This window comes from Anabas testudineus, chromosome 12 (assembly GCF_900324465.2).
Source record: "Anabas testudineus chromosome 12, fAnaTes1.2, whole genome shotgun sequence".
Classification (NCBI taxonomy): domain Eukaryota; kingdom Metazoa; phylum Chordata; class Actinopteri; order Anabantiformes; family Anabantidae; genus Anabas; species Anabas testudineus.
In genome coordinates this window covers 7176568-7248656 of record NC_046621.1, presented here as the reverse complement: position 1 = coordinate 7248656, position 72089 = coordinate 7176568, and the positions used below count along the sequence as shown (strand labels likewise).

General features: G+C 39.9%; 3 protein-coding genes across 4 annotated transcripts; 1 reads left to right on the top strand and 2 right to left on the bottom strand.

Annotated features, from left to right (window-relative positions):
* The first annotated feature begins 27001 nt into the window (after positions 1-27001).
* On the top strand, positions 27002-34338 carry LOC113159884 (alpha-synuclein-like). 2 transcript variants are annotated; one of them, XM_026356855.1, is made up of 6 exons: positions 27002-27528; positions 27937-28107; positions 28194-28223; positions 29353-29495; positions 33413-33484; positions 33603-34338. In XM_026356855.1, exons 2-6 carry the CDS (start codon positions 27987-27989, stop codon positions 33618-33620), a joined length of 384 nt encoding a protein of 127 aa, XP_026212640.1. In that variant the 5' UTR covers positions 27002-27528; positions 27937-27986; the 3' UTR covers positions 33621-34338. The 2 variants fall into 2 exon arrangements, with proteins under 2 accessions (XP_026212640.1, XP_026212639.1); XM_026356854.1 differs by lacking the exon at positions 27002-27528 and having other exon boundaries at positions 27631-28107.
* A 1914-nt stretch (positions 34339-36252) lies between these two features.
* Positions 36253-46519, bottom strand: nop14 (NOP14 nucleolar protein homolog (yeast)). The gene is made up of 19 exons (XM_026356473.1): positions 46356-46519; positions 45402-45584; positions 44216-44350; positions 43926-44067; positions 43508-43656; positions 43216-43353; positions 42936-43058; positions 42672-42803; positions 42224-42575; positions 41920-42050; positions 41720-41805; positions 41477-41612; positions 40748-40849; positions 40187-40340; positions 39907-40066; positions 37805-37952; positions 37595-37713; positions 37310-37465; positions 36253-37223 (listed from the first exon to the last, which is right to left on the bottom strand). Exons 2-19 carry the CDS (start codon positions 45582-45584, stop codon positions 37127-37129), a joined length of 2643 nt encoding a protein of 880 aa, XP_026212258.1. The 5' UTR covers positions 46356-46519; the 3' UTR covers positions 36253-37126.
* Positions 46520-47531: 1012 nt separating this feature from the next.
* add1 (adducin 1 (alpha)) lies at positions 47532-70274 on the bottom strand. The gene is given in 17 exon segments (XM_026354265.1): positions 47532-49621; positions 49623-49744; positions 52715-52804; positions 53649-54038; positions 54407-54563; positions 57391-57483; positions 57574-57669; positions 60047-60304; positions 60535-60708; positions 61111-61209; positions 61303-61446; positions 61554-61703; positions 61791-61871; positions 62047-62198; positions 62413-62575; positions 62895-63103; positions 70124-70274. Coding segments are annotated over 16 exon segments (2523 nt in total). The 5' UTR covers positions 63090-63103; positions 70124-70274; the 3' UTR covers positions 47532-49462.
* Positions 70275-72089: the final 1815 nt, after the last annotated feature.

The window sequence follows — 72089 nt, the reverse complement described above, 5'->3', positions numbered from 1 at the left end:
ATTTCAAATGAGATGGATGGTAGAAAAGATTTGCACGGCGAAGACCAAATCAGAACGGTTGCATGATAATTATATGGTTGGTTGTGTGAAGGTTAAATACTGTGCACTGGCAATATAACACCATATCCATTAATTTGACTATAATTACATAGGTAGTGTCTCATCTGAGTGGAGTGGGTGAGTGGTTTAAGTCCCTGTTCTTCCTGACCACATGTGGAAGTGTGCTTAGACAAGACACCAACACCAGTCAAATGTTTTCCTCATTTGACTCTCAGGTTGAAAGTTAACAATGGCTAATATATAACAATTGTTATATTTATACATAATATACATGAATACATACACTTTATAAAACCTATTTATCATAAATTTTATTATTAGTGATTTAATTCACTCTTGTAATACAGGAAATGTTGAATTTCTTGCAGCTTGTAAAAGTATCTTTTCAGCTATTTATCCACAGATTATTTTAGATTTGAATGTTGTCTCTCTGTGTAAACACATATTTTTACTGATCGACTCTACAGTTTCCAGATATCCATCAACAAACACAGAGAGCAGCTGAAGTGTTATTCACTCAATATGTCCATAAATTACAAATGAACCCAATAACACACCCTGAGCAGTCATTTTCCATGAGCTATTCCAGAATATGACTGATATAAAATTTCATATCTCCAAATGATGCTTTGAAACATCCCATGAAATACATCAGCCTCGTGTTGCCCGTGAGAGGCTGAGCAGCTGTTTAAAGCGAGCTGAGGAACAAATTTGGCCCCTAAAACACAGGCGACATGTAATGTATGTCTCTATGGGTGCAATAAATACTGTAATAAAATTATGATAGTGTCAATGTTTCCAACCTCCATGAAGGGAATGAAGTTGAGCACGGTCCAAGCACTTACGCAGAGACATGGTCTTTTGTTATGTGACATATAAATTTGAGTGAGTCCTATTTATAACCAATATTTAACCAATATTTCATCAAATTCGGCTCCATTACCATCTGTGGTTGGTGATGTTGCCATGATTTTCATCATCAGTATGTAAAAACTGTTTTCATCTGCCAAGTGCGCAACGCCATTTGAAGTTAGGGTCATGTAGGAGTGTTGACAAATGGAAAGCTATTTAAAGGACAAGTTCACTGTTTTTAAAGCCATATGAACAGAATATATTTTACTTCATAACAAGAGCCATAGATTTTGTCCCCGACCTTCTATTACAATGAATTTACGAATGGATCGATTCATGGCTAGCATGAACAGGAGGGATGATTACAGCAACAAAAACCTCTTTCAGTGTTGACACAGGAACCTGACTATTGTTTTAAGACAGTCTTGAAAACTTGTGGACCTATCCTTTAAATATTTTTAATAATATAGAAGCCTGGAAGTCACTTCTATTGTGTTGTTTTGCAATAGAACAAAACCCCATGCTTTTCTATGATTATGTAATTACTTCTTAACTATCTTTTTACTCTGTCTTGCTGACTGTGTCATTAAAGTTGCCTAAAATATAGCTCTTCTCTTGTGTATAAAATTATGTCTACCTCCACCACCATGTCTGCTCTGCCTCACTCCCTCATCCAAACATGGAGGTAATCTGCAGGGCACCATCCCAGCTCTGCTGACTCAGACCAGATCAAGGCGTGGGGAGTCTTCTTTTTGGCACCGGGGCAGGAGTGCGGATCTAGAATTGCTGGCCCTCGCAGCATGTGATGGTGTCACACTTTTCTGCATGTAAATGTGTAGCAGCGTGTCTTATATCAATAAAAAACTACACAAATAGATTTCCTCACTGTGAAGGGCGTGTAAAGAGAGCACACTTTCATGTTGATGATTCATGCGTGCGGTTGAAGAGATGACTTTGCATTTAACATGTCTCCACTTGGCCTTTTTGTCCAGCTTCAAGGTGAGGGGTTTGGTCCATTTCAAAAACTGTAACACTCCCGCTACATTAAGCTGCAAGCCTGATGCAATTGCATCATCGAGGAACAGATGTTTGTGAGCATTTTCATCCAAACTCCCTCTCCCTCTTGAGCTTGCCTCCCTTAATTTCATTCCTATGTATATCAAGTCATTATTTATTATCAGCGCACCTTCCGGGACATTTACAAGGCTTTTTTTGAATGCACACTGATGATGCATTTATTTAAGCAAGATTAGATGACACATAAACAAAGCAGCATATCACAGCAACCAGAAAAGCTGGGATGAGTCTGTCATAAGGCGCAGGAAAAAAGGAAAAGGGGGAAAAGAAGGATAAGAAATAATGACAAAAGCATGCTGTTCGTTTGGCAGCAAACATCGAGGAACACATCAGAGGGAATCCAGGGAAACTGAGTAAGCATGTTTGCTTTCCCCTCTAGAGTGTCTTACGCACGTATTGCTGCGGGTTGAAGATGAGACTGCTATGTATTATCACAGTTTGAGTTCAAACGTGTGTATGACAAGCTATCTGTCTGTTTTAGGGTTTTCATGCTTCACTCAACTCCTTACACTGACACACGGTATGGTTCATTAGCAACGTGAGAAATGAGAGCAGATTTCTCACAGCAGATGAACAACCCTGTGTTTTGTAGTGAAGCCTCTACCAGATTTCTCCTAATTACAGGCCCGAGGGGGTACAAGCTCAACCAAACAGCTTAACACACATCAGAGAAAAGAATGTTTCTTCCCTTCAAAGCCTCATGAACGTATGTTTCCTCAAACCACAAGCTGCTAATATACTGTAAAGAGAGACAGAGTATATTAAGTGAAATATGAGCCAAATAATAGCTGTCAGCCAGAATTCAGTTTGTTTAGGTTTTATTTGTTTTATGATTATTTGGATCTCCCTAGAGGCATAGATGAAAACCTTTGAAGAGTAAATACAAGATAAACACAAAAACCAGTAACGTGCAGTTTTCTTTCTTTTGTTTGCACTTTAAAAGATAATTTAACTATTAATGAACTTTGCGTTCCTGCCAACAGAAGATCACTACCACTCTTGTATCTGTTTTAAATACAAAGCTATGGCCTGGAGAGTGTTAGTTTACCCTAGCATAGCATAAAGGTTTGACGTGGGTTTGTTAGAATTGTTTTGTAATTAAGATACAGGTTAATTTGTTAAATGAGAAAAGTGGATTCTTAAAAACATTCATCTTTAATAGATAAATCCGTAAATTAAGCACGGCATTCACAATTCTCCGCAGTTTTGTAACATTTTAATGAAGACACAACTTATAGTTTCTGGTATGTTATGATAGTGTATCATGACATTGTTTAAAGTAACATGAACATTACAAGACAAAAAGTGACAAAGCTTAACTTGGCACTGTCACTTAATGTTAGCATAAGAGAGAGATTATTTACTTATATCAGATTCAGCATGATCTCAACAGTAACGTTAAATGTTCGAAAATAACTTCTTCATTTACAATTTGTAGAATTAAAGCTCACATCACATCACTTGGGGCCATTTATCCGATGTCTCCTCCTTTAGCCTCTGAAGCCTTTATACCTGTTTTCCACATTCCACAGACCTGAGAACAGCCTTTGTGCACTTCGTCTTTAAGTGCCTTTGAATTACTTTTATTACTCTTTTTCAGCTTGTCTCTTCATTTGTTAGGACATTTACACGGTTAAAGGTTATAACACATTTTTATAGCTACACGTTTGCGTTTTCTACTTTCTTTTGCATAATTTTAGCCACATTCGCCCAAAATTCTGGCTTATTTGAGATCTTTGGAAACTTTGGGCTATCCACTAGAAGTCAATTATAAGATATGCTTGCAAGTGTATAATGTAAGTGTTCAAGTGTTGTTAAATGTCTGAATGACTCCTCTAGATGTTTCTTACCCCTCTTTCCTTGCTCCTTTCTCTCTTACTCTCTCTCTCGTTCACATACATATATAGTACAGTGTCAATGCATATTGACATCAAGTACACAGTTGGAAATCTACACTGTAGATTGCTACCTTGGGAAATGCCAAAGTTGGAAGACAATAGATTCAGCCATTTCTTCCCACACCTGCTTTGTGTCACTTTACCCCTGAACATCCTCTCCAGTCACCCTAAACTGGCTTTTCCTCAGACAAGTATAGGATGACTTGAGGGATGATTGCCAAGTGCTGCAAAATCATAGCGTCACATGAAAAGTGATAATTTATGTTTATATGTTAATAGCAGCTTTTTCTTTGTATTGAAATAGTGACTCACGACAGAAGAAAAGATGTTGGGAGTCGTTAGGATGTACAAGTAACCAGAGCAGCCATTGGATTCTATGACATCGAACACCACCAAAGAGAGTTAAATCTTTTCTGCGAGCCACGGGAAAGACAGGATGCAATCTAGGCCTCTCACAGTCATCACGCTATCCAGCGAAACAGGCTCAAAGCTTGGGTTACCACCTTACCCTCGCTTCTCTTTGTGTATCTCTCTATTGAGTGAAGAGAAAGATAACTCGAGCTGTTCCAGGCCCTGAGGTGGGATTAATGGCTTCTCAGCAAGTGTCCTGTTGTGATCATTAGGGTTCTCTATGAATTAACAGGAAGAATCCTAAAACCTTAGCATTGATACGTTGTGAGTTTATGTAGTCCAAGCTAATATGAAAGATAAACGGGTGTCCATGTAACCACTTTTATGCACGTGTGTGTGAGGAGAAGCCTGAACGTGGATGTTTACCAGAGCCTGGGAAACAATCTGAATGATTCACTTTCTCAGAACATAAATTTCTGACATAATTAAACACTTCACAGAACATCACCAAAGCAGCGACTGATTGTAGGAGTGCATTTCATCTGTTCCAACCGGAACCGTAATGTTTGGCCAAATAAATAGAGGGTATCAGCTTTGCCGCAAGCCCACTAATTAAATGAAGATTTTTTTTTATTTTTTTTTAGTGGCGCTATGCTTTGAACCATATCAGGTTAGATAAGGCTACATCTTGATTTTTGCTGCACGAGGAAAATACAGAGCACAGCACATTGGAGCAACCGCATGAGACTGAAACACTTGCTGCTTAAATTTTACTCAGATTTGTTCCAGTAAAAATATTTGCCAAATCTGTTGTTTCGAAAGACAAGCAATCACGGATCATTAAACTAAATGTGCAATCGCCTTGATTTGTCTGTACCCAACAAGCCAGCAACTGTAGTCTAGCCAGGGGTTTTGATCACTATTAACTATGGTATGTACAAAATTGTTTCCTACAGTGGAAAGAAGCGCACATTCACAGAACATAATAGCTGTAGGCACCAGTATGCAATCTGGGGAACAATGGCTTCAGGCCAAGTTTACAAAAGAGTAATTGGTGTCTGATTAAAATATTGGCAAAATTAAAAACCATCAGTATGTCACTAAAAGTCAATTTGCAACCTGGTAGTTACAGCACTTTGTTGTTAACACCACTCAGTAAAAATAGCAGGGCTGGGAAGAGACATAATACACTGTGATTTTATTCAGAGGAAATGAGGAGTGAAGGACGGCTAAGCAGGGATGGAATGAAGGTCGAGTAACACCTGTTTAACGTCAGGCGCTAACAGCAGCAATATGAAACAAACCATCTGGGTATAGCTCTGCCCATTAGATTACTAGTTGGCATACCAGCTGCATGGATTTGTGTGTGTGTGTGTGTGTGTGTGTGAGAGAGAGAGTGAGAGAGAGAGAGAGAGAGAGAGAGAGAGAGCATCAGAAGGAGAAGTGCCAGAAATGAAAAACCAAGAGATGACTTCCAACATTCTCTCCTATTGAAAGTGAGGAAGTTGACAATTATCATGTCTCACTAACAGGACTGTCTGAGCTTAACCTCTCATTTTAGCGGATCCATGCAGTGAAGCAGCCGACCAAGCCAGGGCTACCTCGCTCAGTTTGAGCCAATAAAAGGGGGACATTAACAAACCACAAGTACTGCAGAGTAGTAGCAGCGTTAGAGGGCTCTGTGTGTGCAAATAGAATTTAAAGATATATTTTTGTCTGGTTCATTCTGGTTTCTTTGTCATCCTCTTTTTATTACACTGCATGGGTGAGGAAGGTGAAGGCATACTGTTCTATATTGTACTGTACTGAGTTATATAGACATCTAGTTTTACGTGATGTCAAATTGATTTAAAGGCCTTGCAAACTTTTATTCATAAAACAGCTTCTTACTACAAGTGATGTGATCTTAGATGTGCACACAACTTTCTGCCAAAGTGAATAATTTCACAGACAACATTTCTGCCTTTATTGTTCTGTCTGTGCGCTTTCTCGCTGGTTTAAAAGCAGGCAGGGCTCGGCTGAAAAACATGATGTCAAGTATTTCTGCGTTTCAGTCGGGATTTAGCAACTTTTAAATCAAAATCCGATGACAGTTGCAGGATTGTTATTTCGTGTCGTCAATCAAATATATCACAACACACCCATACAGTACTACAGAAGGAGATTAACTGGGTTTTTGAGTGCTCAGATTTTAATAAACAACACCCAAGTGTGTTTTTATTCCTGAACTTTAAGTGTTGTTAAAGTCAGTAATCTGCCAATTTTATGCAAATGTTGCATAGATACACTTGGATGGGAGGTTAAAACCCAAGGAGCTCTGTGAGATGACTATATCTCGATGGTGCATGAAAAAGATTATGAGGATCAGCTTATACTACAATGACCTAATAGATCCTGGCAGTAATGGTTATTCAGCCTTAAAGCTATTAGTCTCTGAGAACTGAACTTTAGGGTCAGCATCAGTCAGTATCGTCAGCATGATGAGGAGATACATGGAGTTTAGTGCAGCCTTGTGGCCCTCCTGAGGAAAAAACTCGTCTTCACGTCCCAGAAGACTTTTAAGTGCATGTATGCCAGAGGGTTAGGTAGGCTTTACTGGCATGACAAACAATGCTTCAAGTTTCTTGTTGTGTCACCCAATCTACTATATGGTTATTTAGCTACTGTAATCCCTTCTTAGTTTATCCCCGCAGGCAAACCATCTGTAACACCTGTTGTTTACCTCTCAGTCATCAGGACTTAAACACCCTCAGTGAAATCCTCACAGTCGCTCTCTGGGGAATCTGGAGGAAACCTCACTCTCTGGATGCCACCACCGACAGCTGTGGAGTGGAGAGCAAGTTGATGATGTCCTCGGGGGTGATTACGCTGTAAAAGTGAGGTCTGAGGTAGTCAATAAATAAAGAGCCGTAAGCTGGGACCAATTTAGCCAAGGGACCAGAAAGAGACACAGAGCAAGACACAGGCACAGAGTGAAAAGGGGCAAAGAGTGTAACCTGACTCCTCTACCTCTATTATAAGGAGCATCACAAGCATCACATCTGCCTTAGAGCTTGTGGGCCGCTTTCAGTTTCAGTTTTCCCACTCTTTTTTTTTTTTTGTGTAGATAGATTGATTGATTTGACAACAATAAAAGAACATACAAGCCTTGACACATAAGAAACCATACTGTGAAGTTGTTGATGGTAAAAACACAATAAAACTGGAGGCTGGAAACGTATTTCCATTACAGCATCTGTGTGAAAAGCAGCCAATCCATCCGGTGGTTCTTCAAGCATTCACTCAGAACCAAGTGTCATCTTCGTGGTGGTGCTAGAGGAGTAGAACACCATATTTGGAAAGATGAGTCCTCTGGAACAAAGAAATATCTCAACTGTAGTAGTTGCAGAGAGCAATAAGTCCATCCATGCATGGAACTATGCTAAAACATAAACTACCTTTGACTGATACTAGAAGTGTATTACACATGTAAAACAATAATTGGCTTCAATGAATATGGGATCTGGCTCTTTAGCATGCATTTTCTCTGTGTTTCTTTCAGGTCTGAACTGGAAAATTGTGGAAATCATGGAAACATGACTATTTCATCCCCACAAAATACATTAATATACTATCAATTTGTGCTGTCAAATACTTTTAGGGGGAATTCTAACTTTGACTGTGTGTTAGACGTGTGCTGGCAACCTGTTCAGGGTGTTTTCTTGGCTTTGGCTAGTGCATGCTGGGAAAGACTTAGCCCCTTGTAACCATAATTCTATATAGCAAAAGGCCGTTTCACCCTTTGAGAATCAAGCAGATCTTTAAAAACTGGAACTAACCAATGTCTGCCAGGCTGAAATTATTGTAGAGTTGTGTGTAGGCCTGAGTAACAACTGATGGCAATGAAGGTATGTGCATGAAACACAGGAGGTCAACATGTTTTGGTGGTAAACATGGTAAACATCTGTCAGTTTTATGTCAACGTGTGTGCGTAGCTAAGTTCTTATTTTTCTATTTCAGTTTGACACTCAGACAGACATGCAGATGGTTCCTGGTTCCTTGTGGTTCCTCCATCGGTCCTGAATCTGAGTGGGTGGTTGACTAACTGGCATTTCCACAGAGACATAAGGAATGACAAAAACTTAGAAAAACAAAGGCACACCAAAACCCCAATTGACTTGCACAATAAAAATCCTAATTAGCTACTGGCAATAATGATAATAAAAATATAGTCTAGACATGCTGTATCGAATAAAAAGTGGGGATTTTATGAGCATGTAATGCACAGTTTAAAAAAGCCTCTTCGGTATAGTCTGCAGTGTCAGGGACAGCTTATATTATCTTGTTTTATGAATAATAAAAACACTTTGCAGTTTTCTTGTTTGCTGATGTAAGGGGAAAGTATGCTGGTGGGTGTGAGTGAAGTCTGGGTCACACTTGCACGCTGGAAACAGCTCAGTATTTCATTAGACCAGCTACTGTCGCTTTATTGTTATTGAAGTGGTTGTTAATTTAAGCTAACTATAATGAAGAGCCAGCAGAGTCTGACTCATGGTATAGTCTTTAACAGTAATTCTTTCAGACGTTGTTGGAATGACGTTTGTTATCTTTTTTGCCAAGTATTTTCTGAGAACATTGAAACTGCTTTAAGGCCTGTATAGTAAATATAGTATGTTGCTTAGTTTTGATTGGCATGATGGCTGAAAGCAGGTGGAAACAGATATATCCATTACCTAAAGCTCCCTAATTAAAATTATAATATTCCACATTTGGGAATAAAGCAATACCATGAGGTTCAAAATCAGTATCTTAGTCTTATTAAATTGCAATCAAGTTAATAGTTAAGCAAAAATAACTGACCTTCTGTGATTAGTTAGAAGGGCCAGCCTCAAAAACGTACCACCTACCTGTGTCTTGACACTGGAATTCAACCCATTCCTTTACAATCTTTGCTTCATATTTTATTGGCCCCTATAAAGACTTCCCACAAAGTGTTTTGTCACAATCATAAAGTGCACTAAAAAGCAGACTACCACAGTCAAAAATATCCTTTTGTTCCCGATAAGCAGATTTAGAGAAAAGATATTATGATTAGTTGTTCAGTTAACATATGTATGTATAAGGTATCTGAGGGGCAGATTATTTGTGCTTAATTACTGTATAAGTTACATAAACTTTGTCTACCTTCTTTGGAAATTTACTGCATCCCTTTTTTTAACAATGAATGTGAGCAGAGCTTCTGTCAAGTAACTTACTGCCACTGTGTTTTATTGTGTAGAGACAATGTGGCATTGCTGGCTGTTGCCACAGCGGACACACATAAAACAAGTCATTCTCTAGCTTGTTTGTCATTCTCTGCACGTAACAAAATGGGAAAGTCTTTTGCAGTCAGTCCTGTTCACTGTATATGATATACTCCACTGTGGAAAACACATTAATGTAAATGTGTACTGATTTCTGAGAGCAGTCGAAACATAAAAAAGTGTCTATTTTTGGAGACCTCTGGTGAGGAGCTTTTCCTGATGTCTGCAGTGTGCGGCTTCCCTTCAAAGTCTTTGATCTTTTTCTGGAATCAAATGTAATGATTGTGGCTAACTTTGAAATCTGGAAACACACTTGCTGTGTCTCGTAGCAGTGCTGCTTTGCACGGTCCTCACTGGCACATTTCAGCTGCTGTTTGCAGTTTTATTTGTTTGACAGTTATTTCATAGTTTCATTTAAATATCCCCGTAAACTAGGTGGTGCTGGAAGCTTGTTGATGTAGAGACGACTTGCAGGTTGCGGTTACCAGAGTTGCCCCTGGTTTAGTTTGCAGCAAAACATTTAAATATAAAGAGGAAAGCTCCTCTCCTGTCTATGCTCCTTTTTATTCAGAAGAGCAGGCTTACATACAGTTGAAAGGTGCCACACAGTTCATAGGTTTCTTCATTTAGGAGGACCTAGTTCTTCCAAAGGTCAACACAAGTGTGAAATAAATCAGAATGAACATATCAAAGTTCACCAAATTCACATTGCAAAAGCACCACAAAGATTTACATATAGACCTACTGTATATGAACAGAAACATAATCAACTGATCACAGCAATCCACTTAAAATTCATAGATTTAGGCTAAAATTATAATGTCATTCCTTCTGTTGTGACCAAACCCTAAAGCTACACAGCACTGAACCTACTCCAGTACTAACATCTGTTATGATTAGGTGTAATGAAACCCGTATATTGAGTCCTCCATTGCATTAGAGTATTAGTTGACCACAGCGTAAGAGGCATTAAATTACAAATTCCTGGAAAGCTCATGAACATTTTATGTCCACTAATGTTATACTGTTAGATTTGATAGCTGTTGCATATGTAATGTGTATTGATTAAATCTGCTAAGGTGGATGTAAACTGCACCTCACTTTATACCAACTCTAATCTATTATCATCTTTGCTTGAGTGCGTGATTTGAAAAAGAAATATTTTAAAATAGCATTACTGCCAAACCACTCCTTCATTCATTATAAAGTATGTGTATATATGTATACACAGTATACATAGTGATAAACAGGGTATTAGTGCTCAGTAAAAATGGATTTAATGCATGTTAGACTAATGGAATTACAGCAGAGCAAGTCTTTCATGTGGTAGTAAGCTTGTTTCTTAGGGCTGGAGGATGCCGCCTTTATGTTACTTAAATGTCTTTATGAGGCAGTATTTCTACTTCTAAAGAAAGATTTTCCTTCCAAAAGTACCATGCCGGAATTTTTTATATATCCACGTGACATTTATGGTAAGATATGCGTTTTAGTTTTCTGTTTCTGTACAAACACTAGTTATTGAATTAATTACAATGGCACTGCGTACAGACAGTCATAGAACTATAAGGACAAATGTTAATGTTATCTGTTATATATCTATATCTATATCTATATCTATCTATATATATATATATATATCTATATCTATATCTATATCTATCTATATATATATATAGTATCTTTTCTACTCATTATGTCATTCCCAGCCCTGACTTCCAGTGTCTGTGGTATTTAACATTAGCATGCTGACGCTATCACCACTGTATAATACAGGCTCACAGAACTAGGTTGCACTTGGTTTTAAAATGCATCTTCGGCATGGCTTTGCTTTACTTAGTCTTAGTGAATCACTGATCAAAAAACAGGGAAAGTTTAATAATATACTGGCAGGTGCTTCCGTTCAGTGTGAGTCACGGTGTTTAAGGCTGACAAGTGATGTCAGGGTTGATGTCTGTTTTCAGTGACTTGTGTGGCGTACGTCTCAACTGCCAGCTGCACCCAAGAATCTGATTTCCTTACCTTCGATTCAGGGCATTTCATTTTAGGAGCCTTTTCTAGACCATAAACCTGTCACATCTTGCAGTTTGACTACCACTACAGTCCTTATTGGTTGGTTGGTGGTTGGTGTCCAAGTTAAATGATTTTAAAAACAAGTTTGATTTGTTGGGAACCTGCTTCTAAAATCTTCCTCCGTGCTTTTCGCCTTTACAGATGTTCTAACTTTAAATCTTAGGTAGAAAACATTTATCATTATGACGCACAAGGCACCAGTTGACACATGCATACAAGGTCCAAAATAAGAGTTTATAATTTCAGCTCAACAAAGAGTCTATTATGGCCGACTCTCGGGCAGAGAGAAGACGCTGACTGCTGATATTTCTGTTTGTTTAAACTTTTTACTCACAGTGAAACAACATTAATTTTGGTTTGTGGGATGTTGGCGGTCGGGGATTGTAGAGCAGTGTGAAGAACACATGGCCTCAGTAAAACCTGTTCGACGGTACAGCTTCTTTTCTCTGCTCAATTGTGAAACGTCCCATTCTTATTTTGTCACGTTAAGTGACAGATCACAGCCTTGGTGAGACAGCAGACATTTGTTTTAAGCTTTTGTTTGATTTTCTATATATTCAGTATATTCAGTACAGCACGGTAATCACAGAAGAGCACAAGCCAAAGACACCATACTTGTTTAGCAATCAGTGAACGCAAGAGAAAAAGAGAGAGCCCCATTCCCACACATGGGAGTCTGTTCCCACTAGTGTCTTAAAATAGTCACAGAGGGCTTTTCAATTATACAGGCCACGCTGTAAGAAGGGGCCCAATCATAAAACCAGAGTGTTTACCTCCTCTCTAAATCTTACTCTGCTTTGATTAAGGGGGCAGAAGGCGGCTGGGAAGCTGAAAGGACAAGGTCAGGGGGGAGATACTGTACAATAACTAGGAAACAAAATGAGAGGTGTAATTGTCAGCCATCTGTGACCTGAGGCCAGCAGAGCATCCGCCATAATGTTAGATCAGTCCTGTTTACACTGGAAGTACAGGGAGAGAACACGAGTGGCCTCATAAAAGAGACAAAGTTAGGTTAAGGAGTGTGATGCTTAAGTCTAAGTCGGTCTTCTTCACTTTACATGTCAAAGACACTTAACGTGTCAAAAGGGGGAATAGTTAACTTGTGAAACAGATGCTAACTAACATAAGCTTACTACCTACTTAATGTAGGTGTTTCATAGACAGAGATAATTTAATATAGGACCAAGTTTGAATAATTTAAACATTTTAAAGATGTATAACTAACATCATAATCTAAATTTTTATAGGAATAGAAAATCACCAGAAAACAGCTGCTATAGAAAACACCTTTGGTTTGGTAATATAAATCTGATGTACTAGCATGAAGAAATTAACTAAAATTCCCCATTACACAGTGTAAAATTCTTTTTTGCAATTCACTTTTCAATTCTGGACCTCTTTTGAATAATTTGGTAACTATGGTGGAGTGTTTTATTCCATCTGACTTTTTCTTCATGTCAGCAGCTGCACAGCCTCATGGGTATGTAAGTATTGACACACTTCTGCCAAATCTGCTGGACAAAACTTGATCTCTCACAATTAAAGTGAAATGACCATGATTACCACCTGATGGTTGTATGCCTCTGCCAATCAGTCAACTTGCACTTGCAGCTGTAATGAAATTCCCTCCATGCGTTCCTGAGGTATTACGTTGACATGAACGGGGGCAGATATGAGGTCACACCGTCCTTGACTTTTGACAACTCAAATCTAATTAGTTCATTTCTTCAGTTCAGTTATGAAGAAATTAAGTTGGTACTCAGCTATCACATTCACACCAATGGGACAGGCAGACAAACTGAGTGACTGATGGACAAACTAAAGACGTAATGCGTCAAAGGTGGCGGGACTATAGCTGTCACGGCTGCGGAGGTATAATTAAAAGTCAATACACTGTCCAGGGGTGTCCCATGTTTAAATGTCAAGTAACCCTAAGCCTGTTTAAAGAAAAATTTGAAACGGAAATACAGAAAGTGGAAAAACACTTGGCACCTACTTCACAACTGCACTTAGCTAGAGCCACTTAGTGGTCAGCTTGGCCTGCAATGAAGAGTGCATGCGAACGAAGTAACTAGCCTGGCTCTGTTCAAATGTCAAAAATAGACGTACCAGCACATGTAAGGCTCGATAATTATCATGCCATATCTCGTTAGTTTAATCCAGACACAAATAGAAAACCTTGTAACGGTGCCATCAAGAATAGTTACAGTATATAAACCCCCCTGGAACAGCTAAAATATACTCTTTTTACAGTCACTCTTTGTGTACAAACATGAACATGAAGTTCTTCTCTATAGGTATTTTTAAGACATGACATGATACGTATAAAGCTGTACAGGTACTGTACTGCTATGCTAAGCTAAGCGAATGCCTAATATACCCTCCCGTAGTGGTATCAAGCCTCTCCTCTAATTCTCAGGCGAGCGGATAAGCTGAATTTCAATACTCTGCCTGAAACATGCGCGCATCGTTTTAAATCATATTTCATTTGTCAGACAAAAAACTAGAGAATTCCCTCACTGTCATCATGGAAAAAGGAGTGCCTCCTTCATGCGCACACTTCATGCAGGTGAAATTGCGTATGCGCTGCTTAAAGTCTTTAAAGAAACAATTGCTCCATACAAGGGTGTGGATGTCATTATAGAAAAGGATTTATGCTCGTGTTCTCAGGTTTCATTGTCCATCGGTGCTTTGAGGAACCAGCTTGTCCTGTTTGGACAGATGTCCGTCACAATAAATCACAGTGTAAAGGACATCTTTTATAGCACACCTTGCCATTCATGTTGCAGTGCAGGCTGTTACCTGAGATAAACAATGGCCAGGATATTACTTATCCAGGGATCAAACTGTTCACTGCTGCTATCAAGGAACTGGTGTAGATGCATCAAATTCTCCCGAGGGCTTAAAGACTGCTGAGTTTTTATCTACATCAGGGCAAATTAAAATGCAGTGTAGTTCTTCTTTTTTCATTCTTCTGTATGCTACTTGTTCATTTCCCTGACTTAAAATAACTATACTATACTATACATAAATATACAGTATTAAGCAAATACTTGTTTTTAAAAGTAGTTCTTAGGTATAAATCATTCATGCTCATTTAAGGGTAAATTAGATTTTTGTTGATCTTTAATTCAGCAGGTCAACTTCAGCATAAACACCCCGTCTGATCTTTTTCTGCTGGCTGGATGCTCGGGGGATTATGTTTTTTAACGAGCTTCTCCTCATAGGAGGTAAATCATCCCTAATCAATATTTCAACACATATATTAACATTAACCAAATTGATTAAGTGCCTTGGCATCTTTAAATGTTGTTTATCAAAGGAAAGGTCACTTGATGTATTTGGCTGTCCAACAGGGTATCTTCCTGAGGACTCCAGAGGAAGACATGGTGTAATATTGATCAATGGTTTAGCCTGGCTTAAGTTGATCATCAATAATGATTCATAAGTAAATGTTTACACATCCCTTCAGTGAAACAACTCAGAATACATCACACTGTGTTACAAATAAGATAAAATGGAGTACATTAGGAAGAGCAAGAATAAATCAAAATGCTGCATGCAAATCAAAGACCGGTGGAAAAAAATGTGTTCAGAGCTACAGTAGATGATGGTGCACACTCTGCAAAATGTCTCACCCCTGCAGCTGTGTTAATCCACTGCTCTGTCTGTGTCGTTGTGGCATTCTGCGGGGTATCATGGGTTTTAAGTGGTGTAGCTCTTCTCAATACAACTTGGACATATTGAAAAGAGCTTAAAGAATCAAAACAGACGCTCCAGCGTGAACTGGAATCAAAATGTCCAGTCTACATTGTAACATCACAGCAAATACAAGACAGAGCTTCGGTTTTAATGAGGGCAGAAATATGCTTGTTTTGATTATCAAAATGAAGCGCAGCAGATGTAGTAACAACATACTGTACTTGAACTTGTCTATGTTCTAACACTGTTCACTCACCATCCTACAGCTGACGTAACATTTGATGCAATTTCAGGACAGAGCATTAAATTATTAATCCTGGCAGAGATAGTGATTTCTAATGAACACATAGTGGTGTATGATGCCTTTCTAATGCTCTATCTGGCAAGTAGTAAGAGGTAAGATGATGTTACAAAGTGAAATGCAAGCATTACTTTTTTATTATTTTATAGACGGTAGAGAACAGGAGAGTCATTTGGCTTATCAGCACAATCCTCAGTCGTTTTTCCCTTGACAAGAGAAGCAGAGATAAATATTGGTAAATGCAGGTTTTCTGACATGTACTGTGGCAGAAATGCTCCTAAAAATACTGTTTTGGGTTAATTAGATGTGCATGAATCAGCTCAAGTGCTCAAGTGCAAGCGCTTTTCGGGTGATCTGAAACGCAGCACTACTGCCGCAGTCTCGTTTGGAAATTCCCATCCTGAAATTCTCACATGTAAAACATCAACTTAAATGAATAAGCGTCATTTTGATTATTCCCACCAGCTGAATGTGATTTCTTTCAGTTCAAGGAAAAACCGTGCAGTCTGTGATCCATCGAGCAAAGTGGTCATCTGAGGACAGAGGCACTTGTGATTTCATTTTTACTGACTTGAACACCATCAGAGCAGTGACAGAACCTACATCATCTGCGCAGGTTGTGTCAGCCGGTGTGAGCAAAGCGTTGAATGTACTTTGACATCAAGCCATCCAGTTTTGGAGTTTTTCCATCACCTTCTGTTGTCGGCAGTATGCTGGAAATGCAGCTTGCAGGCCTTTTATTGTGCATGTAAACATGTTATTTCACACCACACAACATATCCACATTCAACAAGAGTCAACAAGTAAGGTGCAGGAAAATCAATATATAGGTAGTTTAGTGTAAAATGCAGGTTTATACATTAATATATGAAACGTCACTATTCATACAAGACTACCCAACATGTCATGAAGTTCTTTCTACAACATATTTTCTGAGATGTGTTTCCTGAAACTTTAAAATTCATTTTAATGCATCATACACCAGATTCTCATTTTAAAACACAGGCCAAATCTGAAGTCATCATGAAATTCACAAAGCACCAAACAATGCTTACAACACAGTGGAGCGAAAAACTGTGTCGCAATCACATTCCACATTCACAGTGAGGTTTTAAAATCCATCCCTCCCTGTCTTTTACAAACATAAACAAGTCTATGGTTTGCAGCTCATTCATGAATCTATGTCTTTGGAGTTCCTGCTCGAAAGTGTAAGTCTGCCAGTTCTGACTCACAGCCAAGAAGACGCCCTTTTCTCTTTTCTGTGTCTCAACTTTGCAACCATTCATGCCCTGTGGAGTGCATGCTTCACCCAAACAGTATCTCCATGGTGACACGCATACTGTACATAGACCAACCTTTAAGGTGTGTGTCTGTGTGTCTTTTTTTTTTTTTTCCTCTCTACCTAAGCGGCCTTTGAACCGTGACAACGGCTGAATGACAACGTCAGTCGATAAGGGGTTTCCCTCTCCGTGGCCTCCGGTCGCCCAGGCAACATTCCTGAGTCGACAAACATTGGCGCCGACTTGAGCCTGCATACCAAAGGATCTCCCAGGAAGTCCAAAAGGCTTTCCTAGCGTGTTGTTGTTGTTGTTGCTATAGTAGTGGCCGCCAGCCAGCATGTGTGTACAGGTGAAAGCAGGTACACCTTCTACCTGTTACGTTCCAGTTGAACGTTTGATAGAAATAGAACATCAGCTTTATATATAGAAAAGGACACACCTCGAAGAATACTGCTATGATGCCGTGCCCATTTTCAGTTACAAAACATTACTGTCTGTTTGTGTTGTTGACATGAACAACACACCAACCTAGGGACCTGCACTGAATTTATAATTTGTTAAATAGGAATCTGTGAAATCATTTTTTAAACTTGCATGTCTCACCAGTCCAATCATTCATGAGATCACCTCAGTTCTAGGTTAAGACTAAGGAGAGTCTTCTGACCCAGCCCCTTAAAAAAAGAGTGGTCCTCTATGTGTGTGTGTGTTAGTGAATGTGTGTGCGTGCATGTTTTGTCATGGTCACTAGAGAGGCCAGAGGTTTGCAGCCGCTCAGCGCAAACACAAACCAGGGCCATCTGTGCCTGGATCCCCTCCAACAGCAACACTAGTGCACACACAAACACGTCCGCACACACTTCGCACAATCTCATAAACTGGGTGTCAGTGACTGTAGCACCTCATCCTTCGAAGTAAACCTATATGGTCTGGGACCAAGGCAGATGTTATGTGTTCTGCGATAACCTAAAGGAATTTGTGGCAGCAATTCAAGATTCGGTTGAACAATTAACGTCGTAAATTAGGTCGTGATAGTCGACATTAAATAACAGCTCCTGCGCTGTTTGTAATTGATTTACATTACACAGATTGTGAGTTAGATATGTCTCACCCTAGGTCCTAGTTTCACTGTTGTTGGGTAATGTTGAGAAAACAAGTGAAGCATGTTGTTATGAAACAGTGACTGATGCTGTGTAGCAGCAGGCCAAAGTGAAAATGCCTCTGTCCCTGCCAAAGATTTGTATTGGAAACCACAGATGCATGGCACAGAACCATGTAGGCCTTCCACTAGCAGTGCACACATCCCCAGAAAATGCGTGTGTGTGTGTGTGTTGGTGTGGTGACAGGCATGCCTATGGGTCTAAAAAGGATTCATTTGGTTTCAATCATAACTCCAACTGTAACTCAGTGTCTTGTCGATTTCACGGCAAGAAGTCACAATTTAAAAAAAAAGGAACAACCTGCAACAGGTTGTCATGGTGCTCAGGGGACATCTGTTGAATGCACTGTCATGTTGAAATTTGTGAGCGAGCCTCATGCTCAGGTCTTGGCAGTAAAACAAAACTCCAGGTGACAGTAATTCAACTGGTCAGCAAGTTGGATGTTTTTTCCCCCTGCTAAATCTTAAATCGATTGATTGTTCACATGCACGCTGATTTGGACATTTGACAATGATGCTGACACTTGAGCTTGAATTCTCCTTCTACTTTCCACTTCTTTTTTGCATTCTCCGTTTTAATGGAAACGTTGTAAAGAAGACATCCTTAACTCATTAAGGTTTTGAGGCTGTCCGTTTGATCCAAGTTGCTGGGAAACACCAACAATAGCAGTGAAGTGTACAGTCCACCATCCATCAAGCCAGCTGCTCTCCTTCTGAAAATCTACAGCTTCCTTTTGAACCTAAAACGCTGAGGACTGAGAAAAGAAAAACATAGTCACAGTGTGCAAGTGAATTCCTGTCATTACTCAAGAAAGTCTGTTGTCTTATCGGCCATCCAGGCAGCTAATTCATATGGATTATTAGTCACTGAGTGTCCAGATTGTGCTGGGAACCTCTTCAGCATTAGCTGTCATTTAACCGAGGATTTCGTTTACCAACAGCTTATTTGAGGTAAAGCTGTGTTTCTTCCTTTTAATTTCACTGGCCAAAGCAAACACAGAGGAAACGCTTGTCACTCACTTAGAGGAAAGCAAAACTGGGTGGTTCCTTCTTTATGGCACACAAAACAAAATAATTTTCTCATATTTAAACGGGTTAGAAAAGATAAAATGTTTTAATCTAGGAATCTAGCGATAACCTTTAACCGAAGAACAAGGAATGTATATTGTAGGTATCTGTGTCTCTATCTTACAGGGAAACAATATATGATGTTATTGTGGTTAAGACACATGGAGCATGAATAACGTTTGTCTGAAGTTATGTTGCGAATGGAAATCTCTCTGCTAGCTTTGATTTAGGTCTTCAGCTACGCTTGAGGTGAATAATAATAATGTCTGCAAAACTGGGATGCTAATGTTCACCAGCTACTCACCAGCTGTGTTTGCCTGTTGTTTGGTGATGCACAGCAGGCTGTAAACACAGTATACCACAGTACAGCTCCTAAGAATACATCTGGCTCTCCAGCTGCCAAATACACTACTAACTAGTGAAACACTGCTTGCTAACTTCAAACATTTGGTAAACAAAAAACAAGTTTTAAAACGAGAACTCTAAAAGACGCTGAAAGGCTCCACAGAGTTGGTAGTAGCAGACTTAATTAAAGAACTCCATTAAAGCTACTGTACAGTATGCAACTTAACTCATCACCAGTATGAGGCTCAAATAGCGCCGACACCGAGTTGGTACCTGCTAAGTCATTGATTCGATGACTTTACAGACATTCATTTTAGGTTTATCAGAAATTCTAATCACTCTGTCTTCTCATCAAGGAGTTCCCTTTGTGCAAAGCTGTTTTCATGTTTCTACCTCTATCTCAGTGGGCATGGTTCTGCAGATCTTTTCACTAAATGTAGTTTTATATAACAGCTATCATTTTAAGAATTTGGGTAATCCCCACGGTGGCAAACAAGCACATTTAAGACAACCATTACATTTAATTTCCCAAGTGTGTATGAGAAAACAAACCCATCTGTTACTTCTTTTTGTTTGTTTTTTGTTGCCTACACCCTATTTATACTATTTATACATTTTGCAGATTTTTGTTCTCATCAGATTGTGTTCTCCAGACATAATAATATATATTATAGATAATTTGCCTTTCTCACTTATTTAGATCTATATGCTTCTTTGCCAAGAATTCTTGTTCCTGCCAGCGACACCAGGCCATACCACCTGCAATCTTAGGGTGACTGCGAACAAAAAACTCCTGTGTTAAGCCAATATCACAGCTGCACAACTCACTAATCTCCCCCAAGATCCCTTAAAGAAATATTTCACTTTTATTACACCGTCCTACACTCTAATACTTTAAATATTTTTATGCTCTATTTGCTTTCTAAGATTCTTTAATATTCAGCAATATGTGCAAACTAACATATGTCTGTTCAGTCTCCTTATGCACAGGACTCTACTCAGGTATGTCACACTGTGAGAGGTTTGAGTATCTTGTGGTGCCATCTAGTGATGATTTTTTTTGTGTAGGCGTACAGTTTTCATACTATGTTAGAAGAAAAATAATGCATCATGAAATAAATACCTGACTCTTGTAAACACTGACAGTTTTCAGTTTGACCTCAAAAGGAAAAGTGTAACAAAGCCATTAAAGCAGAGATCCTATAACACAACCAATAAAACATCCAGGTGGGGAGCAGGTCTATTTAAGAGAGCTGAAACAACAAGGCTTTATAACATCTGGATCGCCCGAGTGATTTCCACCAGTGAAACCAGCGTGTCTGAAACCATTGCTGGATTGAAGAGGGGAAAAAAAACTCGCGTCATTTGAAGACGTATTGCGTAAGATAAGGTTGATCTGTAAGCTATCACCCCACCAGTGTAATTAGTCATAGTTACTGGGGTCCCTCCCTAAAAGAGATCATATAGTGGGTGAAATCCATCAAACTAGCCATCACATCCTGTCTGACTCATAACAATGAGTGAAAATACATGTGCATTCATTAAGAATATCAAGTCAAGACAATAACAGTATATACAGGCTCTAATACTTCGGATAGATGGATGAATGAGGTACTGATAAAATGTTTGTTTGCTGGGTTTCTGCTGGTCCTACAGTGGAAGTATGATTATTCCACTACGAGGAATAAAGGTGTAAGAACTGAGGATGGAGAAGAGCAGTTGGTAATGTCATGTAATGTAAAATAACAATACAACAAGCGTATGTAAATGAATCAAGTATGGGTAATGATGTCTAAAGATAAACCTAAACATTGCTAAAATACTGTATTAATAGAAATAAAAAATAATCCAAAATATTAAATGTATTTATCCTTTTCTCTAAAATGTTATTAGCTGTTTGCCTCCCACTCTACCTACATGTTGTACCAATAAAAGCAGTTTTAGTTAATAGTAAAGTCTAGTTAGTTAGTTATTTAACAGTAAAATAGTTTTATCAGTGCCTAATGTGTGCACCGAGAAAAATCCCCCCAAATAAGAAAAAGAGGTACAAGCTAAAAGAATCCACGTTTTGCCTCATGGCTGAAACAGGAGGTTTCAAGTTCAGGAATTTAAGGCAAAGTGCAGAAATACTTGCTGTGAAATATCTGCGTAGCGGTGCCTTCAAGCATTATATGGACTTAAATAATTTAAAGACACCAATATGTACCTGCTACAGGCTGAATTTGTCAAAACCTGAATTGATCTTTTCATGGGAGCCGCTGGAAGACACGCAAGTGCAATTAGGCACCAATGACAAACAATAGGACACGGACAGAAACAACACAGATGATTGCCTTTTCACCTCTTGTGGCTGCACCCACTTGCAGATTGAAACATGTACCAACGCCCAAAAAGTGACTAACTCACGAACAAACAGTCATTGCCCCTCCACGGTCTGCCAAGTGTCTGATGATTCAAAGCATGGACACTGTCCAGGCAAATGCAGTGAGAGTGAGAATCTGTGAGCCATTATTGGGAGGGATGCGTCATCGAAAGCAAAAAGTGAGTACGTTGTGTGGACAAAATTGTTCCATCTTACAAACAAATTAAAAAGTATATACGAGACCAGGAAATTTGCTATTCAATTCGGACAATAGAATCTAAATACTAGACACAAGAGACATATTAATTTTAAGACAATGTCTGAAGGAGACTTTGTACTATGAGAAAGTAAGTTTAAAAAGTGTAAATCTATTGAATCCAGTTTTTATATAATGCCACAGGAAATAATATAACACTGACTTCCAGAAAAATCAAGACTTGTTTTGAAATGCAGTAAAAACTTAAATCTTTTGTTAATTTTCTTAAAGCTTCATTTATCTGACAAACACATTAAGAAAAGATTCTCAGTGTTTATCTTCCTATCTTAGTTTTATTCTGTGAATATAACTTAGAATTTGATGCCAGGCAGTGTTCTAGTAACACAGTTACTACTAAATTAGCAGGTGAGGGCATCATGTTGGATACAAAAGGAGCTTCGACCAGGTTGCGGCACACACTGCAAAATTCGTGAGAGACTTGTCAGTCAAAACAACATCATTATTTCTCAATGCGAGATTGCAAACAACATCTGCAGCACATAATATTGTGAAAAGGATTCTGTTCAGGGGCTCCAGGGAAATCTCCGCGCATAAAGGCCAAGGGTGGAAATGACTGTGGAATTTGTGTGACCTCCGAGGCCTTAGGCGACATGAGAAACGGTCATGCCACTGTGGTGAATACAGCCAAATAGGCTTAGGAGTACTTTGGAAAACTGTTGTTACTTAACAGCCTGACGCTGCATCCAGAAATGTAACCTGAAACTCTATTTTGCAAGGTGGATGCCGTACATCCGTTCTGTGGAGAAACACCACTGAGCTCTCTAGGCCTAAGCTCATGTCAGATGGATCAAACTTAATAATATTAATTAATTCACAGATTGTTTCTGGTTAAGATGTTTGTACAATTATTAAATACACCACGGATATTCTGCAGCCATGCCTCAGTCAGTGAAAATACAGAATAGTTTTAGTTATTTTGTCATTTTAGTTTTCATCATTTGAGAAAAAGTGCCACGTTTTCTAAAAACAGATTTTGTATTTTCTGAGCAGCTGTCAATTTTTCATCTTGGCAGACTAAATATCGGAATGATTCATCATCTTGATGTTCACAACTTTGAATAGTCTTCGCTCCAGAAGCCAGAAAAAGCAGAGTCAAACAAAAATGACAATCACATTAAGCAAGTTAAGGGAGACAAATGCCTTTTCTGAAATGCATTGACATGTGATCTTAAGTTTGCCTTTATCTCTCCTGTACCTTTCCCAGACAGTTCAAACACAGTCAGAGTCAAAGCCTTTTGTATGTGAGTGACTGATGATCTTTAATATCTCTGGTTCCTCTCTCAGTCAGGTCAGTGGGTTCAAACAGCTATAGCATACATCCTACAGTAGATGGCAGTAAATAACATGAAATAAATTGATGTTCAGCAATCCATACTACACAACTTAAAATAAAACTCAGTGAAAATGATAATGGCCTGTAGTGTGGAGCTTCATGAATGAAATATTGTCATCATCGTTAATGTCATTAGTTGGACTACTAGTGGCAGTAGAATCATTATTTTTATTTAAATAAAAAAGATTTATCATTTTCTTCTTCGTTATAATTTTCAGATTTCAGTCCCTGAGTTTCTTTGCATCTTTAGATCTCAGCCAGTAAATCTGTAATGAGGCCAGAACTTAGAAATAATCAAAGGTTCAGAGTTAAGTTCTGTATTTCTATGTCCGTGCACTCTCTCACCAACATAAATCTGTGAACGTGCACATGCATTGGAAAAAGAAGAGACACACAGAACAGACGCACCAATTACTGTGTGGACACTGCTGACAGCAGGGCAGAGCTGCACAGACATGCTGAAGTTTTGGTGTCTTTATCTATATAAGCCTCTTTCTTTATGTCTCACTAGACACTGTGCAGCACCAGACGGTGTCTTACTCTTCTTATGTCCTCACTGCATTGCCCTGATTGTGTTCAGTTGTAACGAAAGAAGGTTTTGAAACACAAATCAATACTGTGTGACAAATGTGCAAAAGATGGCAAAGCCTTGTTTAAAGAAAACGCCTATTGAATTTCTAAAAAAAACAAACACTCACATACAGCACACGTTGCATGACTCACATTACTCTTCCAGTGATGTTTCACTAGAGGACGTCATTTAGAAGAAATCCAATAAGAACCTGAATGAAAAATAAATAAATGGGTCATTTTCTGCTCAGTGATTTTGTCTCTTGAATAAAGCAAAAGTAGTTTCAAACTTCAAAGTGTTGTCGTGACTAGAATTAACGTGTTATTAGTGATTGTTCATTATTGATTGGCATCACTGATGAAGAAACTCTATTTACATCATCTATGATCTATCTATGAGTTTTACCCACTACTTATTTCTATCTTCAACCACAGTTCACTGATTTACAGTAAGAAATCAATCATTCTTCATCACCAAAGTGATTTATGATAAGAGTATGTGTGAAGAATTGAGTGTACCGTAACGATCTGGAGAGCAGCAGACGGAGTCAGAGACAGTGAGATAAATCGTATTGCTCTGCGGGAACCTCGGTCCCCTCGGATTTCATGCCAGACAAGTTTGAGAAATGCACTTAACAGACATGCTTATGTGGTGATTTGTCCTAAATGGAAACAAACCGTGATACCTCCACAACTATAACTAAGCAGTCATGATTGTTGTCATGACAACAGCTCCAACACGCAGCAGCCATGATTCAAATAGTGCTGCTCCCGGAGCATCAAATAGTGAGAACTCGTTGTGTCATCTGGAGTTCTGCGGTAGCAGGACAGTTCAAAGACAGTTCGTATTGTTTCACTTGATAAATAAAGATAAATACAGTCCTGCATGATTTATACACTCATCCAGACCAAGGTCGACTTTCTATGTACATTAGTCTGAAGAAAAGTCGATGCTGCATTGCTATTAGCGTGGAATCCATCAGGTCCTTTAATTGAGCCTGTGGGCTGCTCGCCTGCTCCTGCGTCACACTGAGCCTGGGGTTCACCAGCACAGATGAGCCTGCCTTGTCCCCCGCAGCTAGTGATAAATGACATGAAGCCACTATGGCTCTGCTCTCTAGCATGCGATTGACAGCACAGTAAATAAGGACTCAGAACACCTAAACTAAAGGACATGATAGTGACATTTTTACTCTATACGCAGATGATCTCCACCGAAGGAACTAAAAGCATTAAAACTACTTTGATTCAGCACATAAACAAGCAGGGAAAGGTGAACGCAATTTGTAGCTGGATTACACAAACTCAAATTTCTTTTGGCACCATACATTTGCTGCTCTGTAACTCATGATACATGTATATTTGTGCAGCAAAAGCTTTCAGGTGTAATCTGTGCTTGCTTTGTAATTAGTTAAACGATAGATATCACCTTCTGATAATAATCTGGTAAGACAACATGTCATTAAGTTTGCATAGACTAAAGAAATCATAGACTAAAAGGTTGTGAAAAGCTCTCTAGGAGATCCTGTACGCTGAGTTCAGTGTGGAACTAGGTGAGAGTCTTTAAGTTTAGGGAATAATTGAGTGTCACAGCCACTGAATACACGTCGGAAAAGAAACACAGGAGAAAAGTAAATCTTAAAAATGATTCCCAGGCAGAAAACATAGCAACACACTTTGGCAGGCATTCAGGCTCTGAGTAGAGAGACAAGTAGAAACTTACAGAAGAGTAAGAGAGAGAGAGACAGAGAGAGAGAGAGAGAGAGAGAGAGAGAGAGAGCGTTGAGGCCATCTGGTTTCTCCAAAAGAAGATTTCAGCTGCAGCTTTGAGTTCAATTGGTAACAATCAGGAAGGCAAGTAGTCTGTGTAGTCCCTATTCTGTGACATCAAATAAAAATGACTAATTATAGTAATTATATTATCAAGTTTACCTGTCACTGAGTTACTAAACAGTGTTATATGCATGACATGTTTGCATGTGTTGATTATGAATAGGTAACGTTCGTGATGGCTTTGCTCTACATTATAAGACAAAATTTTAGCCAGTGCGTGATACGATTTTGCAATCACCTGACACGCATGTGGTTCAGACATCCGGTTTCGCTGCAGTTTGGCCACAATTCGACTGCACGTCTGCTTATTTTGACGCCACAGTCTGACCCAGTTTAGTGTTTGGCTGTGGTTCAGATCAATAGACGTACCCGCTCTATACCACAGCTAAGATAACACCCCTGCGATGGTTATATGTAACTCAGCACTGCAGATGGCATGTTTCTGATAATGTCGTTTCCTCCTTACATGCTTTAGATTCATGAGCCGTCTCTGTAGTAAGTGATAGAGTGGGTGAGTTATGTACACAAGGAATTAAAAGCAAGTGATTTTTCTGTTGACACCTTGCCTACTCACTGTTTCTACACTCTGATTTAACCCTTTCTAGCTTTAAGGGAATCAAGAGGTCATAGGTGATCATAGGTCTTCTGAGATCTCTTTTTGCAGAGCATGGTTGACGACAGCAAACTAAATATGCGTGAGTGTAGCCAAAGAAGCTCTACTGTCTTTGCTACATGTGCCCATTTATTCCTGTTTGCATGTTCAGGATGCAACATGTAAAACACTTTGAATGTATATGTAGTTTGCCAGACAAATACACTTTGTTTAACTATTGTTCCATCAGCCAGTGGTTTATGAATTTATATAAGGTTTGTTACTTACACAGCACAAACACAGAGCTGTGCTTCTGACCAAATTAAGACAGGAGCTATGGAACCCAGGAGATAGAAAAATGAGACATTAAAGAGCGTCCTGACAATTAATGATGATTTAATAAAGCAGTGCCACTAAGTTTTTTAATCAGCCGTTGATTGTTGCACAGTCTAATTTAGCTATGACCCAATTCCACTACAGCTTTTACAATTTACAGTACAATGCAAAAAAAAAAAAGAAATAATAAAATAAAATCTAAAAATGAATTATTAGAAGCTGCTGTACAGCTGTTGCTAACATCTCACTCACACATGGGAACAACCTGTAGTCCTATCTTGTGTAATTACACAGCTACTAATTGTCAGTTCTGCCGCAGATGCGTGATGATTTTAAAAAGCCTGCTGCACCTACACTGTGGACAACCCACGGACAGAGAGAGCTACGTAATCCTTGTGTGTGTGTGTGTGTGTGTGTGTGTGTGTGTGTGTGTGTGTGTGTGTGTGTGTGTGTGTGTGTGTGTGTGTGTGTGTGTTAGACAGCGGAGCATCTCCTCTCTCGCATCAGCATCACGAGCTTTAATCGCTTTCTCCATCATCGAGGCTACGACGCGTCTGTCAAACCTGTGGCGCGTCTGTCTGTCTGTTTGGTTTGGACACTACACACACACGCACACACACATGCACACGCACACACACACACACACACACACACACACACATCTCCATCAGTAGTAGTTGTAGTTTGGAGACAATAAGCCTCTGCTGCTGCTCTTCGGGGGGAATCTCCGCTGTCATCCAGGAAGACCCACCATCTCCCCTCAAAGGAAGTTGAAGCAAACAGGTGCGTGGAGCGCAGATATTTGATTTATTGATCTCTTTCTCTTATAGAAATGTTTTATAATCTGTATTTTAGCAGCACAGCCAGGACATTTGTTACAGTATGGCACTGAAACAGCCAGTAGTTTCTTCAGTTTTATAGGAATTAATAGTAAATCCATTCATGTTTCTCTGAGCTCCACCAATTTCTACAGGTGGGATTTTTCAGGCTGCTGTTTCCACTGTAGGTTACGCATGTTCCACACGGTGTGATGTTGGCTTGACAGACTTGTCAGAGAGAGAAGCAGGGCGGTGGCATCGCTTTTTCTTTTTTTTTTTTTTTTTATTTGTGCCTTGTCACACGTTTCAGTAGCGAGCGCTTCACTTGATGCGGGAGTGCCTCCTCATCGAGCCTGTTTTGACATCTCCACAGCTCCACAGCTGCGTGTGCTGCGTGTAATTTCGGGAGCCAATCAAGCAGCCATGGACGCGTTAATGAAGGGTTTCTCTAAAGCCAAGGATGGGGTCGTGGCAGCGGCGGAGAAAACCAAGCAGGGAGTGACTGGAGCAGCTGAGATGACGAAAGACGGGGTTATGTTTGTCGGTGGGTGCTGGAAACATTTGTCAATATTAATATTATTATTATTATCATTTGTATTATTTGACTAATGGAGCCTCATTTCTTTTCAGGTTCCAAAACTAAGGATGGAGTCACAACAGGTAGTACCATGAATTAACGCAGACCTGTTCCATTCTCTTCTTGATCTGGAAAAAATATATATATTGTATGAATTTATTATTTATTTTAAAGAACTGTATGATAGGACAGGATCCTCACTGTACCTCTGCAGGTAGGTGTTGTGCTTCAACACCTAATTCCACACAGCCTGCCCAACTCCCCACGGGCCACGCCAGCTTTGGTATTTTCTCACATATGAGGAAGGCGGCTGTACTATACAGTACTGCAAGTGTAGTTAGTGTTTAGGAGACTGGGCTTAAAAGAGCAACACATGACATGACAGCAGCACTTAAAGCACATAAATGCATAAATATAAGGGAGTGAGAAGGGAGTGTGATATATAGACAGAGATGATGTCATGTCATTATTTATAAAAAAACAGCTGATTTGTGCATTATTATTCATCATAATAATGTTTCACCTTTATTTTGCTTGAATACACCAAAATGATTTGATCTATACTCTAAACTGTGTACATTCATGCTGAATGTACCATCCACCTCATTTACAGACCCAGGTTTAGACATTAAAAACAGTCCAACCTGGCAACACAACATCTTATTTAGTTGATTTTGATTATTCATTCACGTTTATGTCACTGGCCACTAGGGCCCTAAGTGCTATTTAAGTATCTCATTAAAAAGCACCCCCACATTAAGGGGCTGCACAGCAGTAGATACAAGCTGATAAGTTAACTTCATTATTGATTTGGGATCTTGTATGATTATTTTTAATTTTTATTTTCATAAAGCGTCTGTCCATTTATCTGTCCATATGTTGTTACTGAGTGTACTCATGCTCTCGATGTCAGTGACTGCTGGTTGCTGCTTTCTCACCTGCAGCAGGTCAAACTAACTTCAGAAATGAACGTCTGTTCCAACTCAGCACGATGAATAGTTAGCTGGAGAGATAATTAGACCTAACCATAGACTGATTCAATGTATAGATTTCCTTCCTTAATCACAGACTTGTCAACTGCACAAAAGTCAGTAAAGGGCAGCACCACTCAAATTACATTTACTTCCAATCACAATTAGTTTTGTGAGTCCTACATTCGGATGTCCTTTACAATACGCTCCTCTCCTCTCTCTTCTTCTGTCATCCATACAGTTGCAGGTAAAACTGTGTCCGGAGTGTCTCAGGTGGGTGGAGCGGTGGTTACTGGGGTTACTGCTGTTGCCCAGAAAACCGTGGAGGGTGCGGGCAATATTGTCGCTGCCACCGGATTGGTCAAGAAGGATCCAGCCAAACACGTAAGAAAGAGACTTTGCATTAAACGTCAAACTGAAATGAAAATGTATCTTGTAATAAACTATAAAGCGTGATAAGTATAAGTTATATAATATTATATAACTTCAAATAAAACAGAAATACAAGCAGTTGTCCAGTTGGCGAAGTTGTTAGCCATTGCTAAGCTGATTAACCATCAGATGACTTCAGATAATAAATGATCAAGTCATCCTGCATTTACACTAGGGGCAGCGTCGCTTTTAGAAAACCACCATTTACAAAAAATGTAGAATAAATCTAGTTTTGTTGTTTTTGTGAAGCTTTTGATTGGTCACAGAAATTTTATATTTTCTGACCTCTAAGATATACAGTAGTAAAACATGCTGCACAAGAACAACTGGCTCTCAGTCGACCCCATACATGAGAAATATCCACGAAGACACAAAAATATGTCAGTCAGAAACTATTTAAAGTTCCATTAAATAGATAGCTAAAGGATGATGGTGGTTTATATTTCAGTGCTGAATATTTACACTTCTGCAGAATCAATAAACTGTCTATACATATTTATTAAAATACTCATAGAAGTGTTTGGAGCACAGCACATCCCTCCATTTCACAACAGCGGCTGCCAGCAGCAACTCTTCACCATGTCAAAATGGCCTCCTGACCTTGAGTCATTTGTCATCACTTCTCACATCTGCTGCGTGTCTATGAAATGAAAGCCGTTACATATTGTTAGCTTCTCCTGTGTTGTTCATCAGTCAGTCTGGCCTTCGTTTGTCCAGCGCAGGAGGAGGAGGAGGTGGTAAAGGCAGTTTACCGTAGCAAACAATCTACTGCTGTGGCACAAGTCAAACATGAAAAATGATTTGTCTCTCCCTTCCTCATGGGCTCTTTCATTCCATATATTCTGCCGTCTGGATCTATTCTATCCCTTTTAGCAGATATGTGTAGTCTTGTAGACACCACAGAGGTGATGTCTTCTGTGGTATTTACACTGGGATTTTATAAAGTGCAGCTCACAGATTAGGAAGACTATTATATTAGTCTTATTATTGCACATACTATTTTAAATTTAGACCAAAACATATGAATATTTTAAGAGTTAAACCTCAATAATAAAGCTTTGCCAGAACGTGTGTTATGACAATTACACATTTGATCCCAATTGACAGCAAGCACTAGATTCTCACCCTAAATCACAACATTTCCACATTTACTTTACACCAGCTCCCATTAGCAGAGAAAATCATCAGCATTCAAAGAAGACTGACTTAACAATAGGAACAGATGGCCCCCATGTTCTTCATGCACTGCTTTGTTCTCACAGTTCTTCTTTTTTAAAGTCAAACCAAAGCGGTTACACTTCCCCACATGTCCACTGTTACATATCTGGATAAATAAGGTGTTAAAATGTAATGCCAATGTAATTCTGAAGGGAGGGAATGTGCCTGTAATTACCCTGCTCTATTAGAACATCACTGTGAGTAGCAGGAAGTGATAAGTCAGTCAAATATTTCCCTGGGCAATGCAAACACACAGAATGTTTGTTGTGATGCTCAATCTCCCATCTCTTAATTAGCGACGACACACAGGGGGATCCATAACAGCAATTTAGACACCAAGTGATAACACACACACACACACACACACACACACACACACACACACACACACACACGTTTGTTTGTAATTAAAGAAATGTACCCTATAAAAAGACAGGATACCAAGGAAGTTATCTAGTTATTCTTTTGCCAATGGTAACATCTGACACTTTTCAGCAGCTCCTTCACTAAAACAATCAGTATGTTCTTCACTTTCCTTTTCAGCTTCTGTTAGTCGCAACAGCCGTTCTACATGCATTCGATTTCGTTATTAACCGCGCACAAACAACTCATTTCATCCTCCACAGCAGTTGTGTTATCAAGGTGGCTAGATAGCTAATCGTGCTATTCACCCCGAGGGATTAAACTCAGACGAAGCTCCACCTGGAATGCGATCAGTCTCATTATGAAGAACGCGGACAAGCCAAACTGGCTGGCAGAACAGACAAGCAGATGGACGAGCAGACACAGAGTGGACTGACTGACAGAAAAATAAAAACATAGATTAAAAGACTATATCCTGGTATTCCCAGAGAGAGATTGACAGGCACACAGCAGCAGAATGTCCTCATTTAACCATCATTCCCAGGCGGCTCAGCAGTTAAACGTCATTAATATTGATTTCGTTTAAAAATTGATGCCAGGTTGAGAGAGCCCATCAAAGATTGTCTCCCGTGTCAGTCTGACAAAGACACACACACACACACCAGAAAACAGTGGATGGAGGGATGCTGAGGCTTGATTAATCTCCTCATCTAGCTGTTTCACCGATTCATCAGCTGCCGGTGACTCATATCAGGAAGACACAAAAGCCAGAAAAGTAGAAGGAGGAGAAAATGACAGTGAGATACTGGGGCAGACACAGTGGTGGGTAGGTAGAAAGGTGGAGAGCAGAGGAGGGAACATGACACAAAATAGGAAATAGTCTCAGCAAGCACATCTTATTGCTCAGATCTTTTCTGCAACGTGTAATATAATACTGTTTATCCCGTCCCCAGGAAGCAATTTCTGGTTGAAAATTGCTCTGAAACAATACAGTCATCTTAGATAAGGTATTTCTTTGATTTGGCTTTGGAAAATTATGGTGTACAACAATATTTCAGGCTTTATTTGTACTTAAAAAGTGACTCAACAGATGTTAAACAATTGAGCAAAGTTTCATCCAATCACAGTAAATAGACACAGTGGTAGTCTACAGTGTGGGGTTGTGTGTGTTTACATGAGCACATCACCCTGACTGCTGGGTGAGCAGATGGAGACTTGATGTGTGGTGTTAAATGCAACAGGTGGGGGAAAGTAAAATATCTGGTTGTGGAAGTCCCCTATAATGTATCCATGGCTGTAGTTAGAATGGGTGAATCGCATTTGTTGTTTAAAATTGTCAACCTCTGTGAGTTCACACTTCTGTAAAGGCCGGGACAGGTTGTGCCTGATGGTAACTCAACCAACAAATGCCAAAAATGCACCGTTTGTAGAGCAACTTATACAAATGTCACCATTTGTACCTTTTCTTTTTTAAATAACACATCACTACAGGTAAAGTTTAACATTTAGAGCGATTTTAGCAGAAATTGAATATTGATCATGACACATTTTATTGATCCGCTTGGGGAAATTGTTGTTTGGATGGCTGCAGTAGATGGCGGCACTACTGTGGGGTGTCAGCGTCTTGTCTAAGGACACATCAACATGTAGCCAGGAAGAACCAGGAGTCGAATCACTTTGGACAAAACAAACCAGATGCAACCTTAACGTAACAACGTTCACGTTTTATATACTTTCTAGGTATAGCTCAGTTTCTAACCTCTTCACTTGCCACTCAAACTGACCAACTTGGTAATTGAGAGATCTTAGTTTGGATTAGAATAATTACCGCGTCTTGGGGGAACTTCGTTATCATGGTTAGTAAAAAATAACCACACCTGAAGGAAGGGGGGCTTTTCCTATTTGAACTTCTAGTGTCTGCTCATGTGGCTGAATGTTCTACAGGGGGAAAACTTAGGTCTATATACTGTAAACTGTAATGGCAAACATCTGTGTATCCCTGGCATCATGATCACACTCAAAGATACTGTAGTCCCTTGGCATGTATGATTATGCCGGGGCTCAATAGGAGGTACAAGTTATGTACAGTAGTTACTATAACTCCCTTTGGAAAACAACCTCTGCCTTATGAATGTGATTTAATAGACCCTAGTATACAGAATCTCCTCTGCTTTTTGTCTTTCACACATCAAATATCAGTCCCTGCCTCCTTTCTTCTAAAGTTTATTAAGACCAAGAATACATTATACTGCATTTTATTTAAATTTATCTAACTTGGCTTTTTCTAGAGTGATGATGCCTCAGCAGCACAGAACTTGGCAGAGTCACCAATTGATACCGATCCTGCAGATGTGACAGAGGTAAGACCGAACACATGCCTGATGTTTGATTCAAGGTTAAAATGCTCACGTCACTGGAAACCATTTGCATGCATGCCGGCAAACTGACCGCCCACTTCTTGTGCCTCTTCTCCTCCAGGAGGACAGCGATGACTAAATTGATTGAGAGCATCACAATCGAAGATCAACGACTGACACATTCCATGTCGCTCTGCCAAGTCCCGTCGTGCCTCGTTCTGGTCCTTCATGGAGTCTGTGCCCGGCGTCTGTGTGTGCGTTTCTGTTTGTGGTGTTGCGTATGTCTGTGCAGCAGTATACATGTGTAAATGTTGTAGAGAAAGGGAGCTGGTATGTGAGTGTGTCTGTATGTCTGTATGTGTGTGAGTGTGTGTGTGTGTGCCTTTTGCACATCAGTCCTGAAAGGGACCTCAGGTGTGTGTCTCTCTGTGACCAGCTGTCATTTACAGTGACTCCCTCCCACTGAGAAGGCCACCTGGTCATTGTGTGTCTGTGTGTATGTCAATATGTATTTTCTTTCAACTGTGTGGCTATGTCAGTAACGGAAACATGGAAATATACCACAATTTATCACTTCAAGCACCTAAGTGTCTCTATATAAATGAACAATTTTCTGTGATCTAGCTGAAATGGAAGCATAATGATATTCTCTATTTTTGTCTGTATGCTGTCACTGTTTTTTGAGGTGGATTTTCAAGTGCTGCGCTGTTTGTGCATTAATATGATCTTTTTGAGTTATCCCTGCTATAACAACTATATATCATAATGGCTGGACTTTTAAAAAGAAAGAGCATGTAAACATGGTATTCAGCTTAATCGCTATGGTAAGAAGTGTTGAATAAAATCCATAAAAACTGTGTATTACTGGAGTTTTCTTCATTTATCAGCGTGTGTGAGGTCAATACTGATATGAAAATAGGTCACTGGGGACACCGTGTCATTATTAATGTAAGGAGACAAACATTTCCAGAAGGTTGCAAAAAAATGCAATTAAAAGTAAAATTTGTGATTTGTAATTAGTTGTTTATTGTGATGTCACTGACCTACTTAACTGTATGTGTAAATATAGGCACATTTTAAGTTAGCTGTCTGCAAAACTCAAAAAAGTTTCCTTTCTATTAAACATTTGAATTGTTGCAATCGATTGATTGCATTTTTGGAACATTCTTGCTTGATAAACAATTTCACCTGCTCAACAGTCTGTGGTCATTGTTGTCTGATTCTCCTCTTCATGATGCATCATACATTTTAAATAGGAGACAAATCTGGACTGAAAGCAAGCGCGCACACTCTGTGTCAACAAAGCGGTGCTGTTGTAGCAGTTGTGCAGAATGAGACCTGGCATCGTCCTGCTAACATATCCACCGACTTCCCAGGAAAAGATGTTGCTTTAATGGCAGCATATGTCTCTCTAATATCCCAATATATGCACCTTCACACATATTCAAATCACCCACTGATACACTGACACACCCCCATACCATCACAGATGCTTGTTATGGCACCTTTTGCAGATAACAGTTTTTGAACAGAGAACCTGATATTGTTTTCCTGAAAATAAGCTTAAACATGGATTTGTCTCATCACAGAAGAGGTTTCCACAGTCTTTCAATCGATCTGACAGGGAACGCAGCAGCGTTTCTGCACAGAACCAATGTATGGTTTGCAGTTGTGAAGCTGGATGCAGCAGCAGGCTGTTGAGGTACAATAAAGTTTCCTCCCAAGTCTGATTTTCAGTTCTCTCACAAGGTTTGTCACAAGCAATATTTATGACTTTGTTGTCTTAGGGGCCAACTGTGATTTTAAACTTGATGCCTCACTGCAGTAAATATTATATATATATGCAGTAGTAAAATACTGTGCCTGGTGCATACAGTGGAGATGTACTATGATGACAATGATGATTAGTTGATGTTTTTTTTACCATCAACCAAAACAGACATGATTAGACACAGAGATGTTTTGGTGTCAATGGGAGACAGGAGCCTGACTTAGTGACTAGGGGTTAGAAATATATGAAAATATAGAGTACAAACAATAAACCTTTCAATGCACTTGTTTATATTTCTTTTCATTTGAACTATTCTGAAAAACTGCACATTCTTTATTTTCTAACATTGTTTTCATGGGCATCAGCATGGATGTGTGAGCTCGCTGTGAACAATTACCTGGGAGATGGAGGAAGGTTCGGTCTCATGCACCAATATCACTTTCCTGCTTGAAGAATTTCATTGTATTCAAATGATTTCAGCAATATAACCATTTACGGTTAAATATTATTGGTACATTTTCATCAGAGGAAAAGAAGAGAATACTAAACCCGCGTGTAGCCGCTTTATTCTAATAAAGCATATTGGCCTTGAGTATGTGCTGCATCCAACTGATGTTTAATATAAAAAAATGAGAGCACTTACAGTACAGATCTGTCCTTGCAATCAACTCTTAACATTTTTCCTCTAAGACAGTTCTTAGTCAAATGCATCCTCATAGAACCATATCTTACCAACTGCACTGTGGTATAAATTAGTCATCTATCTACAGCTGCAGTATACCTTTGTCAGCAGTTGCCTATTGATGCAAGACAAATCCCTGTACTACAACCAAGAAATAAACAAACTAATCTCTCTATGTCCAAACAAGAATTAGCACACTGGACACTGTACATCAACTTCATATTCACTGGTTGCTAAATTTGAATTAGGTCTAAAACATATGTTAAAAGTTCTATTTGACAGCGAACATAAAGATCAATATACCCAGGAGAATTATTCAATTCATACCTCTTCTTGCATTTCTTATTAATAACTCCAGGAGAGAATCGTGTCGCAAAAGATTTGTTTTTCTCTTCTCCCTCACTTATTAGTATCCCTATCTGTCAACTGCTGTTTACAGGAACATTCATGCAGATTGAAGGCAGCTGATGACACATCATTGTTATTCATCACCTTGAGATACAGTCACAACAATATATTTCATTATTTATCATTTGGAGCTGTGAAAAATCCTGATATGATCTCGTCTCTGCTCCATATTTACCGTCATGAGTGAGGAGCATCTCACTCACAGTGTGCAACAGAGGCGGCAGAATGTAACCCTCGAGCATGTTCTGAAGAGATAGTGAAGAGCAAGAGTTGAGAAAGGAGCATCAAAGTAGACTGGGAAAGTTGAAGGATCATTCAGCACTTAAGTCCAAACAAACCAACTTTTAACCAGCTCTTCCTCCTGGACCATTCAAACCAGATTTGTAACCTGTGTACCAGCCCAGCTCTGCAAGCCTGTTTCCTGTTTCAGTGGTTGAGTCGCTCATAAAAGGTTTAGAAAAAAAAAAACATATCCGGGGATGAAAGTGGTGACACAGGAAAATATACTTTAACACTCACTACCAGTTGATTTTGTCTTATTATGAGTTGATACACAAAAAATTCAGAGTAAGACTGAAAACCTTTATGCATGTTTACCTGTTTAATTGTACTTAAACAATATAAAATGTGAGTCACAACAATGATGTTTTGTGCTCATTGTGAAAAAGAAAAATCTATCATTTACAGTTCTACAGATTTCATCCATGGCAGCAGGTTATCCACAATGGGAGAAGTCCATATAAACAGGAAAAGGTGATGGAGAGAAGTGTTGGAGTTCTGGTTTTCACTTCTTCTTCTTCCTCTTCAGAGCCTTCCATTCTCCCTCCTGAGTGGCCAAGCTGCCCAAAAGCTCCTTTACCTTCCTCTTTCTCTCTGCGTCACTGAAACACACAACGTGCAAAAGGTCAGACCACTCAACCTAAACATTTCAGTTCACCTGCACATGGACACTGTGTTTGATCCACACCTGCTCATGATTTCATTGAGCTTCTCTCTGGCCAGGAAGCGCGAGTCCTTCCTGATCTCCCTGAGAGCGCCCTTAAACTCTTTCTTGTACTTGTGCTTCAGTCGTTCCTTCTCTCTCTCCTCTCTGGTGCTGCCGTGCTTCTTTCCGTAGTCCAACCTGAAATATTTTAAACACAAACTGATGCAACACAAGCCAATGTCTTGTTTATCCAATACAGTGTTTACTAGACAGTTAATAATGACATCATTTAAAACAGATGTCTGTATTCACTGGATGGCAACGTACACTTCAACAATCTTAGGTGTGAGCAGCTTCAGGGGAATGGGCTTCTTCCTCTCAAAAACAAGTGGACTGTGAGTCACAGGAGCACTGCTGATTGCCTCCAGAATCTCATTGTGTACTTCCTGTAATGACAACAAATGTAATTAGGATGAAAACTGAAAATAAAATTGACACAGAACCGACCTTGTTATATCAAACGTATCTAACACCAACCTGTAAAGGCTCTGGCAGTGTTTGCGCAGAAAGATGCTTGGAAAGCAGTGTTTTGATTGGCTGAAAGATGTGCGGAAAGGAAGTGAGGTCTTTGTAGAGCAGGCAGCATCGCTTCACCAAGTCCAGGCAGGCAGACAAACACGTCAACCTGAGAAGGGACATGTGACATTGGTGAATGTTTTCATTGTGTGCAACTCTTCTCATGCTTAGCCCACCCTACTGAACCACAACAAAAGAGTCATCACACGCAGAGCACACGCTCCACTCAATCAACTATTTTCCTTCTGTTTTGCTGTAAAAACAAGAGCTTAAAATGCAGGAGTGCTCACACTGGCACTGGTCCTTTCTGACCTAACAGTCCAACATATGCACAAAATATGTTAATAAGAGCATGTGTATGTGGCTATAGGAGGGTATAAATGTAGGGAAAAGAATGTTTATGTATGACTGCTACCTGATATATCTATGGTCTGGTATGTAAATTAATTTTGCTTCTAAAATGAAGACAAATCCTACAATTCTTTCTCCTGCTACTGCATCATTGCTAAAATTAACACAAGAAGAAATCAAGTTCTCATGTAAAACGCAACGTGCATGATGTAAATTTACACACTAAACTGGAAAATGGTCACAACTTGGATGTGCAAGCTCCTTCTGTTGCATTTAGCTCCAGTATAGTTCCAGCGTTTCTCACTATTTCTGCATGATTCTGTATGCAAACACATGAATACCATCTTCACACATTTAGACCAACCTAAGCGTTCATACAGTTCACACTCACTCATGCATGCGCTATCACTGTGATAGTAATTATAACAGCTACTGGATTCCTCACACACAGTTGCAGGTGTGCATGTGTCACTGTACGCCCTGAAGGAACGCATAAATTAGTATATGACTGGGCACCAGGTGTGAGGAGCCGGAGTCACACACAGCACTGTGCTTATAACAGCAAGGAAGAACTGCACTTCCTGGACCTCACGTTCATTATTACCGGTAATTAAAATACTATATACAATCTTCTTAATTTCAAAATTATGTTAAATCTTTGTAACTGATATAAGATACATACGGTAGATCACTTAATCTATGATATTTACTTTCTATGACTCGTAGGTGCAATTAAATGTGATGAAATTGATTCCTTCTAGCATAACCAATTGTGACTGACTCAGAGTTTTTATGGCATGTTGTGGGTATTAATTTTAGTTTAGTACAAATAAAAATGCATATTCTCACAACCTGTGCACAATCATCGTCTGCTGAAGCCTGTTTGCAAGCTTTGCTTTGTGCCCACACACCAGCTGCTGTGTGAAACCATTGCTGGCGACGCATCAGAATCACACAAGTGGATGTATCATCTCTGAGCCACACAGCCTGTACAGGTCTGTACATAGGGTGACAACTTATGCTGGGTTTTCATATCCACACAGTCGTGGCCATTGATGAAGACCTACGTTACACATGACATCTTCATGGGCTTCATTATTTTATTTTTATTTTATTTTAGTACATGTCGGTGTGCTTCAATTCTGTCTCCACAGACAAAACCAAATCAGCCTTACACCTCTATACAGGTAATTAATGAGTCTCTCTTCATCTCCTGTCTAGCCGTTTCATTTCTCATGCTCTTTGTCGTGTCCAAACTGAACGTGTGGCCGTGTGAAGATTTCTCTCACACTTCAACCACCTCCCGCTCTTTCTACTGAGTCTATAATTGTCCCCAAGCAAGTGTTCGCTCTTGTTGTTATATGGATTTGTTAAATACTCATTTCTGAGTGGCAAATGAAAGACATTTCGAGATTTATTGTTTCTGTACGCTATGTCTTAGGGGGCAAGCTGTGAACGTAGCACTGAAGACACATCTGGAGAATCCTGTGAAGGGTTCAAACTTCATTTCAAGGAGTGAACAAATCAAGAGTGATATATGGAAAAACACGCTCGTTATAAAGATCCTCGCTTGACCATATTTTATTTAAAATTAATATTCACAAGTCCATTTGTATATTTAATTATTATAGCTGTTTTTGCCACCTGATTAAAATAACATTAAATCAGTCTTCAACCTGCTTCATTATCTCCAGGTTATGCAACACTCCTACCTGTGATTGTCTCTGTCAAGGTCATTTTTGAGGTCCAGGCGTTGGGTAGCAGACAGCGGCAGATTCTTCTTGCTCCAGCCTTTGCAGGATTCAGAGTCTGACAACACCAGCAGATCACTGTGTTTCCCTGATGGCCTGAAGGGTGGCACCACTGTGTAACCTACAACACAATATCAGATTGTCAGTTCTGTTTCACCTCACAAAATAAACACAGATTAAACGCACTATTTTGACAGAGTGGTATATTGGTGTGTGCTGCATGTTGTGAAACATGATCTACCTAGAGAAGTCTTGTCCTTCACGGCTAGGTGAAGCGTTCCAGCTAGGAAGTTGATGAGCTCTGGCACAAAGCGCTTTGAAAAAGAGACATACTCCACCGCCAGACAGCACAGTACTAAACCTGAAGTCACATCCTGCAATGATCTTACTGGACACTGACGACACACAAATGATGGACAAAACACACACACACACACACACACACAACACATGTAAGATTATGGCGCTAGTACTGAAAGCATAACATAACGACATAAGAGAACATTTACTTCTACTTAGATTTACTTCATGTAAACACTGCGGCAAAAGAAAACAGTTTAAGTTCACAGCTGTGGTAACCTGGAAATTTTGTAATGACGCACACATAATGAGTAATAAGAGGAAGAGTGGTAAATTAAACAGAACAAGAAAAAATCTAACTCCATTAGAAATAACAATGAAGAAGTTATAAACGGAGAAAAAAAAACAACATATTGAGGCAGGTAGAAAAGAACAATCAAAACAAAAGCAAAACACGCCTAAGAACACAGGCAATAACAAAAATACTGAAAATGGTTTGTACCCTGGTGAGAGCTTGGCTGATGTAAAGGAGCGCTGGAGTTGTGACTGGGTGCCTGAAGTCCGACGTAGGAAAGAGCAGGGCCGTCACCTTCAGATAGATAAGCTTGAAAAAAAAACAAACAAACACACACACACACACACACACACACACACACACACACACACACACACACACACACACAATTTATTGTCCCACACAGGAGGAAAATAATAGTAATAATGTTTACAGCAGCTGTGTGTGAGGTATTAACCTGTACTCAACACAAGTGATGTTAAAGAGCAGCAGTTAGCGTTGCTGAACTTTTGCCCTCAGGTGTTTCCTTTCAGTCTACTTACACTTAGTTTATAACATTTAGCTAAAATTGGTATTGCTAAATTAATATATTTATTGCAAAATGTTCATTACTGTTGTTCATTTTGGAGGCTGCAGTTTTTCCTACTGTTGGATTGTACTGCATTATATACTCAAAATTATAACCTCGGAGGGAGGATTTACTGGACAGTTGATGGAGACCGGTTAATCAAACATACCTTTGACCAAGAGACTTTTTTAAAAATTAAATCAAACTGTATATTAACTACTTGAAGATGACATTAAATTGTATATAATCCAGTGAACTGGATTATATAATTATATGTAATGAATGTTAGGTGAGTCCAGTAACATTTAAAACCTTTACATCCTTCAAAAATTTACATGTTAGTGGAGTTCCCAGTAATTAATCCATACCATGTCTAGAGCTGGGAAACCTGCATGCCCTTTGACCTCAAGAATCTCCTCCATGCTATGACCTGCATCTATGAGGACACTCTGCAGGGACTTGCAGGCTGCTTCTGGAAACATCTGACACAGAGCATACAACTCTCTACAGAGAGAAGAGACGGTGCAAGGATAAAGAAATGTATTTAAAACGTGTGTAAACATTTAAATCCAGAGGTAGACCTGAGAAAGAAAAACACTGTCTGAACTCACGGTATGAGTTTATCTATGGCGGTGAGCTCTGGTGGACTCCTGGTGGCCAGTTCTCCAATGTACTCCAACAGAAAGCCAAACAGTTTCTGAGATAAATAGAAACATAGGTTCATACAGCAGTAAATGTTGACTAAAACTGCTTTCAGAGACAGATGCACCAAACCCATTTACAAAATGAAAGCCTAGTCCACTGTTTGTACCTGCAGTTTGAGTTTATTGCCTACACCCAGACTAGGGTGGTTGCACTTCTGGGTCCTGGCCACAATGAGGCGCTGGTTGTCAGGGGTGTGACCATGGAGCAAGTCCTTCAAGTCGCTGAAGGTCTCTGGAGCTATAAGCGAAGGAAACACAGAGTTTACCAGATTATTAACTTACAGTGCTTTCTCAGTTTCACCCAGATACTTAAATATCTATAACATCTATCTTGGATTACGCTCTGGAAAAAGTACCTAAAAACTGAACTCAGTCTCGTTTTTTAAATGTGTGTTTTATGAGTGTAGTTACCAGTAAATGTGTAGGGGAGCTCAGCTTTGGCTGCCTCCTGCTGGGCCTTCATCTCCTCTTTGCTCAGACTCTTCTTTGGTTTGGCACCAGTCTCTTTATTCTCCTGTTTTCCCTCCTCATCTTCACTTTCTTGCTCAGAGTCCAGATCAGAGTGACCATCTTCTTCTTCCCCACTGCTGTCCTCCTGCTCTTCTCCTTCTTCTTCTCCTTCATCATCTTCATCTTCGTCGTCATCATCATCTCCATCTCCCTCCTCTGCCTCTGAATCCTCCTCCTCGCCATCCTCTTCCTCTTCTGCATCTTCATCATCCCCATCTCCCTCAGACTCATCTCCAATATTCCATTTTCCATCCTATACAAACAAAAAGATAAAGAACAAAATATTCTGCACCCAAATTATGGCTTTTTCCAAAGAAAACACATATCTACATATTGTGCCGTCTGTTACCTGATAAGCCAGGGTCTTCTTGTCAGCTTTATCCAGGATGAAGCCATCATTAAGGTCATCAGCAGACATGTGGCTCTGAGTCTGTGCACTGTCTCCGGCTTCACCTCCCAACATCCTCCTTAGTCGATCAGCCTGGAACACAGGGCAAAACAAATCCACACAGCATTAAAACATTTTTAAAACCAATATTTTATGTAAAGAAAACAAGACGGTGTTTGCACTGAGATTAAAATGTTCAGCAGCTGCTCTGTACCGTGAACGTACCTCAAGTTTCTGCAGCTTCTCTCTCTCCTCCCTGGCGAGCTCCTCTGGAGTTTTCATCTTCTCTGAGGGCTGAGCCTTCATCTCAAAACCGAGCTCCCTGACCATCATGTCATACTCGTCCAGCTGAAGACCGGAGTAGAACAACAAAAAACGTCAGTTTCACACTGATGAAAGAATTGCTCCAAGTGGATTAATAAAGTATCAATTGTAATTTTTTTATTATTAAGAACAGAAAACTAACGATCAACAACATTTTGCTGATTCATTGACATATTCTTGCCTTGGGCTTCTCCTCCTGTTTGTTGGCCTGTTCGGTTTTGGGCGTCTTTTTCACCATCAGAGCCTGGATGTTTTTCCAGTCCTGATCCAGCTTTTCAGTCAGTTCCTGCGCCTCTTCTTTCTGTACCTGTCTTTCCCGCTGAGAAAGAACCCAGCGGTTACTCATTTTGACCCCAAACTGCACCTCCTCTGTATTAGTCACTGTTTAACTTACAATAAAGTGAAAGTGTCATCATGGACCCAAATCCAAACAATAAAGGGTCTCCAACAACAGGTTTAAGTTACTGACTTACCTTCTCCTGCTTGGACTTCTGGATGAGTTCTTCAATGAGCTCCTGTCTGGACTTGGCCCTCTGGCTTCCTTCCTCTTCCTGTTGGTTCCCTGATGTTTTCTTTGTGAGGAGGCCCCCTCCTCCCCCGAAGTGGGATGCAGTGAGCTCAGCTAGATGCAAAACACATAGAGTCACTGTTACATGCCAACTGTCTCGTCTATAATATGGCTTCAAATATCAGAGCTTGCTCTAAAGTGCAAAACATTGTGTTTTTATAATATAAAGTTAAATTATAGTTTCATGTATGTGTTTTCTTGTGATTGTGAAAAGCAGAGACACACAGATTACAAAAAAAAGGTCTTCATATTTTATAATACTAAGAAGGCACTGCATCAATTTATGTTACAATAAGCATAATTTAAGCTTGGAGTGTACTCACCTGACAGTAGTCCTTTCTCTTCTGACTCATCGTCACTATTCACAATGTCATTAAATTTCTCCATTTCAGCCAAAGACTGTCCATAATGAGTCAGCTCCTCCTCCTCATTCAGGTTGTACACATCCTTCTTATCATGGACACGCTGAGAGATTATGCAAAAGGACATATGGAAGACATAGATGCTCATATTCCTATTGTCATGTAAGTATGAAGGATTTAATTAAACATTAACCTGCATGTCAGGAGCTGTGTGTACAGCAGCAGGTAAAACTAATTTTTCCGTGACTGACCTGTCTCTCCATAGCAAACCTCTGCAGGATTTTGTCCTCAGGTGCCATCTTGGTGTCATACTCGCCAAAGCGTCTGTCAATAAATTTGCTGGACTTGTTCTTCTGTTTGTATTCCTTCAGGAGGGTCTCTTTTCTCTACAGATCATTGAAGAGCACTGAATATGATTTCTGCCCACTCTCTCTCAGGCAAACACACATGCATACACGTAAACATTCATTCTTTTCTTGTTGAGTGTAAGAGTCGAAGGTGCCTGAATCAAACCATCAAGTGTGTATGAATAAAATCATAGAAGAAGCAGAAGTAAAATTTAAGTCAAGTGTGCAGATTCTACTTTTCCCCCCTTTTTTGAGTCCTTTTAGCAGAATATCCCTGTCCCAGCATGATGCTGTACGCCAGCAGGTTTCACAGCACAGATAACAGATAGTTTTAAATGGATGGTGAGCTGTAATGCATGGCTTCCACAGATACAGTGCTGAAGCAAGAAGTTAACTTTTTTTTATTATTATTAGAATGCAAAATTGTATTAACAAGCTCATAATTTTATTAGTATTAATATAAGATTTTATTGGATTCTTAGATTTGTGTTCTACAGCTTTTATTTGCAGCTGTGGTTCCTTAGGTGTTTAATCACTTCGACAGAGAACCAGGAGCAATATCCACAAAGCATTTTAAGGGTTTAAATATCTTTTAAGTGGCATATGTGTTTTATTTAGGACTCCTAATATTTTGTTTGAGAGGATGGCTGAACAGTTAATCCTCTTTTAACTCATATTGCAATTTCACAGAATACAATTTTCTAAACACAAAGCTGCAGTTTTTCAAAGATTGTTGTTTTTTAATGCTACAGATTTTAAATAATGAAAGAGGTGCTCTGCAGGTTTACGTAAAAACAGTAGAAGAAGAATAACATCATTGAAGAATGAGATATATTAGTAAAAAAAACAAAGATCACAGTATCGACATGCAGATGGTGATTAATGCTAGAACAAATGTATTTATTAATGAAATCTGTGACAGTTTATAAAAAAAACACCTGCTTCTGTGTATAGATTAAACACAATATCATCTACAGGGTCAACTTATGTTTGTCCATTCAGTAATTTTGTACTAATAACAGGTGATCTGGTTATATGGGTTGCAAATGATAAAGTGTGGTGACGATAACAATGTAATAAATTATTTTACCTTATTAATGGCTTTGGATCGAGACACACCTGGAAGACCCACATCATGTTTAGTTTTTCTACCAAGAATATCAAATTTCTTCCTGTTGATTTTCACTTCAAATGGGTTGTTTTTGATTTCAGTAGAGGCCTTGGTCTTTCGGACCTTGTCAGCAAGGTTCCTCTTCTTGGGTGCCTTCCCCATCTGTAACAGCGCAATGCACCTATGAGTTAACATCACTGACATTACATTGTCATTACACAATGAATACTGATTCTCCTGTGTGTCAGGAAAGATAGATCCTTAAAGTGACGTCTTGATTTTCTTTATAAGAAAACAGATTGCTCAACGGCACATTTATGTTTATTTAGAAATGATTCATTACATCTGTTACACTGCAAAATTAATGGGTTGACTGTGTGTATACTTTTATCATTTTGTATAAATATGATAAATACATGCATGCAATCTCACTGATTACCTGTATTAAAATACCCACCAGGCTTTCACTAAAGCACAGTGTAATACAGTGCAACACAATCATTGTACAGTCTGTCAACCTATCAGACTGTGGTCACCATCTCTATCTGAAAGACTGGATGCACTGGATCAATTTTAAACTCTTCCTTATTAGCGTTACACAAATTAACAACATTGTGCTCTTCCTCCCTTTTTTTATTATGTTGACGTTACGTTTTGAATTTTTAAGTTGAAGTACAGCGCACGTAGCTAGCAAAAGTATCTGCTAGCTAACTAGCACGTAGCTAGCAAACGTATCTCTTGACTAATCTCCTGATCAACACTGTGTGTCTGGCAACAACTGAAGTCAAATGTCAAGCGTTATGAATAAATAAACAGTTAAACGACAGAAGAGAGTTAACTAAACCTGTGCTATAGCTAACTTTACTATGAACCGAAGACAGTTTGTAAACAAACTAACATAACCCTAGCTTAATCAACTCCGACAGGGTTTACCTTTTAGCCGCGTCCAGGGGTCGAAATATCAAATTCAGCCAGAAGAAAACATAGGATATTAACACTCTGCCAATGCTGATTATAATAAATAATACTAATATTTCACTGTCCACGTTGTTTCACTGAAGTTCCATTTGCAGCGTGCACAGCCTGGGGTCAAAGTTCAAAACTAAATCAACGACTTCCGGTGTGAAATTCCCGACAGTGCCTCTAGTGGTGGAAGCTCATCCTTCAAAATAAGGGCACGAACTAGAAGAATGTCTTCTTGGTTTTTATGTTTTATATATTTATTTGATTATAAAGATAAAGATTTAAAATTGTATTTGGACAGATCATAACTGCGATTAAAAACATGAACCACATATAAAGATACAGTATATTAATTTGTATATCACAAAATCAAATCTTACAACTCACAAGATCTAACAAGTTCTAACAAATACTTGAATGAACAAATTAATACTTGAATAAATGCATTTTAGGTAAATGTTAATGATACAAATAAGCCCAGCTAGAAATTCTAGATACTTACCTACTTTGTTCACTGACAGCTCAGTTATATAACAATCTTTGTTCTCCTCTTTAAATATTAACATTAACAGTTTTCTTGGAGAGAAGTATTGTGTACATGTGCACACAGTGTAGTCTTCAGGTAAATGGGCCAAAAGATTTACTTCTGTGTCTCATATTCTCTATGAGAATATACCTTATTATGACATCCTGATAGTATTCTATACAATTAATACTGCGTTCTGATTGATTGATTGATTAATTGATTGAGTCATCATGCTGGATCATATTACTGCCTGTATCCAGGACTTCATCATGTATAACCAGCTAATAACAACTGTTCCTGTTACATGAACAGGATAAGCAGCTTATTGGGTGTTTTGTTATACCACTTGCAGGAAGCTCATACTGACAAGCAGCAATATATTGTCATCATAATAAACTTAATTTTTATGGTCTCTTTTGTTGGAGATCTACTTGCATTTTGTTGAGTAGGTCCTCTGCAAACACGTCCTTCAAATCTCTAAGCTGTGAAGTGGCTGCTCCAGGGATTAAACTCCCATGGTAGTTTAAACTACTTTCCCTAGGTAGCTATAGTTAACCATGTTGTCCATTTATCGTGAAGAGTCACTGATTATTATATAAATGACCACCATCACACAACACTGACGTTAAAGGTAGTGTTTTTTTATTCATGGTTGTAAAAGAGGCAAAACCATGAGAAACGAGAGGTGAAGTATTAAGTCTGTAGATGGTATAATGATGAGACGTTTAAATTGGAAGTAGTTCAGACAGAGAATACAAATCAGAAGAGCTGTGAGATTGGAAAAAAAAAAACACAATATATGTTTGACTCAAATGAAAACCATGAATATAAAGGACTTTAGTATAATTATCAGCACGGTATAGCTAAAACAAAACAGAAATCAGGTAAAAAGGGTAGTTACAGTCATTTCAAGGACAGTACACGCTCTAAGCACTCATGCAGTCCTTAGACAACCACCCACAGTGAGGTGAAGCTTCCTGTTAGTGTTTCTTTTCTGCGCACCACCAGTCAGGCTGCTAACTGCTAACAAATCCTTTATTAGAACACGATGGATAAACCCAAGTTAGGAAGCAATGCATGGAAACGGCCTTGGTATTGATGCCCTGCAACCTCAAGCACAGCTTATTTGCAGTCACACTACTGATTACACATCAGTGGTAAAAACTAAAACAGAACTGCTTCTCCAGTGTACGCTGTATCTTACTGCAACTGGAAACACAAAAGGTATTCAGTGGCAAAATCTGTTCGCTCAGAGTGGAGTTCTACACAGGGAAGTCCAGGTTAAGGGGTTGTGAAATATGATTGATCATGCAGCTTTGTAACAGTGACGTTGTCCTTTACATGTCCCATAACACTACTTCTATAGAGTGTGACCATCTAAAATGAATATGTGGTATGTGTTCCAAGACAGTGGTTTATAAAAGGAGGAGGTTCACAGTGCTCTCTCACAGCAAGTCATAATGGCTCAATTTACTTAGTGAGAAAACAAGCAAAAGTTAAAACAAAAGCTGAGCTGAAATAATTAAAATAAACAATAAAAAGGTGAGAATTTGTTTGTACATATGCCTTCATACTAACAACTTACAGCCAGTAGCAAATATATCATCAACGCTCTGAATAATCAACAAGCACAGTGCTTCCAGACACTTCCAGCGATGATTCACGCTTTACCGTGAATCACGATCCACATTACTTGGTTCAAACAATATCATCTGCAGGTTTACAGCAGTGCCGATGGGTAATCTGAATGAATCTGGGTTATGAAATATGAAACCACATCATATAAAGATCTAAACCACCATTTGACATAACTGTAAGTTAAGGCTGTGCCAAATACTAGCAGCCAAAAACTAAGGTGAGTAAAAAAAAAAGTTAAAAATATCCAGATGTGATTCATATTGAATGCAGATGATTGGATTTAAATATTGGATTATACACACATTCATATGGATTGTTTATGACTGCAGTCATGAGTCAATGATATATTGTAGTTCTCCTGGCCAGATATAATGCAGTTACATGGACGCGCAGCTTCAGAGGTAAAATTAGCACTCCATAATTCGTAGTTCTTACTGTAAAACTCCACCAGAGGGTACAAGCTTCTTCCTGCATTCACGCATTTTATTTAAAAGACACTTCTGATACAATCCCAATACATTCTAGTGGTTACAACAGTTTAGTAATACTCTTTAAAAAAAATTTGAGGGTGATAAAACCCTAAACCTCACATAGTTTGTGGGTCTGTACTAATAGACATGCATAAAAGGCCAGGTGGAGTGGACAAGCCTGTCTGCATCACTCACTCACAGCTAAAAGCCTCTAAGAATTCAAAACCTTTGCAATCAGTCATTTTTACACTGTTTACAAAATTGGCACAAACTAACGAGGAAAAACAGGTTAATAAGCAAATGATATCAAAATGATATCAAAACAACAAAAAGCATAACTGTGTAAGTGTGGCTTGATCGAACGATGCAATGATAGCGGACAAAAAGCGAAAAATGAAACGAGGCAGAGGCCAGCCTGGAGGACCAATCCAACATTCGCTAATCTAGGACTCGGACTTTTTTTTGTTTTTCTTCAGGAAAGAAGGAGTGCGGAACTTCTTTTTCTTTTTGGAGGGCGATTTACTGGGAGACTCGTCACCCTCTTGGTCGGCAGCATCAGCTGGTTCCTCCCCGTCAGCTGCGTCTGCAGGAGCAGGGGGCAGAGGTGGAGTCCTCACCAGGAAGGGCTGGGACATCAGACGGGTCGTCGGGTGTTAAATCTGGAAGGGTCTGTCTCAGGGTGGCTGCATCACTCTCATCTTTAAAAGTTTGTTCTGGCAAAGACTCTGAAGGATGGAGAGGTGGAGAGAGTTAGTGATCTCAGTGGTGAAACTGACAGGTAGGCATGTGCTGTTGAGCTGTTGTTGAGCAGCAGAGGCTATTACAAATGTGATAAACAATGAAATCCACATTTCTGTATGTTTTGCTTTATATTTATAAAGAAAAGCAACCCTTTGTCCACAGAACCTGGCTTTAAGAGATACTCTAACTACAGTATGTGCTCCTCCTTACAGCATCAAAGTCTACAAGACTTCCACAAACAACCTTTCCTCTAAAAGCCCCAAAATAGTACACATGGAAGGTGCACGTTTCCTCAGATCCAAAGCCAAACCACGGCCCACTGTAGGCCCACTATTTCGCTTACATAAAACACAGTAGCTAAGTAGATCTTCTTCTCTCTGGCCCCTTTTACTGTCCCTATTTTTTTCAGGCCGAAGTTGGTGCACATCATGTTAGTTTTTACCTTCATTTAAACAGGGAAATCTTAATGAGCGCAGTTCCCTTGCTCATTTGCACCCTGTGTACAAACAAACAAAAATGAAAGTGTACAACAACAGAAACAAAGCAATGCTTTAATAAAAATAAAAATAAAAAAAAACTGATGTGAGGTTACATAAGTCAGTGGAGGGCATAAAGAAGAATTCATTCCAAACCAGAGCAGCTCTCAAAGAGCAGAGAGTTAAAATTAGGCCTTGAATTATCAGCAGGAGCCAGAGAGTTAGCCAGTGAGAACAGTATTACTTCTGATCGCAATTCAATTAAATTGCTGGGAGTATAAAGACCATCTAGTAACATTATTTTCTTAATGCTCTAATTACTTTTTTAATGTTCCAAACCTTTGACATAATGTACCTAATCGACCCTCCAAGCTGAGAATGTCCAATCAAAGACCAGTGGCTTTAAAAGCTAAGACTTCACATATCATTAGCTAACTATCCTGTTTGTGTGGTTACAGGTCACATTAATCTCACCATGGACCTACTTCTGTTTAAAGCACCAATTGATTAAAAAAAGAATTATCAATAATTAGAGGTAAAACCTTTGCAGAAAGCGTATGTGCAGCTGTACACTGCAGATGGCAACAACACCTAAAGAGTGTGAGGCTTAATGGACAATATTTTCTTAAAAGTGCATATTTGCGTAGAAACATATAACAACATACTCCCAGCAACAAGAGTTAATAAGCCATGTGTGCTGGTGCTGGATCCAGAGATCAGTGGCCACACAGCATTCAAACCACTGCTACAAGCTCACACTATGCATCTGGGGGCAAACTACAATCCCACAAGTATGAGGCGTGAAAAAACAATATATACCAGTCTCTTAGATCTCATATCTAAAAATGAGGCCAAACAATACACAGATAAAATGGAGGAGAAACACCACACAGCCGAGCTCTGGGCTTTAACCATCTTTGAAGCTACAGTAGCGAGTCTGAGCAAAGCTAACAGCAGCATGTTTGGTTCCAAAGCCAAATTCAAATAAAACACGGATGTACCTGGTAAAGGACTCATCTGTAAAAGGACAAATAACATTCAACACATTTTGAAAACATTACCTGATTTTTCAGTGAGACAAAATGAAAAACAACAAAAACAACATGTGCATATGTGCAAGAGGGGTCAATTTGATTGTGAATCACTGGCAGGAATAAAAGAGTTATTCAATGGGGTTTACTTCAGAAACGTCCTCCAGTTATAAGTCGGGTACATGAGACTTTAATACAAAATATTAAAGGATCACAAGTAAAACAGGAGGGTTAAGAAAATGTATTAAGATAAATAGCTCTACGGTAATTTAATTTCTCTTTTCTTTTTTAAAACACTGCATCACTAACAGGAGATGGAGGAGCTCTGAAATAACCCCCATCAACACAGAGAGAAAGAGATTCAGAGAAGCTGAGAGAACAGAGTTAAGACAGACCAAACAGTCATAAACCCCAGCAGATGGATTAGTTCAGACCACAGACCAGCTCTAAAACTAGGCCATGCAAACACAAAAAGGGTAAATAAGCACACATACAGACACGGGCGTGGGGGAGAATTAGGATGAGGTGATGAGGAGGTGGAACAGTACGTACTTACTATGGCAACAGGTACTCTTTTGTATTTCCATCTCCTGATTGTAATCGCAGCCACAAAGAAGAAAAAGCACAAGTAGAAACAAATGTCTATGCAGATCAAACCACAGGCACTGAGTTAAACAAAAAAAAAAAAAAAAAAAAAAAAAAATCACCAGAGGAAAATTTGATAAAAAGAATGGCTGCAGACCATTCTTATTAGACCCCAAAATGATGGAGAATGGAAGTGACGGGGTAAAGGAGATACTGTACATAGAGACAAGTGTTATATAAAACATTTCAGGTATTAGATTACACCTGCGATCCAAGCTACTCTCACACTTCCTCCATCACTCTGACTAACGTTTTGCCTGTTAAACAACAGACTAAAGAGTACGCCTGGAGTAATGCCAATTATTGTTAACATCTTGTTCTTTTGTAGTTACAGTATCACAGATGATACTGCAGAATTAGGTGTAATCCAATAGTAATAAAGACCAAGAGGGAGAAAATACAAAAACTAAAATAAACTGAGACGTGTTTGCTGGGCTCCATCGTGAAACATTTATATCTTCACGATTTAAAATATCACTGGCTCCCTTTTCCTATTTCCTGTCGTTATGACTAATGTATTTTGTGTAGATGATAATTCTGTAATTTCACATCTCAAATAGCATAAACCTGATTAAATACTCGAAACCTCTTGGCCTGTTATTACAGAAAACACAGCACATCATAGAATTATTAAAAAGCACAACAACGACAGACCCCAAGACAGACAGGCAGAAGTCTGCATTCCCACTGTAGACCCTAGAAAAACCTCAATCACTCAGCCAGAGGACTGAAAAAAAAACCCATGCTGTACCAGGCAGGACTATGCTGGACCAGGTAAATCATGTTTATCAAGCCAACCTACCTTCCTCTGCTCTGACTGGGGTGCTTGGTGGTGTGGTGGTGGGTTTCTGGCCTTTAGGCTCATTCTCAGGCTCTGCTAGCTGTTCTGGATCTGGAAACAAAACAAATCAGCAAAAACAGTGAGGACAGGTAATAGAGAAGGTTAAACCTTCTCGGTATTGCATGTGTCAGTTTATCTTTTGGCTGACATTTTTACTGAACCCCACATTTTGTCTCAGAATCTGAAGGCATAAAGAGCGGCAATTTTGCAACACAAAGAAAAGGAAAAATAGCAAACCAAAACCAAACCAAAACCAGGGAGGAAGCTTTAATCACAAGAACACTGCACACGCTTTCAAACAAGTCCCAATGAACTCTGCATTAAAATATAACTCACATAGACACCAAACCCTAACTGCTGTTATCTTTAATGGGAATCATTCACAAGAGGGAGAGTGGAGACACCGACAGAGAAGACTTCCAGGACAGGTTAGCAGGAAGAGAAGGAGGACATCATGTCCACACACGGGAAGCTCTGATTGGATGTTTGAGCTCAGACACAGCTTCCTCAAAGGTTAGCACAACACTCCACTGCAAAAGCGCTTTGCCCCCTCTCTCTCGCTCCTCAGCTCCTCATCCAATCAAACCACAGAAAGGTATCTGAACTGACAGAGCTCTGATGCCTTTGCACAAGACATCAGAGAGAGGGGATGGGGGGGGGGGGGGGGGGGGGGGATAATCAAGCAAAAAGCTTCAGAGATTTAACTGTAGGCAGGGAGGGTGCTTGCATGTGGACACCAGCAGACTCCAATCCCCCAGAAAGAGGAGAAGACACATCAGGCAGGGATTTCCAGATCCCCAGTGCACTGTGTGTAGTGAGGCTGACCAGGGCTGAGCAGGGGAAGAAGGAAGCAGAAGGCCAGAGTTTACATTTAACTTGGCTTCATCTGCTGTACCTGGAGCCTGATCTGCCTTAGCTGCATCTGCCACTGACGGCTCCTTGCTGAGGGCTCGCAGCACAGCGCAGTGGAACTCCTTATGAGGGGAATCGGGAGCTGAAAAAACCTCATCTGTGGTCGAAAAAACATCATCTGCAACAGTCTCTGCAGAGTCTGCGGCGCCCTGAGCTGTCTCAGCCCCACTGGAGCGACTGTGGGATGAAGAGTCCTGCTCAGAGGCTGGTGTGGGAGGTGCAGCAGCTGGAGGCAGGTATTTCTCTAAGATGGGTGAGTCAGTTGTGGTCTGAAGAGGAGTGGAGACAGAAGCTTGACCCCCTAGTACAGTTGTAGGTTCGGGACAGGATACGGTGGAGGTTGAGCCCTCCCTACTGGCGTCTTGTCCCTGTACTGTGAATCCATGTGTATGTGTGTGTGTGGAGAGATAATGTCACGTTCTGCACAATCTGGGGTACATTTTTGAAATCCTGAACTCAACTTTAATCGACAATAAAGCATAAAGGAAAAAGTGACCAAGAACACAACAGCTCACGTCACGTCTGCTTGTTGCTTGTTCAATTACCTAACAATTTAGATGGAAGTGATTTCAGAAGCAATATGTGTCGTCATCTAAACAGAGTGGAAAGTAATAAAATACGTTTAAATATTGCTGGTGACTATGTGTGAGTTTGCTATTTTGATCGGCAGACAAAATATTTGTTGAGAGCTACTGAATCCCACCCCCTTTTTTGATTCTCTCATCCACTCGCCACCTTTACCTTCAGTCCCTTTCTGTTTCTGCTCCACCTCCTTGCGGTATTCCTCCAGCTCCTGATCGGTGAGTTTGGTGAAAGGGTTGGGACCCTGCTTACTGACGATAACCTTGGGTTGGTACTCCTTCTCGATGATGGCCTTGGACGCAGTCACAAGCTCCCCCTTCAGGACACACAGGGGAAAAAAAAGCAGAAGGGGTTCAGACATCAAGGTAAGAGACGACAGTTAGTGCAGCTTCAACATACTGAAAACTAGCTGAGTGTCAAATGCTCGAAGAAAATGCCACAAAACTTGAATGAGATTATCAGTAGAGACAGTGAACACACATGGCTATTATGCAGCATCAGCCACAGATGAATCAGTTTACACAATTCACAGGCTATTTTAAAATTCAGGAAGCACACACTACAATGTAAAATAACAGACTACTTCTTATTATATGAGGAGAGAGCCTGGTGTGAATAAGGTGAGCTCTGTTGAAAACATGTTAAATCTGGGAATTTTCAAAAACTTTTATATGCATTTTATTTCAAGAATCACTCTTAAAACAAGGCTATCATTACTGTTTAGGTCATGAATGAGGGTGACTCATCACTAATTCATTTAGATAAGATACTGGCATGGAGAGAATGAAGTGCGAACACTGGTTAAAATGCTTGGTGAACCAGCAAGAGAGACTGCGTATAAGCTCTGCAACTGGAAACTACAAGATTAAGTATGAGGCAAAAAGTTGGAAAGTTGGCTCTGAATATCATAACATGCTTTCCAGTCCAGAGTGTGAGAGGAGTTTATCTGACGCTCATGATACAGACAGGCAAGATCTACAGAGCAAGAGCCAGAGCCCCCTCTCCCCACTCATCCTTACAACAGTATGTCAGGACGTGAAGGTGATGCTTTGACATGGTGACAGTCCAAATTATGTCCAGCACAGTGTTAGCGTATAAACTAGCAAAATTGTTTGTTGACACACGACGGAGCAGCTGGAACGCTGCAGTAACACAATCACTTCTACTTCCCTCAGTAACCCTCACAGATCGTCTTCGTCGTTTGACATATCCCTATTGTAAGGTTGAGTAGGTAAAACAAAAAGCACAACTCCAGTGAACAGCAGTAGTTGTTTTCTTAGTTAATTTCTTCCGACCTGTACAGTACGTGCAACAAACAGCTCCATCACTGGATACCTGCCATCTCATACTGCTCGTCTCAACTTGCACCAGCACAAACTGTAACTATAGGTAAAACCCCTACTGCAGACAGACTCTTCACAGGCAAATACTGATCTACCTTTGATCTTCAAAGTCCTAGCTCACTGTACACTGAAAAAAAACATGATGAACAGACTCATTCTGCCACTATTATTAAGGTCATTGGTAGAGGCCCGGGTATCAAGTGTCTATCTGCAGGCGGAGAGGAATGACTGGATGTTGTGAAGTACAAGTGAACAGAATTGTGACTTGAGCAGTAGGTACCTTTCTAATTGATTTAGCAGGACTATAGGACCCCTCGGACACATCGAGGCCATCAATAGTATCTGTACAGTCAGACAGAGGGGCGTCCTGCAATAGCAAACCCAGTGAGGGAGGGCGCAACTGAGCTCTTGAACACCAGCACATTCAAATTAGCAGTCTGTCAGGCAGGTGTGAATGTGTGCAGGCATTCACAAACATTCAGCCTTTCACACACACCCAAAGGTGGAAAGAGAACAATTTCTCACTCAATTAGCAAGACTACTACGTACTACTATTACTCAAGAAAAAGTCTGAACTGTTAGGAAGAAACTGCATTGCAGCCACCACTTTAAGAGAGATAAATATTCAACAACTAAAAAGACGTATTCTGCATGTTTACAAGGAACTGCATTGTTTGCAATCTTTTAGTTTTAACAAACCAGTTGGTTTACTAGTTACTTACTTACTTTCCACCTCTGCATACATACATACATAAACACTGGACATACGTGCATAGGCACATGCTTCTAGGCAGAGATGTGGAGCTGTGAAAAGCAATAGCAATGACGGTGCATATAGCCAGGAGCATGCAATGCAAAGATGATCTACCCACACAAGGGGGTGCTATAAAATACGTCATTCATACAGTATAAAACAACAGCTCATCCAAGCCTCTATAGATCTTACTACTGACATGCCGGCAAAGTTTTAGGTACAACTAATACTTAATCAATGTACTTTCAGAAATAATTAACTAGGTTTTTTTGTCTGGATTAAAGGAGGAATGTTCATCTAGTACGTGAGGAAAACCTGAGCTAAGACCTCCCGAGCAAACTTAGTGTGAACCATGCAAACGTAACTCCAAAGACAATTTAAAGCGAAACTTTCACAGTTTGCGCATTTACCTCTCAAAAGAGGATGCAGAATGCATGCACAGAAACAGGCAGCTATTGTTTAACAGTAATGGGCTTCTAAAACATTTTAAGGCACGAAAATGACCAGCCTGAAAATGCAGAGACAGATAACAGTCTCAACTCTGAATTACAGGAAATGGAAAGCAAAGAAAAAACAAAAACAATTACCACAAATAAATAAATAAAAATATGTGTGAATATGGACCTGAGCTGGCAGGTTTGGAGAGCGAAGTGAGGTTACCTCTCCCACTACTACTCACTACTCACCTGCCAGATTGACAATTTCTGTGGTCAAAGAATAATGTCAGAGTTACAAAGTCACCCATGCTCTGGGACACATCATGGAGGACGTGTTTTGCTCTGTTATTACTGGTGACGTTCGGAAATTAGATGTCAGATCAAATTACAGTGATTGGATTTCTGAATATATTCATTAATGCTCAGTGTCCAGGACAACTTAATGCACAATATTCACACATGGCAGCACTTTGGTTTAAGGAGCAACTCCAGACCTGGGCAGAATATACAGTATTACAAGATTTGACAAACCAACACAAATTTACATATTCATTTCCAGGTCAGGATGGCTATAGCAGAAGGTTTGCATGTGCCGTGTTCACAGCCTACCTGGGTAAAGGTGCGTTCCACCACAGTACTGGCACACAGAACCTGAGACTGGGGGCCTGCTGTCTTTATGTCCTGCAAATTCTGCTCCCTGATCTACAAGACAAACAGACAAAATACAGACACAAATTAATCCTAATGACCACACAACCAACTACAGCCAAAGCTAAAATGCAGCTACGGTACCTTATTCCTCATTTCCAGGACTTCCTTTGGGTTGGTGTTCAGTGGGATGAACTGATTGGCTACAGCAGCCTGGCGGAGTCCATCTTCCTTTGTCCACTGTAAACACCACATAACATGTTAAAAAAAAAAAACACACACACACACACACACATATACAGACTGACATAAAAACCCAAGCACAAAAATAGATTTAGACAAAATACTATGCAGACTTCACAAAACATGAATCATGCTGAACTGAAATGGACAAACGTGAATGATTGTAAAGAGGTTTGAATGTAAAAAGTGAACCAATGATGAGGAACATGTTGGAAAATACTGTATGTGTGTGCTTCATCTTTATACATTTAGTATGGGATTGTCGGCTAAGGTACATTACCTCTCTTATGCTCATTTATCAAATCATGTTACATTTTATTATCCCAGCAGAGTAGGACGGAGAGTTGAACAACTGTGAAACTACATGTGTGCAAATGCACTTGGGTGCTTATAATTTTTTAAGCTGCTGAGAAGAAACTCTGCATATTAACATACTGTGTATCAGATGGATGTAACTCCTTTATGCACGATTTGGGATTAGGTGTGTAACCCGCAAAGACTAAACCCTAGCTGTGTATTTATACTACTCTAAAAAACGTTTGTCATCATCATTGATGTACTACCATGAGAGAAAACAAACTAACGACATAACACTGAAATGAAAATATCACAGAATGATTAGAAAAAAGGGTCAGGAAGTGAGGTTAGGAAGGGGCGGGTGGTGTTGAGGGGTGAGGCAGGTTGGAGGGTGGGTGGGTGACTGAGACGATGAGGCTGGCTTACGAAGCGAGAGTGGCAGTGAGGGGTGAGCTGGCATCACCAAAGTCATTTCCCAGGCTGATACACAACAAGGACGACAGAGATAAGAGAGAAACACACCCAAGAACACTCGCCCACAAGGGGGGGGGGGGCATAGTCACAGCACTACGAACTAAGACAAGAGTGCATCTTTCCTGCAGAGGATGAAACAGCTTATTGACTTGATCACTGACAATGATTTTAGTTCCTCTTAATGTGAAAGAATATCCCATCTACTTGTCACAGGCATGTTTTGTAAACCTGGTAATGCACAGCATGATTGGAAGGAAATAAAAAAGAGTCTGGACCCATTTCTTGCACCAAACTGAATGAGGAGCAGGCGAACAAACAAATCTTCAGCTTCCATGCAAAATATCAGAGTTTTGTTTTTTTTTTACTAGGCATGTAATCTGCAGTGGAAAGCGTAAGCTAATGGCTTCATTCCTGTGTTTACTTGGCAGGTCAGCTGCCAAACCAGGGGCTCAATGAGGAAGGGTTTCTGGATGGAGGTAGCTGGGTTGGGTTGGTCGAGTATGAGATGAACATGTAAACATGATATACTCACTGAGAAAGTGTCTCACAACACAACATTTCCTACTTTCCCAACAGGAGATAATTGATTCAAAAGTCAAGTCAGATTTCAAGATTTCAAGGTTTTCGTTCCGCTTTTTTTTTTTTTTTTTTTAAAAGCTTTTCTTAAATCATACAAAATCCACTCATGCAAACCCTGAGGCGTTCAAACTAATTTGCAGAATCATACGTAAACCAGAAGGTAGATAAAACATAAATAAAGAAAAAATAACTCGGTACTCAGAGCTGTTGCAGGTATTTGAGCATCAAAGAAGCAGGCTGCAAACTATTTTCCTATGGAAATATTAGCTTTTTCTCATTAAATGCCTCTAACTCATCTGTCATTACTCTGTATATTAAATATATTCAGTAATAGACATGCCACCTCCCTTCTTTATGTGCACAATTTAAATCTTGAGACTCCTAAAACTGCTTTTCATCAGCTTAACTGTGCATCTTGACGTCGGCTAACTCTGATTCTGAGAGACAGATCAGACAGTGGTTTGCAGCAACACCAACGCGTCTTTCCACATTCGCCTGCCCGCTTGAAGACTCATGCCACACCCTTGCTGCTCGCTCCTCTGGGAAAAACATCAACACCAACAATGCATTTCACTACTAAACATGCAGTGGGGCATGCTGTGGGCAGCTGGCCCGGCATCATGAAGTGTTAGGAGACCAGAAGGGAAAAAGAGCAAAGAGGCTCAATAAATAATCACAGCAGTGCTGGAAAGTAATTAACAGCGCAGAGGTAACTGTATTGGAAAGGTGGGTTAATAGGACATAAAACTACAGAGTGAATAACCCTAAAAGAGACTGCAGAGTACAGAAAAGACTGAAAGCAGAAAATAACCACTTCAGTTTCATACTACTTTTACTCCGCACTGTCCCCATGACCTTAGGATGCCGACCACCTACCCACCAACAAGGTAGCTGTAAAATCTATACTATGAACAATAAGGTAGGCACAGACCAAGCAGTTGGTTATACAGCTTGGCACGCAGACACCGGACGAGAGAGACTGCAGCAAGGGTTTCACGTGATCGTGTGTTATGTTCGTCCACACCTTAGGCTTCGACTTGGGGCTGCTTCCATCGGGCCCGTCCTCGTAGGGCTCGTCAGGACGGCTGCCGGCATTGAGCCAGCGGGTCTTGTCGCGCTGGCCGCGCTGGAAGCTGTGTTTCAGCGGGGAGCGAGCACCTGAGTCACTGTCCTCCCCGTATGAGTAACCACCGTGGGCAGAGGGAGGACCCTCCACATCACTGTACTTTTTAGCTTTGTCTCGCAATGCCGGGCAGCGATAAGGGTAGCCTGTCCTGTAGCCCTGGGAGACAGGAAGATAGACAACAACCACAGCAAAGACTTACATAATGATTAATACTGTAACTATCCATCAGTGTTTAAATTAGACGAAACAGTTTAGAAGCAATAAAACAGACACCTCCAGTCGTCCGATTTCCAGAAATGTATGGGTCACATCATCCAAATTACCGGGAGAGATAATTACAGACAACCACTTGACTGCAAACGTTTTCTCATTTTCTTTGTACCTACCAAGTTGTCGAGCATTCTCATGAGAGCCTCAAACTCCTGCTCCCCAATTTGCCACTTGGGTTGTGTAGAGGACCCGTCACCAGCTGGCTCAGGGACCCGTGGGCGTGATTTGTATTTCCCTGGGTCGAGCATCACCAGATTATCTGGCCCTCCAGCGCTGGCCAGTGTTCGCACCTGGAAGCAAGGGAGGGGGATAGAGAAAGACAAAACACAGACAGGTCCAAAAAACAGAAGGAAAAAATGTGGACATGAGGACAGACACAAACCAACATAACCCACACAGATACAAACAGACATCAACGTGACAACATATATTGTAATGTGGAGAGACAAGGGACAAAGACACTTGTTATGAAAAATGCAGACAAACATATTATGATGCAAAATACCACAACGCCACATACATAGACCTGTATCACACTATTATGTGAGGTGATAACCTATGTGACCACTAACTGACGTATCAGAGGGAATGTCCTCTGTTGCACACAATGATAAGACATAGTGAAAAGCACCAAAACAATCACAACAAGTGTTTGCTTCACTAATATTTGCAGCGCTCAGTGTTTGTCCTACCTGGATCTCACAGGCAGTGACCAAGTTGTGAATGTAATAAAAAGCTTCCTCCACCGTTTCACCGACAGACACCAGCCCGTGGTTCCTCAGGATCATCACCTGGGACAGAGGAAACATTAAAACTTGACACAGGAACAACTGCTGCTAGTGTAACAGGAGACTTCTGTTTCCTTTGAGACACATTGTAGTTACCTTGCTATTAGGCCCAAGGTTCCTCTGTATCAGAGTAATTTCTTCATCATCCACCAGAATGCCGTGATAGTCATGGTAGGCCACCTCGCCCAGAGAGAGAGCCTCAGGTGAGATGGGCAACAGGCCACATTTCATGGCCGACACCTACAACCAAACAAACAAGCAAGCAAAACAGTGTATAACATAAGACCAACATGTGCTCACGTCTGTGTTTGTGTTCAAATAATTACTGTATATACGCCATCCCTTACCGCAGCACCCGCATGTGTGTGTACATGTACGATACACTTGACATCGGGCCGTGCAGCAAAGATGGCAGAGTGGAGAACAAAACCAGCCTGGTTGACCCCAAAGTTGGTACTTCCCCGGTCCACTATCTCACCTTGTAGGTTTATCTTCACCTGGAAAGTGCAGAAGACCATGAGGGTTAATCAAGGGCAACATGTATAAATGTAATTACTTTAGCTTGTAAAGTAATTAAGTCTCACCAGACTGGAGGCAGTGACTTCACTGAACAGAAGCCCAAAAGGGACAACGAGGAAGCGCTCCTGATCTGAGTTCACTCGGACCTAAAAGAAGCGAAGGCAGTGACGTCAGATATCAAAGTTTCTGCTGGTCTTTACAAAAGCATTTACTTACAGAATGCACAAGAAATGCATTAAAGGAGAATGAACATTTGAGACAGAAATAGTTACAGTAAAGCCTTGTTGCGAGTTATGTCTTTATTGTTAATATGAATCTTACTGTGAGGTGGTTGTAGATGAGCTCTGACCAGCCAAACAGGTCCGTGAGCCGATAAAAGGCAGCCAGCTTGCAACGAAGGAGCTTCTCACCCTTGTCATAGGAGATCGAGTCTGAGCCACGCAGATCATTCACTGGAGTGACCATCCCCAAACCTGAGGGGAAAAGACAGCACAAACAACCTTTTCCTATTTCCTGTCACAGGGGAAAATAGTCCCACTCCCAAATATTAACATAAAAACAGATAACTAGTACATGAAGTCTACCTACAGGAAGACTGTGCGCTATATTACCCATTGTGAGTAGAGACACAGCATAACTTAGGGCAAAAGGTCACACACACAGACACCGACTCTATTTTCTGCTTACTCATGTTGAGTGCCGCCATGCCTCCTTGTGGTGCAGCAGGATACATGGAAGGCATGCTGGTCGTCATGAAGTCTGCGATCTGCTGCAGTGCCAACAGGCTCGTGGGCGTCTTCCCCTTCTTTAGCTGATCCTGGATCATTGTCTCCAGCTCCTCACAGAATGCCTGTCGGTCATCAACACAGATGCAAAAACAGACTTGATGGTCTTTTCTGGACTTAAATACATCAGTGCTTTTACAATAGTCCTTTTAAACAGTGCAGCTCTCTGTGTGCTGGGTATTCAGCTGGTCAGAGACACGTGGTTGATGGAGAATAAACTAGATTCATCATGTGATTTTGAGAAGGCTGCTGTCTTTACACTCCTCGCATTTAAAACTACTGGTTATTGTTTTGTGTATTTATCATCTGTAAGCACAACATGGTGCCAGTTAACGCTGTGAATATACAGCAAATGTAGATTTGTGCTTTGTGTGTTCCACTGACCGGGCTCTGCAGTATCATGGAGACCCTCTTCCTCTGTTCCATCATATTGAAGTCCTGCCGCAGGTCGGGCGCCATGTTCCTTTCCCTTTGGTACTCCGGACTGCTCTCGTCCACCCTGTCAAAGTACCGCTCCTTGTGAGGGGCAGTGGTGGGAGGCGGGGCCGTCACCACTCCGGCACCTGACTCACCGTTCATCCTGGGTCGGCCTCCTGCATAGGGAGAAGCAGGTTTAAGGTTTAACCACTTTTAGAACCAAACCTAGTGTCCGAATTAATGTCTTATTTTGTTTTCCTTGACAAATTAATTTTAATTTGTTTATAATTTGCATGAGTCTCCAACTCTTGTTTGGTAAAAGACATCTTAAGAAGCCATCATGTGTCATGACCTCTAACAAACCTCTTCCACTGACATTTAAACTGAAGAATCAAACTGCACCAACAGACAACTAGGCCTTAAACAGAAAGATAGACTCTCTCCTAATTCTTGTCTTATGACTACTCTTCCCAGCTCTGAAAGGTTTCAAGCGATTTCCACAATGTGTTTCCTAGAATCACAACATGAGTCTGGTGTCAGGCCGGGCAAAGGTGAGAGGTCATGTATCTTTTACAATTCAGCCTGAAACCAGGAATCACATGGTGATATTTAACTCATGCTGTGAACATATTGTGTACTTGTGCTGCAACTATGATTATTGTCATTTTGAACTGGTATGCAGGTTAACTTCTGTAGAAAAACTGTGAAAGAGAGAAAAGCACAAGACAATGTTTCGTTGTAGGACTAGCACACATAAATCCACGTATTCTTTAAAATAATTTCCCCCAAGAAAAGAAAACTGAAAACAAGGAAGGATTTAGAGACATAACAGAACAGAAGGGTAGATTTCCAATAGATCCATGTCCATCCAGCTGGCTTTTATGTGAGGATAAATAGCCACCACCTGTCTGTCACAGCACAGACTACTCAGGCGTAGACTCTGAAGGACACAAACACACTTACGAGCTCAGGAAAATGTGCAAGTGTGCATGGGTAATGGGTGTGCTAGGGGATGCCCAGGCAGAAACTGATGCAGCCCATTAGTCTGCATCAATTCAAACGTTCAGCCAAAACTACCAGGACAACTGCAGACCAGACCTAAAGCATGCAGTATCATACTGAGAGCTGACAGACCCTTTCTCCGTGTCTGCATGCTTTTAGTGGTGATCTGAGATCTTCTGCAAAATCAAACTAGACTCTCACAAATCTCAGGTCACCTGCTTTAATCAAGGTTTTTTGTGTTTTCATGCTGTTTGGCTAATTCAGGGCCGACAAGTCTTTTCTGTTGTAGTTGTTAATTTATTATCTGTGTATTCTAACTGCAAATTCAAGATGTTGTTTTGAAATGTGTACAGGTTTCTGCATGAAGCTGCATATTCGATCTTTCAAGAAGGAAAACTGTGTCTCATTCATGTGATTAGGACATCAGTTTAAAACAGAAGAATAAAAATATTAACAATTAGCCTTGGTGTCAGACAAACTGCAGCGCTGCATCGGTTAATAATCCAACTGTATCTCAAAAGTGTTAAAGTCAATGTAGATTTGTTTAATGCTGAAAAATTCTTCAGTGAGAGATTAAATGTCTAAAAGTCACACTGGACTGATTCTTTATTTTCTGATAACAACAGGTGGAGTTAGTACAATAACAACAACAACAACTCAAGCTACATGACAACACTGCTGTCTCGGCAGTTCTGCGAAGACCGACCGGTGTCAACATGGCTTACAGAAACGTGGCCTTAATGCTTCCAGGCTGACAGTCAGCCTTGTTTATGCCGCATTTGCTGTCTGTTGTTCATGTTGGTGTTTATTGCCAGCGGCAACAAGGCGAAACAAACATGCCTGCTGACAACAGAACGACTGAAAACAAGTGACAAAACTTTGGATGGAGGATGGAACATTCATGCTGTTCTTTTTATATATACTGTACAGAAATCCATCTGAGAGGTGAAAATGACTTGTCAGCATTTTTAATGCATTCAGATTTTTTTTTCATAAAAACCTAAAGGACACAGAGCCCTTCAGTTGATATTTCTGTCTCATTGGTCTGGTGCTCATGCACTGTATGGCTGTATAACAGCTTCTATGTTTTACATGGTGGGATGGCTGCTACTGATGCTGCTGTAGTGTAAAAGGATCCATTCTCATGTCTCTTGAGGCAGCCACAACCATGAAATCTGCTAACACCTGCAAATATGAAGGATTTGTGAAGTACTTTTAAACATATATAAGGAGCAATAATACTAGTACGGATAAATCCCACAGGAGCTTTCTTATACTGCTCTCTATCACCTAGATGCCAGTGAGAATACAGGCTGTATTGTGCATTACCAAAAATGACCAAGGGGAGGTTAAATCAGGTCATTTCCACTGGGATCTCAAGGTGCATTTGATAGTTAACTCATTTCTTACAGCACCCTTTGCCACACGTTAACGGAGTCGCTCCATTTGTGAAATCATTCAACAATCATTCATTTCAACATTTCATATGAACTAGGTTAAAACAAATCCTCCAAGTAGATTATTTTTTAATGGACAACACAACAATAAAAACTCCTGTACGTCTGAGAGAAGCCTCATCCATCCTATACAGACTGTTCATCACGACCATAGTTGCCACTGCCTCACTAGACCTCCGCCAGTTCCCATCTCTCCTCAGAAATGTAGGTGCAGAGGCTCAGATCGACTCCACTCTTGTGAAAGAGTGCAATTGCTATGGAAACCGAACACGTTACCGTGGCAACACGAGACAGCCTTCATAGATTACTGTTATGTAAGCTGTAGGCCAACATCATGCTGCAATCCAGTCCGTGTCACAAGGCACAAACACCTTCAAACTAATGTGTTACTCGTTTTACATCTCAGGTCAGAAGAACTCGTGCATTTCTACAAATATGACACCGATTTAAAAATCCAAAATGGAAATTAAAGACTTTTATGGATCATATAACTAATGAATAAAGTAAAATAATGTGCAAGTGCACAACCTTCTTATAATCATAAAAGGTGAAATGACACTGGTGTGCAGGAAATTTAAGATGTTTTAATGTTTTGTAAAACAAACTTGCTCTGTCATCAAATTGCAAACCAAAAAAAAATAAAAAATATCCAGAAATGTATGTGTATGTCTTCTGATGTATGCATTAGTCATTTCGCATCAACGCAGGCAGAAGTTACTGCCAGACTACACTGGGATAAGTAATATTTAATTATACTGCTCAATTATTGCACTCTTTAGGAGGGACAGAGCAAAGTGAAAATAAAAAATGCATCTTGTGATGACTTGCAGAGGCAGATTCACTCTAGTTTCCATTACCAGAGCCATTAAACTGTCCATATTGGAAAGTACCCTGTACTCAATGGGTGTGTCCGATGCTGCAACCCATGCTGTTGTTTTAGCTCTTGACTTTAGCTGCTGCTACAGACAATCTGCTGGAAGACCTTGATTAATGAGTACCATGAACGACTGAAAAGCAGAACATATACCAGCTTCTGAGCATTAAAAGTGTCTATTTCTATGTGTGTTTTCTCAAGTGGATGTGGGAAATCCTTTGACTGTATGTATCTCGGATTGTATTCAGCTCCAAGCAACAGGAAATTGTTGTGATGGTAAATCAAGCGTCACATTCAAACAGCGCTCTATAAGCCACCTGCTTCTGTTTCAGAGACATCTTCGTTTGTCACTGCAGAAATCAAGTGTTTTTACACTTCATGCTTGGAAGTTAAAAGCAAACGGTAGAGACAGATAATTAAATCACTGTATCCTGTACATCCCCTTGGATACTATAAACATTATGTGCACTTTGTACTGCCTGTGATAAATGTGATGAGTTTTACAAAGTTAAATCTCTTCACTTAGCCCAAATGTTGGTTCACTAAAAACGTTTGGCTTAGTTGAATTATTCCTTAGTCATGTTCATCTTCAACTAACTGCACCAGCATCAGAAGGCGTTCTTAGGCAAGACCTCCTTATGCTTAGCCTGCTTCAGCCTTGCACCTCAATCGTAAGTTGGTTTGAATAAAAATGTGTGATAAATATGGATGAATTTAACTAAATCTAGTACAAATATTTTAAGAGACTGCAGTCTCACTGTGAGGTTGCAGTTTGTGTATTAATTAACACAGAGAGTAAAGGAAGTTTAAAGATTGAAGACTAAAGAAGAGCTTCTTGCCCTTAAACCATGAAATGTTGTTTTTTCGTTGTAGATAATTCACCACTTTGCAAACTAAAAAGACACATCATCAGAAGACATATGTAATAATATAATCATGGTACGCACCATCGTGTTGCTCAAGTATAGCAAGTGTAAGTGAAATGTCTCAAGCCAAATGAAACAAGGAGTAGAATTTCCTCTTGATTAACAGTGGATTGACTCAAGTTGATGTTTTGAACTTGCTGTGACACCACAGATGTTTCCACTCCCTGCAGAGGCTGCTGTTAGGCAACGATGGGTTAACAGAAAGTAGACACTATATGAAGAGCACAAGCTCAAAGCCCTCCGACGGTGCCTTGCTCTTTATGAATTTGAAACAGCTCAGCATATATTGTGCACATTTCAATTTTAGCAGAATTCTCTATTGAGAAACGGAAACTTGCACTAAAAACATCTTTTTGGCGTGACTAAGTTCTCTGATAAAAAGATCCATTTAGTGCTTTCCAAAAATATGCCAATCAGCATATTGCCAGTGGAAACACTATTATGTGTATTAAAAAAAAAAAAGCGAGCAAGAGAGAGAGAGAGCCTTGAAGTCTTGCTGGTCCTTCTAAACACATAGAGCCCCTATATATCTAAGAGGGATGCCTGTCATTTCTGGGGGTGAAGACTTTACTGTGCGTGTATCAGACCATAACTACTATGACCGGTATGTATGTGCCGAGCGTCATTTTAGCACTACCTCACATATGGTCTTGCACACTGAAAAGTCATACTGTCATTTACAACAAGGACTAACAGCAGACAAATTCAAATACAGTGTTTAACTAAAGGAGGAGGCAAAATGCATTCTCTGTTTAAACCACTACACTTAAAAAAAGTAGGCAAAGGAAATTAGGTGTTGTAGCAATATTACTCATGCTTAGCTTCAATTTTCACCATTACCTTTCACAGCATGGGATAAAAAAGTTTTTTTTTTCCTATACATCCTAGATATATATAATTTCGATGTATAATTTTGAGTATTTAGTTACTAATTGTCCTACAAAAAAATAAATGGTCATACTTTGTCTGGCTAGGAGAACATTGGCTTATCATACACTCACTACATTAAATTTTTCCAAATTCTTACTTTGTAATAATAATCCACAGTGCCGTGCAGAGAAATGTATAGTGAGAGGTTCTTCAGACTAATTTTACACTGTCACCCTGTCTAGTATGTTTTCCATCCTACAAATTAAATGAAAGAACCCAAAGTCGATTCCAGACACCACTGGTTTGAGAAAACAGCTCCTCAGACATGCATATTTAAACTACAGTAGGGAAACGTCACCATCAGAGACTATCAGCATGAGAAAAGTATTATCTTCTGCTCACTGCTGATGTCACACAAGATCCTGCACTAGCATTTGAGGACAGTGTTTATCTGGCTCCTGCATGTCATATGGGACCGAGTGGTGGGTGACTGCTCTTTGAAACAACACACCCCTCCCTGTACAGTTTCCCCAGTCGTGTGTTATCATGTGTGCATCTGCACAGCATTCAGCTGGCTAAATATTTGACCTCAACATACTGGCATGATCTTCAGTGTCCTCTGTACAGTGAAGCAAAGCTCAATAGTGGCAGTTTTAAAATCTTTAACATTAAAAAATCTCCTAAGTGATCACATATGGGGAGGAAGGAAGGAAGGAAAGAGTGAAACAGAGAGAATGGACTTGAAATGAGGAACACATTTTCAGCTGCACTGCAGTCAAGGGTGTGGGCGTGAGGAGTGGGTGTAAAACAAACACAGAGCTCTGGACCTAGAGTGAGTGTGTATGTGTGTGTAGTAGAGTAGTGTGTGTCGGGGATGGCAACATGGAGCCAGACTGACAGAGCTACGATCCGTCCTTTGGGAGTTTCACTCATTGAACAGAATTACCAAATCCAGGGAGTTACCGCTCCTTAACACACAGACTTGGCTTGGCTAATGCTCACACTGTATGAGGGGGAAGGGACACAGCAACAGCTTAGTGGCTGCGATCTACAGCACAGTGTGGACCTAAAACCAAAGAGATAGTAGTGTGTGATTCTGGAGGTTCTTTGTTCGGGTTCACTTTCAAGCCATTTTTCCCCTCATGTGAATCAAAATAGGATAAAATGCACAACACTGCTCAATTGCTTTATCAGCCCAACAATATCATTAATTAGCAATAACATAAAAATAGAAAGAAGCTCCACATTCTCACCTCTGAGAAGCCTTGAGCCTTGAGAAATAACTTAAAGCTTGACTAAATCAGATGTTTGCAAATTAGATATGAATAAGAAATAATAAATATCATGATATAATTTGGTGCAATTGCATTTTTTGTTTGTTTGTTTGTTTTGCTCCACACAGTGCATTAGTGAGTATGGTTTAAGCTTCATCCTGGTTTATGAACTTTAATAAAAGCTGATGTCATTTGGCTGCTCCCAGTGTGACATGGTGTCTCTTATTGTGCACAACCTGCTCGCAGTTTGAAGACTAATGTGCAGGGATGTTATTATGCAGGACGTGGTGCTGTCTGACCTCGGACAGGAAACGGCTCCATCACAACAACTGCGCACAGCCCTGATCCCCCAACACGGGACCACACCACCCAGACAGACCCACTCAGTGCAGGACCACCGACCTGAGCAGCACCACAGCCCCACGTTAAATAGCTACAGTAAATGTGCGCAAGTGACATTTAAAATAATGCAAGCAGCCACACAGGCCTGTCCGAGCTGCAGGCTAATGATAAAGTGAGGTTCATGCCTCTGGGCTGTTGTTGATTTACACAGGAAACGATCCAGAGACAAACCCATTAAACCACAGCAAAAAAAAAAATAACTAAATAAAACACGGGAATGATCATTTTACAGTAGGAAAAAAACGTGCACAGCTACTTCTCTGTGCACAACAGCCAACATATTAGCAGATCGCAGCGAGTGAAACGCAAGGAGCAAACCTAAAAACACGCACACGGGGCGGAGGAACACCGCAGCCGAAATGCAAACAGTGTGGATTATTTCAGAGCTTACCCTCTCTTCGATGAAGTGATGAGATAGAAACAATGCTCGGTGAAAGCGGTGGTGTTTTCCACTCTTATTTTTTTTTTTTATCCCCCTAACCCTGGCGATTTCACGGTGGGTTTATCTCTGCGCTTGCCGTCCTTGCGTCGTCGCTCCGCCCCTCCGCCATCATCCCGCTTGGGTGCGGCAAACGAGCTAATCCCTCGTTCGCCATTCGTCAATCGGAGTCATGTGACAGCTCCGAGGAATATGATTGGAGCATGAGCGATAGACCCGCCCCCAGGTGGAAGTATCATGAGTTTTTATTATAGTTTTATAATTTACTGGCAAAGTTGGGGAGAGGGAAGAAGAACCTGGTGCTGAAGGACATATCCACAGTAATAATAGCCAGCTTCCATAAAAAGGACGTAAGGAACAAGTTCAAGTGCTACAACCAACAATCATTTTATTTATTTATTCATCTGCTGATAATTATCTCGAGTTGCTCGTTAATTGTTTATCCTAGAAAATGTTGGAAATGGTTATTTTAGCATCAACAGTTTTACAGTTACAGCAGCACATCAAAACAGAAAGAACAATAAGGCACAACAACAATAAGGCTTGTAATAGGGATATTAAAGATAGAATAAAGCATTGGCATTAAAGCTATATACAGCTATAAACTGATTGCAGTAGATCTTCATTTCAAAATTCCGTGCTCTCAAGTGGGTGTGTTTTAAATGTGAAAATGGGATCTTTCTTTATACACTGTGTTTATGGTGCTCTAATCTTCTTGTACATTCTCCTGGATGTGGACATCACCTAATACATTTAGGTGGAGTTAGTCTGTGTCTGAAACAGCTTGCACTTGACCACCAAATAAGAATACCTGTGCAAATCATATTCCTATCCCGCTGGTGTAAACTGGAAGAATAAGTATACAAATGTGAATAAACTCTGTAAATACATCTTTAGAGACCTTCAGTTTTGTTTTACCTGAACTGAACTGAACTTTGAATGTGATTTAAAAAAAGAAACGTTTTCCTGAAAATAATTAATATCTTCTCCTTCTCTTATTTCTGTGCTGCAGCAGTATGTGCTGCAAATAATATGTCACAACTCACAGTAGCAATAATAAAGCAGTAATTTAGTCATAACTAATATGACAAGACAAGAAAGATAAAAGATAAAATAGAGGAAGTGTTTGACCAGTGTTTATTTGCCCAAAACAATTTGAGGTAGTAATCTAGATCGTTATTATGCTGAATTACTCAAAATAAAAACAAGCTGTATCAGTTTCTTTAATACTTTTTATTTATTAATTTATTTATAATGAAGCTAAGAATTATATCCATAACTCATACTGTTTTGGACTAAGCTAACAGTCATCACATTGTGGTTTTATAATCAAATTTTAAACATGAATAGATTATGTGCATTGTTTAAAAAGTGATACAAAGTTCCTAAAAGCACACAATAAAAACTACTGCAGGCTACTATGGATTACTTTTATTTGAATGCACTACATGTGATTTAATGTTAGTTCTGAGATAGAAGGTTCCACACAGCTTTGACCTTAGTTCAACCAAATCATCAGAGTAATTACAATAATTTTCAATGTGAATTCAATCATGTAGGCCTCACCTGTTTGTCCCAGTGAAAAAAAAAAATCTGGTAATCTTAGACACCGAAATACTTGTATTTACCTGTAATGTACTGCCAAGATGTGTTCAACTTCTGATTCCTTGTATGCTCGAAGACTGTGATCTTTTTCATACCAGCCCAAATATCCCTCACATCCTGTGTTTATTATGGCATGTGCTATATCTCCATAATCTTTTATGAAACAGTTTAATGATTAGTTGCTGGAGCATAGACTCATTCATTACATAAGTGCAGCACAAATAGGGACAAATTAGGACGTTATCAAACATAAAGATGAGATATTGAACATTTGCCACTAGATGGTGCTGCATTGACACGTTGTTTGCATTGA

Bases quoted from the DNA above. Each gene is read 5' to 3' on its own strand.
- LOC113159884 (XM_026356855.1), top strand. From the start codon at position 27,987: ATGGACGCGTTAATGAAGGGTTTCTCTAAAGCCAAGGATGGGGTCGTG. The intron at 28,224-29,352 runs GTAGTACCATGA...TCATCCATACAG, and splicing joins TAAGGATGGAGTCACAACAG to TTGCAGGTAAAACTGTGTCC. The intron at 29,496-33,412 runs GTAAGAAAGAGA...GGCTTTTTCTAG, and splicing joins AGAAGGATCCAGCCAAACAC to AGTGATGATGCCTCAGCAGC.
- nop14 (XM_026356473.1), bottom strand. From the start codon at position 45,584: ATGGGGAAGGCACCCAAGAAGAGGAACCTTGCTGACAAGGTCCGAAAG. The intron at 42,576-42,671 runs GTAACAGACGGC...TTGTTTGTATAG, and splicing joins AGAAGACCCTGGCTTATCAG to GATGGAAAATGGAATATTGG. The intron at 40,850-41,476 runs GTATGGATTAAT...TTTTTTTTCAAG, and splicing joins GTTTCCCAGCTCTAGACATG to CTTATCTATCTGAAGGTGAC.